Genomic DNA, 72,089 nt, shown 5'->3' on the forward strand with positions numbered 1-72,089 from the left:
ATTTTAATGTAATGGATATATTCAAGTCTATATTTAATTCGACATAGTGTTCAAGTCTACATTTAAGTCCGACATGTTAATATGATAAAAATGCATAACACAAACATGCCTTAAAATGATCAAAACACAAAGACTTAAGAAGTCTTACAACAAATCCATAACACAACACTTAAGCATACATAACACTTCTCTAACACTTAATAGAATAACAAATCAAGTACATTTTACATAGCACTTGACTCGTGTCCGACACAACAAATCAAGTACATTTTACACAAATCATTAAGTCTTACAAAGAAATCATTGAAGTCTTACACATAACACTTAACTTAACCTCGGTCTTACAACAAATCCATAACACAACACTTACAAAACCCCATAAAAACATAGCATTAATGTAGTCAAGACTCACTTTTGTGAAGAAGCTTGAGAGGATGTTGTACCCTTCCCGGACCTCTTTCTTGGAGGTGGCATTGGTGGCATTGCATGGTATGTTCGTGGTCGGCCTCAATGGAGCAACACTTTCTTGAGTTTGAATAGGTTCAGACCGGCTAGGTTGTGGACCTTGTGAACTTCCAAATAAAAGTTCGGATGGATGATCTTGATTAGAAACATTTCCCCCTCCTCCCCCCCAGCACCTCCTCCCTCCTGCCTCTTCCACCCCCATCCTCACTTGCGGTCCCCTCTTGGCTCCCATCCGTAGCATTTCTCCCCTACCCCTACTCCTCGCTTCTACCACCTCTACTTCCTCTCCCACTTGCGGGCGGTTGACTCCCATCTTCACTTGCGATCCACTTGGCTCTCATCCTCACCACTTGTACCCCTACCCCTACCTCTAACACCTCTCGCCTCTACCTCTTTGGCGGCAAATCACCTTCAACAACTTGACTCCCATATTCACTTGTAGGCGGTTGGCTCTCATCCTCACCACTTGTACCCCTACCCCTACCACCTCTGCCTCTACCTCTTGCTGGCAAATCACCTTCAAAGAACTTGACTCCCATCTTGTGCATTGATTGGTCCGAGAAGAAAGGGGTTTGGGAGTGGCCTTGTTCTTGGTCTCCCGTGCCTTCCTCTTCCTCTATGAAATTCTCTCGCAAAGAATGCAATGGCAAAGGGCTTCGTGATTGACATTATCTCCCACCGACCTCCTTGACAACCTCTCGGCATTATGCCCATAAACTTGGCACCTTGAACACCTTACTTCCCGTTAGATTCATCGCACCTCTTCTTCTATTCACCCTTGGCACGCCAGTCAGTCTTTGTCCGATTGGTGGATAGATATACTCTTCTTGAGTAGCTGTTACAAACACACTACTATCGATAACATACTACAACTATAATACCAAACATGAAATGGAGTGCAACTATACTTACAATAGGCCATTCATCTTCATGCAAGTAAGGTACAATGTGACCAAAGACAAGCTCTTTTGTAAGTTCTTTGCAGAGAAATAAGGGCTACAATACCTAAAACAACACAAATGGAGGTATAATGATTCACGTAGAAGATGTAAATGATTCACATAAATGACTCACGAAAGAAGAAGATAGAAATGACCCTTCACGTAAAAGACAGACATAAATGATTCACAAAAAAGACATAAATGATTCCACAGTATAGCAGAAATTATTCACAAAAATGATTCATAGAAAGACAGGACATAAATGATTTTTAAAATGGGGGGTTTAGTCAAAACGCTATCCAACTTTGGGGGGTTTAGTCAAAACGCTACCAAACTTTGGGGGGTTTAGTCAAAACGCTACCAAACTTTGGGGGGTTAAGTCAAAATTCCCTTTAACAAAAAGACAGAAAGACAGGACAGAAAGGATTCACAGAAAGACAGAAATGATTCACAGAAAGAGAAATTCAATGATCTTACTCAATCCATTGTTGCCTCCTTGGTTTAATGACAGCTACAGCATGAAGGCAAGGAATGCCAGTGACTTGCCATTCATGACAATCACATGTGTGTCTCTTTAAGTCCACATTCCACCATTTTCCAAGAAAGACATTAGTCACTAAAAATGTGCCTTCAATTCTTTGAACCACTCACATTCAAATTTCCAATTTTGTCGCTAAGGTCAATAATAATATCCTTAACCCTTGGCACTAAATCATTATCATTCCATAGCTCACATTTCTCTTTCTGTCATATAATAACTTCATTTGCAAGATCATCACTTGTGAAATCATTTTGACAATGGGTTTGTCCCTAGCCATCAATATATGACTATTCCATGCTTCAAAAAGTTGTTAGACAAATGATCGGACTTTACACACTTCATCAAAGTATGATCTTGCCCACAACCTTGGGTCTTCACCCATCGATAGTCTTTTGCTCCACTGTCAAGCTTTTCCACTCATCCATCGGGTTTGTAAACTCGACTCACGAATATGTTTTGGCAAAGACTCCGGGCTTCAAGCTCAACTCCTCTCACTTAGTTTTCATGTTCTTGACCATGTGTGCGAAACAATACCTCCTCGGGTTACAACCCGGGAAAACAGCTTGTAATCTACCGAACCACGATCCCTTTCGCTTGTCGAGATAATAGTCAACTTTTTGAGGGGTGCCTATTTAAGTGTGGTGCCATCTTCTCTAGAAAATCAGTCCATGTCTCGTATTTTTCAGCAATACACAAATAAAAAGCAACAGGGAACAATCCATTGTTACCATCCAATGCAATAATAGATAGGCATTAACCTCCATGCTTCCCCTTCAAGAAACAACCATCGAAGTCCTATCATAGGCCTACAAAACCTTGCACAAAACCATCTAGACTAGCCTTGAATGCAATACACACAAATGTAAAAGTATGGAAATTTTCATGTCTAGAGTGCTTTGCAACACTTCCCTGGGTTAGCTTGCAAAAGTCAGCCTACACAACTCGTAATTTTGCATAAGAAGTATCATAACAACCATGGATCTTCTCCATTGCCATGTTCTTTTGCATGCCAAGCTTGCCAATACTTAATCCTAACTTGATACTTATCCATCATTTCCACCATAACATCATTAGGTGTGTATACCACATAATGAAGCCTCATTTCTTTCTCAAGTCCGGTTGCTATCCAAATTTGCATTTGCCATTGGATTCTTGTCTTCCCTATCGGACTCACATGTATGTGTGTTCACCAACTTCCTACACTTCATTGTATGTTTATTTGGTAACACCCTCACATAAATCATCCAGGGGACAGACCATCACCTTGCATTTCCATTCAATCTTATTACTATCATTTCTTGTGTATTCAAAGAACAAACTTATTACTAATAGCATAAAGTCCGACATAATCCCTACACTCATACCTATCCTTCCAAAGATCGCCTTGAACCTCCAACTTCAAAGATTGTGGAACCCCAACCACTCCTTCATCACTTGGTATGTTGTATGTTTTCTCCAAGACCTCATTTATCCTACCAACATCCCTTTCATCTACAACATTATCATTTCCTCTCAAGTTTTCTTCAACCAACTGTTCTTCTTCACTATCACTCTCTCTTGCATCGGTATGTATTCTTCATCCGATGAGAACTCACTATGGTAAGCCTCTTCTCATCAATCAATTTGATCCACATTTAATCTACCCCCTTCAGATGTGCTCCACCAGTTGGGTTTCATCTACATATGAAATTAAAACCAATGTAATTAGACACTCGTAATAGAAAAAGGTTACATATGAAATTAAAACCAATCTAATTAATATACCATTATCGATTGGTCACATTAGCAAAGATTTACAACCGAAAGATGGTCATCCACTCCAAAGTTTAGAAAATCCAAGTTGAAGTAGTCATCAACAACTTCATCTAATGAATAAGGGGTAATGAGATATGTAAGAAGAATAAATGAAAAATAAGCTCGGAAGTAAACCCAATAAATGAAGATGTACCGCAACTTGAGAAAGAAGAGGCTTGGGAAGTATAGTTTGCCTTACTTTTCTTTTTGACTCTGTTTAGAGTCGCTTTATGACTTAGAGCTTTCTGGGTCTTCCTTCAAGAGACCAACTAGTTTGGGTTTCCACCTCACCCAAATGGTCCCTCCAAGTGATTCACCACTTAAAGTCCAATGGCTGAGACCCACTACCATCAATATTGTACTCTAAAAAGTTTTCTACCCTTACATGAACCACTTGTTAAGTCCACAATCCTATTAACTTCTTCCACAAATGGCTACTCATCGAGATCAAATTCAATCCCCTTCTTATATTGTTTCCTCCTACAATTACAACATCATCATCACTTACTTCTTCCCTCATCGCCACTTACTTCTTCCTCATCAAAGACTACTACTCGACAATTCCTCAACCTCCTCGATAATTTTCACATACAAATTAGTATATCCACTTCTATCGGCTTTTGCATAAACCCACATATACTTCAAATCATCATCAAAAACTAGTTGCCTTAGATTTCCTCGTTCATTCCAATTAATCTCAATATAGGATTAGGATTACGGTCGACTTTTTTTTTTGTGATCCACTCAACTAATTCTCCATGTTTGCCTTCTCGCCATCAATTAACTCGATTTAGTTCATGCCCACCCATATACACATTACCCCTAACACCATCCCTAGTAGCTTCTCTCCATTCACCATTAATATGCAATTTAAGAACTCGATACCTTAAAGCAGCCATTTTCTCTGAAACTACAACATACAACAAAATGAGAATTCCCCTTACAAGTAATCAACCTAAACCCTAAAACAAAAGGGTAGAAACACATAACAGAGAGAGAGAGAGAGAGAGAGAGAGAAAGACTGTGAGTACAAAAAATGAAACAAAAATGTAATCTCCACATACAGAGATCGAGAGAATCAAGAGAGACTTACCAACAATCTCCACATACAGAGATCGAGAGAATCAAGAGAGAGAGAGAGAGAGAGAGAGAGTTAGATTAGGGCAATATTTGGGTGGTTTTCCCAAATGGGTATTACGTTTTAATGTGGCGGGAAACCCAACATAAGGGCAAAATGGGTATTATGTAAAATACGAGAGAGAGAGTACAAGAATTAAATAATGGCAACGTTTGGGGGGTTTTCGCAAAGCTAGGTTTAACGTGTTAATGTGGGTGACAATATTTCATAAGGGTAAAATGGTCAATAGCTAAAATACCAACGTCTGTTACACACAAAATTGACGGAGTGGGGGGCAAACTCAAATGATTTTAAAAATGGGGGGTTTAGTCAAACCGCTACTCATATGTGGGGGGTTAACTCAAAATTCCCCTTGTTTTTTTATCCTTTTTATCATTTTTTGAACAGATTCCCTGCCAAGCGGAAGAGTTGATGGTCATCCAATCCCAAAAAATTATCAAACCAAATGGAAATTTTAAGACTCGGCTTGAGGTCAGATTGATCTGGTTTACTTGGTTTGGGCGAATGGAGAAAATGATCATTTCCAAGATTGGTTTAGGATAGCCGGGTTGCATTTCTCTTGCTCTTCATTTTGTCTTATCAAAGCTTGTCAAGTCATCAAATGCAGCTAAAATCGTGTATCACATTCAGAATTCCATCAAGTTATCAAGTTGCTGATTGGGCACATCACATTTGCTTCCAAAAGAATACCATTCTATTTTACAATGTACTTCAGCTAATTTGCGTAGGATCCCGTCTCACATGAATTTTATCAACTAATTCCAAGTTATGACAAAAGAGACCTCGATCCCATAGATATATAGATTAATAGTTCAAGAAATTAGAACTGTTTATACTAACAGATTACCAAAAAAATTGGGACTAAGCAGATTCCTTGGCAAAATACTTGCTAAATGCAAGCCTTTTCATACTTGTGAGTTGTGTGACCTTATCACAAGTGTGAAACAATCCACACCAACAAGCTAGCTCAGTCCGTCAGTACCAAGTGAATTCTCTGCAATGTCGTGGTGCAGAAAATATCCAAGCACCTGACCAAAAGGTGCATTCTTCCTGAAATTCTATTTAAAAAATATCAAACACTCCTGAACTCCATGAGACAGGGCAGAATACGTTTTACAAAACTCATATACTCTACATGAGACCATGAGGAGACTAAAGTGGACAGAATATGACATTACTCTACATGAGTATTGTCACACATCAGGGCATCTCGAGATTTAAACTGGATAATGATTCTAAAGAAAATTACCATGCCAAAAGATACGAGTAATAAGATCCTCAAATACTACTACATAGATGTCAGAGTAACTTAGAAGCTGCATTCATCTCATACTAGTTCAGTTATGAGATACATTTCTTCACTCCCTCAATTCTTAAGTAATAAATAAAAAGCCTGCTCCATGCTCCAAACTACAAACAGTACTTGACAATCATTCTAACTTCTAACCACACTTCCAGTGTATTACATTACACAACAAGGACACAGATTGATAAAAAGCCGGAGAAAAAAAGAGACTTCTCAGAATCTCACGAATCAAAGCATCCAAGCGTCATCAGATCAGGAGTTTCTCAATCGCATCCTGCATTTGCATACAACAGATTTCAGAATCCATATGTAGGAAAGTAAGATGTAATGAACAAATTAGCATAAAAGTTTGACTTGACTGTACCTTGAGCTGCTGAATTTGAGATTTCAATTGACTTCCCTCATTGCTTGTGACAGAAGCAGCAATCACAGGTCTCGTAACTCCACATGCCCGGCCAAGGGCTTGTTTGGAAGGAACAAATACATAAGGGACATTCTGCATCAATTAAATCCAGATTACAAAAAACCTCTAGTGTATATACTCCAAGGATTACAAATAAATAGAATGATACCAAAAATGAATATCTTACAGTACTGAAAACATTACTTGAATAGCAAAAGCATAGGAAATAGGAGTCACAGGAAGATCAGCAAAATGTTGTTACAGCCCATCAGATAAGAAACATTTGTTATTTAGCATACCATTCTTGGGGCATATTAGAAAGATGGACGATAAACTAAGTATCTTGTACTGTGATTCTTTTTTTTGTGATCAAGCGGAACTACCATCTCTTTTTCAACTTATTCCTTCACTTTAGTAATATATACATTCATGAAGGCAGCGTGAATGTACCTGCCAACACAAATTGTTCATGTGTCATTGGTGTACAGTAAATTAACATGCTGTCTGCAAGCAACGTGAAAGTACTACACACCATCATGAATGGTTAACTTGTTTGTTCTGCAAGCAAGCCTTGCAGTAGCGGGCCATGAGAAATTAATTAGTGCAGTTACAAATTATCACTTCTTTACGTATTCACACAAAATCCCAACCTGAAGGACACTGAAAATCAAGCTACAGTATCAAGAGGACAAACATATCTCAAGTTACTAATTAAAGTATAACAACATCAAAATGAGAATGAGTAAAAAGTAATACCCTTTTTAAAGGACAGTAACTTCAATAATCTGCATCCCTAAACTTAATGAAATTCCCAAATAAAAAAATATGTGGTGTAATTAGTGATGTCATTTTTACATATTCCCTAAACCAAAATTAAGTCAATGGTAGCCCAAATACATACTTGACGTGATTTAATAACTATCTAGGGAAACCACTATATGTAATCATAAACAACCAACAGCAGTCCACAAAATACCTTATCTTCGGCGAGTAGTGGAAGATGGAGAAGGATTTCAAGTGGTTCGGTATCAGCCGCCATCACTATGAACTCAGAAATACCCCTATTAAGTGTCTTAGTAGCTGAAACCACAAAATTAAACAAACCCCACAATCAATATTGAAACAAAACCCGCAAACTTTTTTTTAAAAAAAAGGTCAAAACCAAAGTACCTTCATTAGCACCCTTCTTAAGCTGTTTATAGTTAGCAGCTTGTTGAACAAGATCCATAATAGTAATCGTTAACTGTGAATCTGCTAGTGGGTATGCTTTTGGGTTCACTGCTTCAGCCGTCTACAAAAAACAACGTTAAATTAATTAGCAGAGAATAAAAATATGAACTTTAATGATTAAAGAGAAGAGGAAAGAGAATTTTTTTTTACCATTGTTGGCAACTCTGGGGAAGGCAGTCGAATTAGGGTTTTTGAGTATAGGGCTTAACAGCAGAAAATTTGGAAGAGGGAAAGACGAAAGAGGGTTTATGGGTTTATTTATAGGGAGAGAATAAGGAGTATCGAACTTTGATGGGGGGGTTTTTATGTTTGATCGTGGCCGTTGGTTTTGTGGGTCCGGGTTTAGAAGAGTTTTTTAGGTCCATTGAATGTTTGACTTTAGTTTAATTATGGGTTTCGTTTTAGGGTTTTCTGTAGCGAAGCGTGATTTAGAGGGCAATTAAACATGTTCTGTTTAGTGGACCAGACCAAGGAGGCAGGAACGGAGACCATGTGTTCATGGGTCGGGAGCCACAATTGGGACAAGAGTACAATGCTTGGGCCTTGATTCGACTGATGAGTAAATTAAATTGGGTGGAAGTAAATTAGAAAGTAGTACTGTACTAGACAACGTAGAGTTCTCAATAGAACCTGAAGTTGAACAATCCAACTAAACGAGTTTTTTTTTGCTCACAGCTCTGACGCTCACAGTGCTCACAGAGACAACATGTGGCATACAAAAAAGTCAAAAAAAATAAAAGTTAATAGGTCTCTCTCCCCTGTTTTTACCCATCCCCTTTCTCTTTACTGAGTTTTTTTTTTTTGTCTGAATGAATTGAACTTACAGATATTTAACACAAAACAAATTTGATTGACTGAAAATTTTGCAAGTTGCCTGATATCAAATAGCCGCATTTTCAAATCTCAGTTTGCGTCTTGGTAAAGGACCTACAGATATACAATTATAGATGGAGACAAGTACCATCAAGTTTCGGATAGGCTACTTGTCTGTTGCAAATTGGAAGAAATGTGAGGTTGCAAGGTAAATTTTATTTGTAGGTTTTGTTACATTGAAAATTTCGATTTTTCACTATTGTTGTTTTTAATAATAAATCATATTCTAAAACTACCGCTTATTTGTTGAATGTAGAGTGAACCTACTGTTCTGAACATGGCTTTGGATATTGAAGATGGTGAAGAGATAATTATGGGAGAGGGTCTGGAGAACATGGCCAACAATGACGACGACAACACATCTGGAAAAATCCAAAGTTTGGTTCCTTTTGTTGGTATGCTATTTGATACATACAAAACAGCATATGACTTTTACAATCAATATGCAAAAGCAATTGGATTCAGTGTTAGGAAAAAAACCATGTATAGTGACGCCAAAGGTATTGTGAGACGAAGAGATTTGTGTTGTTCTTGGGAAGGGTATTATCATAAAAAAGACACTCCTTTGAAGCGAAGGGATGATAGAAGATGTGGATGTAAAGCTATGATGATGGTGAAATTCAAAGATGACAGTAAGAAGTATATTGTCACTGTTTTCATGGAGGAGCATAATCATCAACTAGAAGATCCACAAAATGCATTTACATTGAGGTCGCATAGACAGGTAGATCATTCTCAGCAGATTCTTGCTCAAAATATGAGATCTTCGGGATTGCGGGCGACAGATATATTTGCTTATTTATGCACTAAAGCTGGAGGGGCTGAAAATTTGAATTTTTTGGAGTCCGATTTGAATAACTTTCTCTCTCAAACTCGCACTAACTTCTTAAGAAAAGGGGATTCAGAATGTTTCTTAGATTATTTTAGAGACAAGGAGAAAGAAAATAGGTTCTTCTTTCACAAAATTCGGATAGACAGTGACAATTGAATTTGTGGTTTCTTCATTGCAAATGCAAAGTCAAGGTGCGATTATGGTAACTTTGGAGATGTTGTATGTTTTGATACAACTTTCAAAACAAATAACTATAACATGGTTTGTGCCCCAATTGTTGGAGTCAATAATCATGGGCAAACTATTCTATTTGGTTGTGGTTTATTAGATAGTGAGACGACACAGTCATTTGTTTGGTTCTTTGAAACTTTTCTTGAAGCTATGGGCGGCAAGCATCCTATTACGATTTTTACAGACCAAGCAATGGCAATTTCTAATGCAATCGAGCAAGTTTTACCGAATATGCATCACCGGCTGTGCCTTTGGCATTTATTCAAGAATGCAGCAACACACTTATCTAGCATATACAATAAGTTTGAAATATTTTTACCTGATTTTAGGGGATGCATATATGAGCAGGAAAATGATGTAGACTTTGAAGGTGCTTGGAATCATTTGCTTACTCACTATGGTCTTGAAGAGAATAAATGGCTGAACAATCTGTACCTAACAAAGGAAAAATGGGCACAAGTCTTTGTACGACAATACTTTGGTGTTGGCATGACAACGACACAGAGGAGTGAAAGCATTAACAAATTTTTAAAGAAATTTTTTACAGGAAATCTCATTCTGAGAGAGTTTGTGGGTCAATTTGATAAAGCATTGGCTAGTCGACGTATAAAAGAAAGGTTGGCTGATTCTAATAATCGGAAGAGTAGGCCCAATTTAGTTACAGATTGGGTGGTTGAGCGTGAAGCATCTACAAAATACACTAGAAAGATATTCAAAAAAAATCAGGCTGAATGTGTGAAATGCTTTGTTCTGAAATTAGAGCTACTTGATGATAATGGATTTACATGTCATTACACAAGAAGAAAAAGATCGGAAAACCAAATGCAAGGACTCGTAAGCTTAGTTGCATAGCTTCACAAAGATGTGGTGAGTTGTAGCTGCAAGAAATTTGAATTCCAAGGGATCTTGTGTTCACATGCCCTGAAGTTGTTTCTTGAATTGGAAGTGTCTAAGCTACCATCACATTACTATTTAAGTAGGTGGAGCATGAATGCAGCAGCCAATATCGTGTATGATTATCGGGGAGAAATAATTCATGCTGACTTGGATCCATTTGCTACGAGGAGGTATAGCGAATTATCTCATTGTGCTCAAACTTTGGTGGCAAAAGGTACAGGGACAGTTGAAAAACATGCTTTTGCTATGTCTGAAATGCTCCTTATAATTAAAAGTTTGGATTCAATTAAGGAACAAGGTAACACATTTTGTGCTAGCACCTCTAGTGCCCAAGAAAAACAGGTTGATGAGAGCAACATGGGTGCGCCTAGTGGAGATGTATTATCTGAGACCCCGATACCAAAGCAAAATAAGACTCGACAACACAAAGGGCATCACAAAGGTGTGCTAGAAAAGGACAAAGAAAAGGAAAAATACTACTTGGACCAAGTTGAATCACCAACTGGTAATTAACTTTAGTAATCAATTATTTTCAACTAGCAATTCCTATATATTTAAGATAGTTTTATTAATAACTTGGTCTGAAGTAGGTACCTCAAATGCTCTTCCAGATGAAGATCAAATTCTAGAGGCCACTAACGGAAGTGTGCAGTCCACTTTGGTTTGTACCGACTTCTCTGTACTATATTTTTGGCGATTCATTTCTTTTATCATGTTTATTCATTTGATTGCAACTTGTGAAACAGGATTCATGGGTGCCACAAGCATACAATGGTCCAAGTGGTTACTATCCTCTAAATACATGTATGTATCCGGATTTGTCAATGGCTCAAAGTTTTCCATTTCATCAACATGGACCCCCAAGCATGCCAATGATGTCATTTAATCACTCTCTGCTTTATTCACAGGTTTGCTACTTATATCCGATCTATACTAAAATATGATCGTTAAGCTAAGTATCGTAAAATTGAAATTCTAAAGTTAATTTGCAGGCTTCCGTAAGACCATCGGAGTACATAATTCAACATGACATTCCCAATATTCAGGCATATATAAATGAAGTTTAAGTTTTTGTTTTATTTTTTCTTCAAATTTTAATTCTTTAATACATGTTTCTCACTGGTTCTTATTTGGATATGGTGTAGGCAAGAGCTGAATCATCCCGCCCACCCGCCCGCAATCTAGACTTTGTGGATTTCTTTGTTTGAAATGGTATCTTGTTTTGGAAGGTTCGTGCTGAGATGAGAAGAAGGCAAGCAACCAGGAATAAGAGGTCTTCCTTTAGCCGCTTTGACTACGACCCTTTTAGCTACTCCCTTAATTTGGACAATGGCAACTCTGGTTTCTTTTGCTAGTTTACATACCAAGCACCAACATGGCAACATGACTGAATGCTAGATTTTAGTGCAGTGTACCCTCTTTCCATCTGGGCATTTTGATGGGTTTATTTTGTCAAGACTATGTTCCTAGCTAGCTTGTATATAAACTGTAACCCATCTCAATTTTGGCATTTCACTTGAAAATGTAAACATGGCTTTGTAAGTTGAGACTGGTTTTGAAGCTTTGTTATGTTAATTTTGTTGAATAGATAGAGAAGCACTCTCGCAAAGATTTCTCGGCTTCAAAAATTGTCTCTCTAATTCTCTAAATGTAAGACATTCAACATTTTTTGTCTTGTTGTGTTTATGAGATTTGGTATGTCTCATCTCAATTCCTTCAACGTGAAATGTGAATGTCTAACTGTTTTTTTTCGATGTATGGTAACTGAAAGTCTACATCTAATCCTCGTGGATTCACTAGCCGACACTGCTACCAAATTTCAACGTCTGCAAATGCATATTCCCTCTATGTTAATTGAACTTTTTTACTGCTTGCTTGATGAACTTCAATATCTAACTACACAGTTTTTTTAAGTAACTTACTTGTGCAGCTATAATTATTTAATGCACAAATATAATGCTTACTCAAAAGCTTGCAAATTAAGAATGCAGAACAAATATAAATAAAATTCTGTTCACTATCTGCCTGCTCCATTCACCACCTAAAATTGAATGTTGCACCTTCTGCCATAGCTGTTTTAGTGAACTTAAAAGGTTTTACATACGCAATAAAGTGATCGAGGGAGGGTGAGATGAGTTTGAGATGAAAATTTCTTCCAATTTGCAACAGACAAGTAGCCTGTCCGAAACTTGATGGTACTTTTCTTCATCTATAATTGTATATCTGTAGGTCCTTTACCAAGAATAAACGCGGCTATCTCATATCAGGCAACTTGCAAAATTTTCAATCAATCAAATTTGTTGTGTTAAATATATGTAAGTTCAATTCATTCAGACAAAAAAAAACTCAGTAAGGAAAAAGGGGATGGGTAAAAACAGGGGAGAGAGAGAGTCTACGTATTAACTTTTATTTTTTTGACTTTTTTGTGTGCCACATGTCTCCCCTGTGAGCACTGTGAGCGTCAGAGCTGTGAGCAAAAAAAAACTCCAACTAAACTAGTCCAAGTCATTGGGGCACACCCAATGATGTACCATGTACCCTGGGGCCTGGGTAACATCACGAGGCGGAACTTGCATTCGTTGATGGCTGGGGTGGGGACTATGGAGAGTTGGAAGTTCAACCATTACTCTTAATTTTCAGTCTTTTGAAATATCTAAAAAGGGTAGGTTTCCTTGGACTCTAGTCCTTATTCCGTTATATTCCGATTACATTTCACAATTCAAGTTTTTCGATTCTTGATCCGGAATTCTAAATTTCTTAGAATTTCAAAAATTCGACAGAATTTCAAAAATTCCATCGAAATCACGAACTATGCATGTATGTGCCTACAGTCTACACATTTCCACCTTAAACCAATATATAAATAGGGTCTAGGTTGTAATCTGTCACAGCCCGAATTTCTAAACAATAACCAAGTGTATATTTGAAATATAAATATCTCAAACATCACTATGTTCACTTGTTTAAAAACCCAGACTATGACGGGGTGGATACAACACATACAAAACCCTAACATCCATATCATAAAATAATCAACTTAAACTGCACAATCCCCATAATTTTTCCACCATCACTTTATTAAACTATCTTCCGTCCAAATAAAACATCAAACAAACTCTCTGAATAAAAGTCATCACTACCATGTTCTCATGTCATGTTAAAAAGTAAACTACGTTATTACATCCTTCCAATAAGAATCAGACCTAATAAAAGAACTAACGGACTACTCCAGGCAAGAATCCAAATCACACGCCATGGTTCCACTGCCTTCCACCTATGTTCCTAAAAACACACTCACGTTACCAAAACAAAGCAAACATGGGTCAGCAAAATGGAATTTGCTGGTATGAGTAGACTAACCACATATAAACATTTTTCAGTCTTTACTTATCAAACTATCACTTTAAATATATCCTAACTTAATCATTCTCAGCTTGGAAGATAGGTAGTTCCGTCATTTCAACCGGCATAGTTTCTTCCCAAGCAAGACTACCATTTTATTAACTCATTATAATAACTTGTTTGAATAACTAAGTCATTGAATTAAAACTTACCGATATCCACTGCTGTATAAGGGTAGGACCGCGTCCCTGCACAAAATGTTATTAAGTCCTACCCTTCTGCAAAAGAAAGTTATAACTTCTATATAACATATGTAGATATCCTATAGGTATTCAAAAGTAAGCCCAAACACACTCGCATAATCAAATCAATACAACTAACCCGCAAGGCGAATACCTTAGTTCCTCTCTAGGGCAGTCCAAACAATCTGGTCATTCATGGCACATTCAATGAATACCCATAGATAACGCTAACGGGCCATTTATGGCACATTCAATAAATGTCCACCTAACATATGACATCAACAGTCATAAAACTCAATTCCAAAACTTGAGGGGTAGAGAGTTCTAAAAGAGGTGGTAAATTTGTTTACGTATTATTGAACTTTATTGCATATATTATTTCAGAGAACGAATGAGTATATTGATTAATGTATTTTTGGTTTACGCGTTATTAATTTCATGGATGTATAAGTGTCATAACGTTGTGTATAAAACTGAAATATCACATAGTAGTTAATACGCGTACACAAGTATATATAGAAAGGTCTTAGGCTAAAGCCACGCATGCTAATAGCCCTAGACCTATCCTAATAGATCAAATCATAATCCGAGTTAAAAGTCAAACTGGGTCAACTGATCAAAATCAATCCTGATCAACAGTCAAAGTCAACCTGCCCATGGTCAACAGCAGTCAACCAGCCAGGTCAACAACAGTCAACCAGACCTAAACTCCTCTAACCCAAAAGCCCAAAGAATAAGGCCCAAAGTCTAAAACTTAAGTCCAAAATGAAATTCAAAAAGAAAACACTCGAGCCCACATAACAAATTTCGGCCCAAGCCCAACACCAAAAATGAATTTCGCTGTCATCTTCTTCCTCACTCCACCAGTGCCTCCACCACCACAGCCACCATAACCACCACTCGCCACCACTACTAAACCATACGGTTTGATTCCTTGAGAAAACCCCTATATACCTATACCAACCAATCTCAATTCCCTTATACTGTGAAAATCGGGATCGACGCCATTAATGGCTTCTCTGGAGCTTCAACAGCCCCCAACCCACTATCTCCATTCAACCACCAACAATCCACCTCAACCCAACAAAAAAAGTCATTCAAAACAATTCATACATATAACATAAAGACATAGGACGGGTTGGTTCTTATTTGAACACCATTAATGGCTGTTCAAAGCTTCACAACGCACTCCTACAACAATTCCATCACTACTAATCATCCCCCGGCAACCCACAAAACCCATAAAGATCATCTCTTTACTACAAAACACTTTCCAACCACCAACATAATCCTACAGACCATCAAGAGCCATAAAACCAACCCTAGTAATAGAAACCTATTCGAATCAATTAAACAAGGAATTGGGTATTTACTAATACACATACTCATCCTCCTCACCGCATAGCAATCACAAAAAAAAATTTTCATAGATACAGTACTTCAACACATTTTTTTTTATGAACACCGGCCACCATTGACAGAGTTATAATATGTTCAATAACACTATATATCATATAAGGAAAACATTATAACCGACGTGATTAGCAGTCAACAAAAATTTAAAAGAATGTCTTCGTACTACTCACCCGTATTGCGTTGCATTCTGACTATCAGCTAGCTAACAGAAAAACTCTTACTTTTTCTTCTTTTAGTATAACCTTTTTTTTTCTATGTATAAAAACTCTCGTGTTTTTCCTCCAAAAAACTCTACGTGAGAATCTCCTTTTCAGTTTTAAAAACCCCCCACCGAAAAACAAGGATGAAAGGTTTATCTTTTAACCTACGGGGTTTCCTATCCTTAACAAAAGTTTATCCTATTTTGTTTTACTTAATATTATTATTATTATAGGAAAAAAGAAAAAGACGGGATGTTATATAATCAGTATCATGAAAGGAAAGGAAGTAAAAAAATTATCGTGATATGGCTTGCTACATTGAGGAGGCAAGAAGTTGGGAACCTGAAATTTTCATAAACGTGTCCTCAAGAAAATAAGAAAAAAGAGAAAACTATGTACTTGAAACTTGAAAGCAAGGCCCAATATTTCGATATCGGGGGACCCCAAAAACCAATATATATTGGTGGATATATATCATTTTGTTGACCGGTCAAAATATTGTTTTGTGTGTTGATATATCAAAAAATATTGGAAATATCGCCTATATATACCGATATAGTAATAAAAATCGATCAAAGATTGGTCAAAATCAACGATCTATATAGGATATATCAAATATGTCGGTCGATATATATTGATATATTGGATAATCAAATATATATCAGATCCAAAATATATCAATATATCTATCCGATATATCGTAATATATCCATAGAGGGTACCTCAAATATATATATATATATATATATATATATATATATATACTAGAATTTAACCCGTGGCTACGCCACCCGAGTCATTATGAAATGAACACACGTAAATTTAGTATTTTACAATCTACACTAACTTTTACAACAGAGTTACCAATGTTTTATGACATTTAAATTGAACTTGTTCGTGTCATTATGATACCTTCGAGTCCTTAACTAATCCGTGGTGTAACTCGAGTCACTATGAGTAACTTTAGTGATATAAAGGTAAAATTCATAAGAGTTTTCAATTATTATTATTATTATTTTGACATTTAGACAAAATATGGAAAAATAGAGTTAGCATTTTGATTAAAACACGAGCACAATAGCACCACATCTGAAATATTTATTTTTCCATATACAATATAAACATTGTACCTTCGACACATACAACATCTTCTATGGTTCATAATATCTATTATAACAAAAATATAGTTATTGTCTCAATATATGACCCAAAAATTGGGTTATCATCGTTGACAGAATTGGCAAGATGTGTGCACTGGGTCTTCTTCCATAAAATCTGTCACTCAAGTGCCTATAACAAAAAGAACTATTTATTAGAAATCAATTATACAACACTCAAAACCTCCAAACTATATAAAAAGGAACCCTTTTCTTAATTATTTCAACAATTGGTTTATTGATGGTTTTTGGTATATATAGACCAAACTTCTTTCCAGCAGAAATCTAGTAACAAGGTGTAATGCAGATAAACTAAACCAGTATAAATTGTCCAAGTAGAAAGCTATGACAACACAAATATCGGAACCACAGAGTACCAAATAGAGAAAGACTTCAGTACTTTATAATTTCATAAAACCGGGAGGCAGAGCCAACCAATACACACAACCTTTCTTTCATCTCAAGCTAAGCACCAATGAACTCTTAAAGCTCTTACTCTTACTACTCTATCTACTCTCTACCACCACGATACACTTGGTAACAATCTACATCTATCTCAGGAGCCAATCATTTACTTCAAGTTAGTATATTTCACTAGCCTCAATGGGCAAGAAAGGAAGTGACACGATAATAAACATGACATGTTTATAAATAGTCGTAAAGACGGTAACACTTCATAAAGTAGAATACATAATACAAATCAATATCTCGAATTGACAATTGGTCCAGACCATAGTCATCGTTGAAGTTAATGTTTTTACACCTGAAGTATGGCACTACAATTACACATTAATAATTACACAATTACACAATAAGTGTGTTTTTAAAATTCTAATATCTGAGTCTCTTTCTCTCATGCCCCCATGATTCTAATAAAACAAAATGGAGAGTGAAAGGATCTTTAATTAGGATTGAAATATTCCTACTTGGTATACCATTCATTCGTAATAGTGTGACTTTTGATTTTTTTTATGCTCCCCTAGATTGAAGCTTCCTAACCATTTTAATACTACCCTCTTGGCATTGCAGTTTCACAATAATAAGTGCAAATAGAAAAAATAAATAAACAGATTAATCTTTCTAGATAAGAAATCTAAAAATGATCACAATGACCATACTCATATACACTAATTAAATGGTTCTAAATAGGGATATCATTATATAGTTATCATTACTGTTAATCAAAGCAAACAATAAATCAACTCAAATCGCAGAAAAATAGGCCAACCTTAGATAATCACCTTATTTATAGATAATAAATTTGATCACTTATGTGTTTTAGAAATAGAACAGTCGTGTATCACTCAAGTGGATCTTTTGGAAAAAATCAACTAATAATTGTATTAACTCATGCTATGAGATTTGCACTGGAAATACTTCCATTGGTTCCTTGTAGATTTGTATCTGGAGTGGTGGAGAAAACAATGTGTCACAAAAATTATAATCATTAAAAAGAACGAAGAACAGAGAGGGTACCAGTTATTTCCAGTACTTGAAGAAGGTTAGTGAATAAGAGTTGAAGTCAGAGTATTTGTTTGGGAGTATTTTTGTTTTGTTTTTGTGTGAAGAAAAGAGTTGTTTTTACGGTGCGAAGAGAAGGAAAAGGCAGGGGTGAAGAAAAGCTTTTCTTTGTTTCGGTGGTTTAGTTTTGTTTCAGTGGTTTCGTTTTTTGGGTGTCTTTGGTAAGAATTTTATTGTAAGTAGGATTCTTAGACTAATGTGGTGTAGTTTGTTTACCGTCAGATCATCTCAAAATTGCTTTCTCTCTAACCTCTTGATATAACAACATAAAAAGACCAAACTGCTTTATTAAATAGATGATTTTGTTGGCAAGTTTTAGGATTCTTTAGTTTAAAGTAAGTAGGACTCTTAAAAGAAACTGATTTATCACTGTAGGATCATCTCAAGACTCTTAAAAGAAATTGATTTATCACCGTAGGATCATCTCAAAATTGCTTTCTCCTGGACCACTTTATATAACAGCATAAAAAACCAAGTTGCTTTATTATATAGATATATTATCCTGATATCTAGTCGATATTTTTCGGCCCTGCCTTGAAAGCGTAAATAACACTATTGAACTTTGGATGACACATTCCAATGAATTTTCAACAATTGTAAATGTCTATTTTATCTTAGGAGATTAACAGGACATTACATCAAGTGTTTATGACTTAGCTCTAATTTAGATGAAGAAAGGGATGGTTTTGGTTGATAGAAATGGTTGCTCTTCATGAGTAATTAAGAAGATACATATGTATCCAGCATTATGTAAGTGAGACTGGAATCAAGCCAACGTAGTTTTGGAGTGAACTTTTATAGGTGTTGTGAACAAGCAGTTGGTAGGACAAGTGTAGTGGTATGGACATGTGTGCTGCTAGGATGTCCTCACTAGTTGCATGTGCGTGGTGACTCCAAGTACTAGACTGTTTGAGCTGACACAGGGACAGAGTAGGATTAATGGTGTAATAATGGTAAGAGTGTAATGATAGTGATGATCTGAGTATTACAACGGGTAAAAGCTTAATGCTAATGATAGCAATGATGAGAGTGGTAGGTGGATGATCTCGTCACGAGACGAATTCGAGTGACGAGTCACTACTGTTGATTTGATGTCGAGTGAATCATTGATACTTTGACAAATGTGTGAGTCATTAAGCATGACGAGTGTTCGTATGTTTGGAGTCGAGTTGGTGGAGTCATTGTATATGGACTGCGTGCGCATCACGTGTTTGCTTGATAGGATGTCCCTTAATTACAAGAATCAAATTTGGAGTTGGCACTATGATGCTATAGAATGGGTTAACTAATATTACCCCCACCCCCCCCCCTACTAGGGGGAGACCCTAATTTCCCATCTAATATTGTGTGGGTGTAGGTAGGGGGGGGGGGAGAGAAATCCTAATTGGCTCATCTAGTAGGGGAGTAATACTCGTTAACCCTAAATGAATTTTCATCTTCATGGTTCAACACTTTGACCCCGAGATAGACTTCTTGCTGGATCCACCATACACAGATTATATTACAACTCACTGGAATCGAGTCTTGGAAGTATGGTGTTGCTATTGATGTGTGGGAAATGGAGCTATGGCATGTCAAATTGTTTCTTCTTCAGCTAGTGAGATTGAAATTGAAATCGACTGACTTCACAAAATATGTGGCATAATGGGTTACGGGTAGTTCATTTGGATGTGTGTGTTAGAAAAATGGATTTGCACAAATCAATTGAGTTATGAATGAGTAATATGTCTCCCAAGTTATTCCACATTGAGATGAAATGAGTTTCTCTTGAAACAGTACGTAAAGTGAGAAAAACATTTTCGAAAGGGTGCACTGGTTCAAAATAGTGCATTATGTCGAAAAGGTGCGACCTTTCGAAATGTGCACTGGTTTGAAATAGTGTATCATGCCAAAAAGGTGTGACGTTTCGAAATAGGCACTGGTTTGAAACAGTGCTTTATGCCGAAATGGTGTGTCTTTTCAAAACATGTGACTTTTCTAAGAGTTGCTTACTTTTTCCCAAGAGTCACTGTGTTGTTTCGAAGAGGTACTACTCACCTATAAATAGTGGATGAATTTGGAGATAAACATACTAGATTACACAAAGTTATGATCTTTCTCTTATTCCTCTGTTCTTAGTCAAATACTATGTTGTGTTCGTTGATTCTATAGAATTGAAGTGCTAGCTTTCTGTAGAAGGAAATCCATTATATCTTGGGAGACAGTTTCCCATCAACCTTCAAGCACCGTGAGGGGGAAAATCTGTCTTAAGGACATAGTGAATATTCACTAGGCTCGGATTTAATTATTGGTAAATTAAGTTCATTCGTTGAACTAAAAGGTTTGTTTGTTTGTTGAAATTAAAGGTTTGTTCATGATATATTTGTTATATCAAATTGATTTCTTGTTTACTTAACAATAAGTATATTTTTGGAATAAGTTTCCTACAAACTTAAGACAGATCATCTTTTTTGGATGGAATTTTGGTTATTATACTTATTGTTAATGCACTAACAATCTTTATTGGTGTGAGACAATATGAAAGTGTCTACAGGTAAATACTAGTACAATTCAGTAACACGCAGAAAGTCAAGTATGTTTTCGGGACCTTGTTCATATATTTAATATGAACAGTACACATACACTACATGAAAACACCATTGATTACACCATGGATGACATGTGCAATAATAGAAAGTACATTTAATGATGATGTATAAGTGTCATTGATTATGACTTCGACAACAGTCACGTTCACTAGCATGCATTGTTTCAGTAACATGCATTAGTAAATGTTAAGGCAAATGTTTTTTATTTGGAAATATGAAAGCCACATGTTAGTAAATAAGGTACGGTTCAAGACTCGAAGTCTTCTTGTCTCTGTGTAAAACTGGAACCAATAACTAATAGAAACAAAGAAAGTATGTTGCCGCATTTTTTTTTTTTAAAAAGTGGTTATATTTTATTAGTGCATGTCGTATATGGTGGTTACATCTCCTACCCTCAGTTCACTAATATGTTTATATTGAAAAGGCGTGACCCTTCAAAAAGGTGTGCACGTTTGAAAGGACACAAAAATAAATAAGCGGTACCACACCTATTGGCAAGAGACAGTTAAAACTTTTACAAGACAATTGTTGGTGCCAGAGATGTGCGGTTGAAAGCATGGTCTTTCTCTCTTACTGAGAATGGTAAATTGGTTCCATCTCATGGTTTGGTAACCAGTAAAGGAAATCATAAACAACAAGGTACTTTTCATACCTTCCAAGTCTGAACCTTCTAAAAAGGACATCTCATACACTGTTTGTCTCTTACTGAAAAGGTACTTTCAACTAACGCCCACTCATTATACCAGAGGTGTTCCATTATTTCTCTCTCAAACAGAAGCAAGTTCACATATTAGTTTGTTAGTGTATATTCTTTACTGAATATAATTTGTCTCTGTTTTCTTTTTTGGTTTTAAAGAATAACAAAGTGTCTTTCTATTTCAGAATAGAAATGACTACACCACCAGGTTCTCCTATTCATATTGTTCCTATTTCATTTGCTAGACCTACTAGTTTGTTGAATGGTATGAATATTTTTGTCCCCATGACGACCTTATGTTCGTAGAGGTGGAACTCAACAACTACGGGTGTCTATGATAAACGTAAAATGATAGTTTTACTTACGAATAAGCGATTAAACTCAATGCAAGTAAAACTAAAGCTATTTACGATGCTAATTATCAAAGTTTTCTACTCTCTTATCAATGCAATACGTTTAGAGTAGAAAATTCGTTTCACTCCTAGTTCTTTAGTATTCAATGTTTCTTAAGGTTATTAGTCTATCCAAAGTCAATGAGAGTATGATGGAATTTATACTACGTGCAAATTATGCTAACAAGATATAATAATTCAACTACAAAATGCTAAATTGACACTATGATAAGGAATTAGGAGGGATTTATTCCATCTTAACTCGACTTAATTAACTAGCAAAATTCGTCGTAATCCGAATTGCAATGCTTTTGCATAGCAATTGGGTCACTACAAGAGATGGGTCTTTTTGCTACGAAATTTTTTGCTACGCTTTAAAAATGTAGCAAATTATAGCATTTGCTACACTTAGTAGCGTAACTAATCTAACTTTGTAGAATCAAATGTTTGGTGCTATTGGCAACGGGTTGAGGGGTGGCAAATGATATTTTGCATTTTCATAAAAGAAAATTATATTTTTTAATTTCATTGATACAACATCTGCTACACTTTTAAGCGTAGCAAGTGATTTATTGTTTCTACCTCGCTTTCAAGCGTTGTTAATACTCCAAATATTTGGAAGTTTTTTTTTAAGGGACTATCTCTACCCATGCTTTAGTTATGTGTTGCCGATGTTATCTGCCAAATTGGTAAAAAATAGCTGCCACTCTTTAAACTGTTGCGGATGCTATTTACAATCAACATCTATTTGTCGTGCCCCGCTTTGGTTATTTAGCGCTGAAAATTTCAGTATTGGCGCTCAAAATTTCACTCCCAAAATTTCAAAAAATTAAAGAAGCAAAGAAAAACAAAGAAAAAGAATACAGAAACCCACGTTTCACTCTTTCGCTCTAACTCCTCACTCTTCGTTCTCGACCACCGCATCGATATATCTCCACCACTGGACCTGCACTCACCTCCACCACTACATCCAAGTATCCACCATGGCACCACCAGGTACTGAAATCCATAAGTCTCTCATATTTTTTTTTTTCCAGAATTCCAACTTTTCACTCTTTTATATTTTTTGGGTTTTGGATTTTTCTTATTTTTCATATGATTGAGCTTTCAGGTTATTCAAACGACTAAAGCTTGAAGCTTTCGACTCAGGTAATTTTCAAAATCTTTCAAGGTGGTTCATTTATCCCATCGTTGCGTTTGTTTTTATTATTATTGAAATTTCTGATGAGATTGTTAAACCTTTTAGGTAGAATAATGAACAGCTGGGTTGTTTGATATGATGATAATTTTCAGGATGTGAGTTGATTGAATTTTTGGTTTAATGTGTTCAATGTTAGTGTTTTTATTGGTATTGTTTACTTAGAATGAACAGTTGGCTTCATTTGGGTATATCTGGTTTAGCACTGGTGATAATGAAGAAGTTGTGCAAAGGGAAGAAAAAAAAAATGAACATTTGGTTAGGTTTTGGTTTAATTTTTTTTAATTAGCTAGAGGAAGAAAAAATCAGGTTAAGTTGGGTATGTGTATTGTGTTTAAGTTTGGGTACCAGGTTTTGGCACTGGTATCCCCCTTTGAAAAAAATCGATAGAGTATTATTATTATTTTCTGTCTTTAGTGATTTTTGGTAGGCAAACAAAATTCTAAATTGCTGTGAGAATGTGCTCCTATTACCTTTTTGTCTTGAAAATTCCAGACATTTAAGCTTGTCCTCAATATCAATAAACTGTATTTTTTCCCCCTAATTTTCTCTCATTGATTGGTAAAATGTGTCTTGCATTTAATAGGATCACTGCATTGAAACCATTAGAGTTTGGAGCAAGTTTTGTAGAATAGTAAATAAACCCTTTTCTTGTTCCAACTGTGAAAGGAAAGTATAGCTCTAAAATGATTCAAAATGTTCTAAAAAATGGTAAGTACCAATATGTTCGATTGTATACCATTTGAACTGGAAAATATCTATGACTTGTATGGTGGTTTCCGACCTCTTTTCTTTTTGTTGATTTGGTATGGCTTTTAAGGACACTTCTTTTTTGCATTCTTGTATTCATCATAACTTAGCAAGGCTGATTTTGTGCATTGGATCACGCTAAAAACAACCTCACCTATTGTATATCATGTTTGATACTGTTTTTATTTTCATTTCAATCTCTTTGTTTTATGCCATGAATTAATTTTGGAACCTTGTGTTAATTTGTTTGTATTTCAACTTGGAATATGATGTTACCACTCATTTTACTGTTTTGAAGAAAATAATGTGTTAGATTTAATTGTTGTCCATGTGATGCAAACTTACATAGAAATGCCTTATTTTTTGGTTGTTTTTTTTTTCCTTGGATGCCATAGTGTCTAGTTGTCAAGTCATGTTTTAGATATGGAGGTAAGATCCACATTACAATCTTTGCCTATCATACGTGTGTGGATATTGACTTAGAAAACTATAACATTAACTGACTTGGTATTCCTATAGCATATACTACAATGGCTCCTAATTTTTTTTTATTAAGTATGCATGTCGACTTAGCTTATCACACTTACTAATTTGGTGTTCTTATAGCATTTGTTGATGTGGCCATTTAATTTATAATATATACATGTGTGCTGTGATAGTTTATTTGAACATATGTTTTTTTTTAAGTCATGGGACCAGGTGGATGATCCTTGAGAGCTACAAGTGGGCAACCTCAATTGGTGCCAAACTCAGCTGCACAATCAACCAATGTGTCTAGTGTTGGCAAGATAATTGTTGTTTGTATTACAAACTATAAAATGAGATCATCATGCTTAGGAGGAGAGCAAGGCAACTGAGAGACAGGCGCATGAGTCGGAGCAATGTGTTGAGGAGCTCACCTCTCGCTTACATGATGCTAACTTTAGGGTTGAAGAGCTGGAAATCTTCTTCTGAAGCAAAACTAGAATTTCTCATGTCGCAGTTCGCCGATGTTCGTGTGGTATGAATATTCCTTTTGTATATTTTATGGCTTTAGGTTTCTCATTTGAAGTGTTAGTTATTCCATTGTAGTATTTCTCGTGAGTAAAAGTGGTGTCGTACGAGGGTTAATATACAATTAATGTGTCATACACCTTCAATTTTCCTATGCCTTTGTGTGGGGTCAAAACAGAACACTAGTTTGCATGGATGTTTAGTTAAAACAAGACACACCATTGTATTGTATTTTATAGGACATGTTTTATTTAGTTGGGTGAACTGAAATAGTAGACCGCTTGAGTATGATATTTATTTATTTTATGATATTTCATTTTTATTTATTTCTATGAGCATGGTATATCTAGGAAAATTACAAAATGAGGCTGCCTAAGAAGCTTAAGGTGTCTCGTGTCAGAAATTATTGTCTTGTACGTATAGTCCTTGTAGGTTGAACTTGAAGCTTAAGTTCTCTTTAATTTGTTGGTAGCACATCATATGTCAAAAATAACAATGAATGGACATATAAATGTTACTTGCAAGTGACATATGTAGCAGGACCAACTTCTTTGATGACGATCATATATATTTTGCTCAAATTATTCTAGGTGTTTATATATTTTGCATTCAGCTATCATACATACTGATGTTTTATTTTAATTAAAAAAATCGTGTATGTAATTTGTCAATGACTAGTTTACTTGGTTACCTTGTATATGGGTGCATTTATGGCTATTTTATATCAAGTTATATTCGAGTCTCACCACCTTCTTTCATATTGCAGAATTTAAGTGGGCTAATGTGTTAAGTTGTTAACGATGTGATCAAGCTAGGATTTTGGTTCCCTTCAATGAATGAATGCAACAAGTTGGTCGAAATTTTTGGGAGCGAGTCCAATAGCTAGGCTTTAACATTTTGGATAATTTAACTTTGGATAATTAAGTGTATAACTTCTTTTTGCTGAACTTATAAAAATATTTTGTTGGATTAGAGTTTGTTTGATGGTTTAGTGTTTTGTTTCATATAAATGTTTAGAAATTCAAAAACAGGAAAAGCATGGAGCAAAAGAAAAAGTGGGTTAGATCAATTTTAAAACAAGGTAAAAGTGTACAAATTTCTGCTACACTATAAAGCATGGCTAATGAAAAATGAATAATTAGCAATTTTCTCTTTTTGCCATGTTTTCTAGCATTGTTAATGTTTGCTCCAAATATCTTTACAAACCACCTTCTGCAACGCCCAATGTATTGCCAAAGCTAGATTAAATATGAAACTAAACTAATTTTCTACTATGCCTTCAAGCGTTGCTAATGTGATACTTTTTGCAACGCTTTGAAAAATGTGGCTATTGTTCTCTTTCTACTACGCTTATACTGTTGCTAATGCTTTTTTATAAATAATTATATATTTTAGAAATGAGAACTCAAAAAATATTATTTGCTACGCTTTTTTGCCTTTGGCAACGCTTTCTTGTGTTGTAAAAAAGTTTGAGTATTGGCAACGCTTGAAGCGAGGCCCATTATCTTTTGTTTCGCCACAAGCTACAACGTCTTGGCAACACCAAAAAAAGCGTAGCAAAAGCTCTTTTGCTACGGTTAGGCTATTTTTTGCTACGCTTAGAAGCGTTGCTAAAAGCCTTGTCTCTTGTAGTGGGTGTTTCTAATCCCTAATTGTTTATGGTAATCTCTATCAACTAACAACTAGCATGTGAAGCAATCAAACTCATTCTCATTGTGAACTAATTACTTTCTAGATTGGAATGAAAAATTATGACTATTCTACGCTAACAACAATCAAGCTTTCATCAAGGCTTCCTCAAACCCCTCTAATGGAGGTTTAGCCTAGAGTCATTAAACTATCATTCCCAATTGAATTTAAACAAGACATGATATAAAGATTCTAAATTTTCTTATTTGAATTCAAATGGAAATCTAATCATGCAAGAATTAATTGAAACTAGTAATGACAAATAACTAAATCTATGAATTGAAACTAAATAATTAATAGAAAATGAAACTAGATTATGAAAAACTAACTAACTTTATTGATCTAATGAAGAAATAACAATTTATTCAATAACTAAATTAAAACAAGATAGTAAAAACTAATTAATTAATGGAGTTTAAATCTAGATCTAAAACTATATGCTAATGGCTACCTACAAATTAGAATGCTTAAGAGTTAAGTCTTGTGTGTTGAAATGGAGGAGACCAGATCCACATTTTCGTGCATGGGCTGAGGAGCCATGATTTGGGCAAGACAATCGAGCCCAAAACCCAATTTCTTCAGTCCACAGAGGCCTTCTCAGCTAAATTTGACTTTAACAGATTTTTTTGTCCACTTTTGTTCCTCTGATTGGGTCAAGGTTTGGACCATTAGAAATCTCTTTCTGAGCCGGTCGTTTTGACATAAGGTAGGCCTAATTCCGAGGTCTGAGTCCAAAAATACGGTTTTCGGAAGTTCTGCTGACTTTTGTGCGCTATTTCTGCCCGCGTTGATTTTGACTTTTCAGCTTTGATCGGGCTTTTTAAAGGCTTTTTATACTTGAATCTTGGCCTTTAATCACAGAACTCCTTAGAAACCAACTCTTACTCCTTTATCTCGCAAAAGTGACACATTTATGCACATAATTGACTCCAATGCATGAAATACATAAAAACACGTAATCAACATTAACTCTTATTTATTACTTGCATAATTGGTCTAAAAGTATTATTGTTAAGGGATTAAAACTACAGTTTTGGGCTCTTATCAAACCACCCCCAAACAGCATTTTGCTTGTCCTCAAGCAAATATGAGAAATTAGCATAAGTAACCAAAAATAGAGTTCTAACTACTCTCGTTTCGCTGAGTGCGATTGTATTGACCATATGCAACAAGGCCTTAAACCACTAGGAAGTCCCTATTGGACGAGTTATAGCCTCGTGAGAGTTTTCCAGTGAAGGTACTCACAAACTTCATCTATACTACAACAACTAAGAAATAAAACTATTGTTTCCTTATTTATGCCTCAATTATCTATACATCTCACTTAACAATGAATACAGAATAATCGAGTCGAAACCTAAGCTAATATATGCATAATAATCAATCATTTACGAATAAACATATATACAATGAGTAATACTATGAAATGCATTAGCAGGTCCGTTTATGAAAACTCGGAATAACGTCCTTAAGTAGGTTCTCACATAAATGTCAAGACAAAAACACTCGATTTTTTTTTGCCAAGTTTCGCTTACTCCGATTAAGCAAAGGCACACTTTACCTTACAATCTCAATGACACACAAGGAAGCCGGGTTCGATCAAACACATCTGCCACTTACTATCACACTAACCTATTCCTAATTGAGCTAGAGGTCTTTATTAGGTGTTGCGGGGATTAGGAGATGGTTTAATGATAGGAATTTAATCGGAATAAATAAATAGACTAATAAAACCCTACTTTAATAATAATAAAACTCGCAAGCGCACAAGGTCTATTGTAATAAGGGCGCAAGAACGAGGTCGATCCCACATGGATTGTTGTTTAGGGACAATTGAATACTAAAATATTACCTAACCTAATTCGAACAATATTTGTTGATTTGAATTGATTACTACTAAAACTATTTTACTTAACTACGGTCTAAAACGGAGATATACTAAATAATTGGGTTTCTGTTACGTGGAGAGAATACTAGGACTATGACTCCATCTTAAACCATTGTTTGTATTTGTATGATTGGATTCTCTATTTCAGTTTTTATGTGAGCGGCATTGGCAATGAGTATTGACTGCCGTCTCGATGATATGAACGTGGTAACTCTTAATCGATAAGTGTCTCCTAACAGTTCAACACTAAGGTCAAGGTCACATAAATATTCGTCTTCTTACAGCACGAATAGTACACAATCTGGACTTAAATAGTAAAAACGTGTTTAACTAATAACAAAAGTGACCAAACAATATCGCATGCATCACATACCATATGAAAGACTAAACCTTTTGCTAATTAATCATGAACAGTGAAGATTTTATATAAAAATAAAGTATACTGAAAATCAGAGAACCAATAATCCCAAACACAAATAACCAATTCCATACTTCGTCTGTCCTAGTCTAGAGTTAGCTACACATGGTATTTCGAACAACCAGAATAGAAGAAAATAAAGTCATCAGTAAAACCGATATCCTGATGTGCTTGTCTGGTTTCGTCCTCGTCTGTTCTCGATCTCGATCTTAGAGCGACTCCAATTTTCGGTGTTCTCGTTCTTCCGGTCTCTCTGAATCCTCCCACTCCTTTTTCCTCATTATTTATCCCTTTTTTTTTCAATCATGAAAGTGGTAGAATAGAATTAGAAGTTTCCCTTTCGGTCTCGAGATTTTCGGGATTCACCAAATTGGAAAGAGACGTGCTGGGGGTTTGTTTTGGTTTTGATTTATTAATGGAAATACTGGAATTGGAAATGCTTATATGATCTGGTGGTTTAGTCTGTATGGAAAGAATGATTGATGGGTTATGATGGTGTGGGGTTTGATTGGTTTGGTTGATTGGTTCGATTTGGTCGCGGGAATATGAGAGAAACTTTGCTCCTGTTCGTGAGAAAGAAAGGGTGGATACTGATAAGGTGCTTTAAGATGGACGGTGAATGGTATGACCATTAGTTAGTTATGTGGGTTTTGCTATTAGTTGGGCTTTGGTGTTTGGCCTTTGGTCACTTGGGTGCACTAAGCTCATGGGTCATTTACCTTTTATTCCTTTGTTGCTTAGTTGGGCCCAAGATAACAAGGTTCAAACCAATAACCCAAACCATAGCCGATCCATATCAAACAAAGACAATGTATTCGCCAATACTTGCACCTGTTGAACTGAAAAATCTAAGGCAACCAAATCCTGAACTCCCGTACTGACCATTCCGATTCCTGCCAATATCGGCACTATTAATCAAGTCCGCTTCAATTCCTACAAAATCACCGAAAACACACTAATTAAGTCAAACGAATAAATTAAACAGACTAACCGATATAAAATTGGGTGTAAATAATGTAACATTTACGTGCTTATCAATTGCCCCCAAATTTACATTTTGCTAGCCCTCGAGCAAAACTAAATCTAAACTAATGATAAACATAAAAATGATAGTTTACCTACGAAATGAACGATAAAACTCAAAACGTAAGTAAACTAAAACTTATTACGTGCCTAGGTTTATCAAGTTTTCTACTCTAAATTCTATCGAAATAGAGTGGAGTAACAAATTCGTTCCACTCCTAGTTCTTTAACATGGAATGTTTTCTAGTCTAATTAATTGGTCTTAAGTCTAATGAGAGATTTACGAGGGGAATTCTATACTACGAGGTGAATTCAATTAACAAGTTACGAATAACGAAATGATAGAATGCTAAGGGGGTTGAATCTAGATAAAGAATTAAAGGGAATTGAATCCACCTTTAACTTCGACTTAATCCTACTAACAAAGACTCGTCAGATCCAAATTGAATGCTTAGCATATCAAAATAGTAATTCTAATCCCTAATTATACATGGCATTTCTACCAATTCATAACTAGCATGTGAGTGATTAAACCCATTTTAATGGTGAATTAATCGTTTCTAGAGTGGAATAATTATCACGACGATTTCTAAGTTTAACAAGGATCAAGCGTCATCAAGGCTTCTTCAACCCCTCTAATGGAGGTTTAGCCTTGATTCATACTACTATCATTTCCCATTGATTTAAAACTAGACATCATATAAAAATTCTATCTTTATGCAACTTATCTACAATAATTGAAATCTTATATAATAACTAGGAAATGAATAACAAGTAATAAAGGAATTTAGATCTAAACAATGGTAAATGACAAAAGCGAAATTGACAACTACTAAAAGAAGGGCTTTTTGTGTCACTTATTTTTTTTGTCTTGTGTCACTTACTAGAAAAAAGTGACACACAGAGTTTTGATGTGTCACTTTTTTATAGAACGAGGGCTGATGTGTTACTTCTAGGAAAAGTGACACAAGTAATTTTATTTTTTGTGTCCCATTATTTGAAAGTGACACTAGTGGTTTGCCTTGATGTGTCACATCTGGGTGTAAAAATATCGAAAACAAACGAAAACAAAAATTAACAAATTATCGAAATAAATAAGCGACAATGAAAGTAATGAAAGTAATTTAATACTGAATATGAATAATTACTTCGTATGCCATGAAACTCAAAGTCTTGATTTTGGGTGCGCGGCTATATTTTTAACTTCCCTCCCAAAAACAACTAAACCTAAAAACAACTAAACCTAAAAGGAAAAGGAATAGAAAGGGAATAGAAATAGAAACTGAAGGTCGTTTAAATCCCTTCATACTCATCACTTAGGTTAAAAAAGAAAAATACCAGAAGAAAAGAAACGAGAAAAAGAAAACTCGTCTCAGAATCACAAGATTCTTCCTCCCAACTTCTCACCGGGCGCTTTGCACCACGCGCTACGCTCCTCACCCATCTCTCGTCTGGTGTCATTCTCCTGGTTAAACTTTCCAGCTCTCTCTCTCTCTCTCAAAGCAAGAAAAAAAAAGGTAATATTTTTTTTTTTTTTTCGTTTTTATTTAATTGTCTATGTTTTGGATGCTATTGAAAATTAATCTGATCAAAGTTTTGTTTTTGAGTCTATTATAGCACTCTGTATTTGTTGTTGTTGAATCTTTGAGTCTATACAGGAAACAAAACGTAAATTTTGATAAAAAACGAAATTGTAAACTTTGATTAATAAATTTGAGATTGAATGAAAGGGAATTGGTCAAGAAACTGATTTAAGCACCATTATAAGTTTATAACCATAGCTTGCATTCAATCTGAACACTAGATAATATTGTTGTCACGTTCTGCTATACAGTGTAATTTAGAGTATCTAGATTTTATAATTAAATTTTAATTTCCGACACGTCGGGGACACGCCAGAATAGTAATTTCCGATACGCGGGGGATAGCCCCTCCTCACATGTAATTGGCGGCTCGTTGTTCGACGCCAGGTCGTTTCCTATGGACCGCCCATCGGCGTCTGGCTCGATATATAGGTTTGATATGTTTACCAATGACTGGGTGTGTTTATCACCTATGTTATTGGCTCAGGGGAGTTTTGCGTGTGCGGCGGTCAATGGGGGGATTATTGTGGTCAGCGGGGTCTAGACATGCTATGTTTGGGGCAAATTGGAAGTAGGATGAGTTCAGTGGAGAGATATGATGTGGAGAAAAATGAGTGGGTGGAGATGGATGGGTTACCGAGGTTTCGAAATGGTGTGTTGGGTTTTAGTTGGGAATGGTGAGGAGATGGAGTTTTGGGTTATGGGTTGGTATGGTGAGTCGAGGACAGGTTTTGGGGTTTTTCCAAAGGATGAGTATTATAGAGATGGTGTGGTTTTGGAGTTGAAGAGTGGTGGGAAGTGGAGAGATTGAGAATATGTGGGGAAGAAGGAGAGGGAGGAGATTGGGTAATGTAGTTGTTCTTGATGGGGAAGACGGTGAGGAGCCCGGGATTTTTATGCTTGATGGTGCCGATATTTTCAGGTAACTCCTTGAAAATTGTGCTTGTTAAATGTCACAGTGATCTAATAACTGTGTCGTTTGAAATCCCCTCTGCTGTCATTTGTTTAGTTATTTGGTTTTCCTATGAATGCTAGTTACATTATGGATTGATTTATTTGATGGAAGTAATTATACTTTGCTAAATGTCAAAGTTTATTGGATAATTGTTTTGTTTTTAGAGATTAATTAGATGTCGTGATTGCTTTGAGATTTCTATCTTTGGTTATGTTTATGATGCATATATGTCTATACCAAAGTTGTCAAACTCGATGAACTTTTTGAAAAATTATTTTGTTTATCAATCTCATATGTTTTACAGTCCAATTTATGCTAGTTAAGTCAAGGACTAATCCATTTGACTTTAAGCACAGAACAGAAAATTCTAAGTTGTTTATATAGCAAATTGCTCCATTGTATCTTTTTGGTCTGCGAGAAAAAGTTGCACACCTTTTGTCACCTTTGTTGAACAGCTTAGTCATCTTATGGGCCATCTATTCTTACATTTGACTTATGGATGTCTCTATACGGTTTTAGCTATAAAACTCAAACACATATCATTCGTTTCTTTTCAGTTTACAATTATATTGTATTATTTTAGGAAGGAATCTTATAGTTCTCACTTCATAGTTGGTTGACATAGTTTATAGTTATATAGTTATAATGACATACTCTATCTTATAAACTTGGTAAAACAGAATTTCATAGATATTGGTTAAAACCGGCTTCTTGCATTCCCCAATGTTCAAAGGAGTTCAAGCTTTGAAACCCGAGAGTTTCATAAGTCCTAATACACCATGAGGTCCTTGAAGCCGAAGGGACTCAATGCATGATACTTAGGTTTATACTTAGTATATCGTGATCCACCCTCAATTCATCGATCTTTAAAGATTTGGTGATCCTTGAGTCGAGTTCATATAATAGTTATAAGACGCCATTATCTATTTGCCTTTGCTTAATGGTGATTTTGTTTGTATCTTGTATCGATCTTTAAAGATGTCGATCTTTATTGAGTCCGCTTTATTATAACAATTTTATGATGCCAAATCATCTATATATCGTTGCTTAGTGGTGACTTTGTTTGGACTGTGTGCTTTTGAATTAATGTGTGGTAGCTAATGTCTTGATAAGATAAAGTTTAAGGAAATAGTAATCAATTTATCCATCTGGTTTAGTTTTATAATGTCACATGATAGGTTTTTTCCCTGGATGGACGGGCTTGCACCTCTGCCTCTGTGAGGCATACGCCTCGCTTCGTTTTATAGTAAACCGTCGCTAAATAGAACTTTTAGATAATGGCTTTGATGAGCATATGCATGTTAGGTATTAAATTTTTTTAAAATTATGGACCTTTTCCTTTTGTTATTGGGTTTATATATATATATATATATATATATATATATATTATTCAAACGTGTCCAAGACGAATCCGTTTCCTATATTTTTGAAAAATGCCGTGTCAAGCAGATATCGTAATGCTCGCGGTCGGTATCCGTGCTTCTTAGCTTCTATTTGGTTATTGAGAGTAGCCTAAATTGGTTAGTTAGATTTCCACTGTAATTTGATTTTGCATAATACAATTATCATATCATCTTAGACTTACTTAATGTTTTTCCTACTAATGTGTCATGTGTTGATATCATCTTGCCATGATACTTTATTTTTGAATGTGTGGTCTTTGTACTTGATTTTTTTTGACTCTGTTTTCTTTAAGAGATCGGTTTGTTGCATTTTGCTACGATATGGATAAGTCTTGGATGTCCAAGGACCGTTAACAAGCGAATATATTCAAGGAGTTGAAAGGTTAATTAGTGTTGGAAAGGAAGAAGGAAGTTTCATATGTTGTCCATGTAGAGATTGTTCAAATATCAACGAAGTTAACTAAAGACCCGAGGTCGAAAATCATCTTTTCGAACGTGGTATTAGCCAAGGTTACACTATTTGGCGGTTTCATGGCTTAAAGCTCTCTATTTTCCGAGACCCGACTAGTTTTACAGAACAAGACACTTTTGGACATTATGATGAGGTTGAGACTTCTGAAGATGTTGGACATTATGATGAGACTAAGACTCCTGAAGATGTTGGATATTATGATGAGATTGAGACTCCTGAAGATGTTGAACGCATGAGAGAAATGGCGAAGGCTGCAGAGGACCATTATACGACTGATCCCGAGAAATTTAAAGAATTGTTTGAAGATGCCGAAACGCCTTTGTACGAGGGTTGCTCAAAATTCACAAAGCTATCAATAGTTATCATTTTATTTAATCCGAAAAGCAAATAGTGGGTGGTCCGACACAAGTTTTTGAAGTTATTGAAGCTTGGGCGGGACGGATGCTTCCTCAACCAAATCTCTTGCGAAATCCTTGAATGGAGTCAAGAAGACATTATCTGTTTATGGGATGAAGTACGAGAAAATACATGCATGTCCAAATGATTGTATACTCTATAGGGGTGATAAATACAAAGATGAAACTATGTGCCCTATTTGTGGAGTCTCAAGATATACAGAGAACAAGAGAGCGACCAACAAATCGGTGGAGTACCGAAAAAAAGTTTTGTGGTATTTTCCACCAATTCCAAGATTCAAGAAGATGTTTCAATCTGCCCAAACATCAAAGTCAATGACATGGCATGCCGATGAAAGGGTGGTTGATGGTAAGATCGCCACCCAAATAGACTCTCCAACATGGAAGTTGGCTGACGAAAAATATCCAGAATTTGCAGCAGAATCCAGAAATCTTCGCCTAGCACTTTCAGCCGATGGAGTCAATCCACACCGCACTCTTAGTACTAAGTATAGTTTATGGCCTGTTATGCTTTGGTCACATACAACCTCCCACCGTGGCTATGCATAAAAAGAAAGTATATGATGCTTACGATGTTGATATCAGTCCAAATCAACCTCGAAACAATATCGACGTCTACTTGGCACCCTTGGTTGACGACTTACATGTTTTGTGGGAGATAGGGGTGGATGCTTATGATGTGTACCATCATGAATCATTTATACTTAAAGCTATTTTGTTATGGACAATCAATAATCTTCCTGGCATTATAGCAATCTTTTCGGGGTGCCTTTGTGAAAGGTTATTTTGCTTGTCCTATTTATGCGGCGAGGGCACGCCCCTCAACCAGGCTTAAGCACTCTGGGAAGAACGTATACACAGCCAATAGAAGATTTCTTCCGCTATCATCCATCCATCGAAGACAAAAAAGCCTTCAATGGTAAAACAGAGCTGCGGGAGGCACATGAACCCTTAACTGGTTTGAAAGTACTAGAAGAAGTTGAAGGGATCAAAGTCATATGGGGAACAAAGGGAACCATTATGGGTGCTACCAATTGTTTTAAGAAGAAATCAGTTTTTTAGCTTCCATATCGAGAGATATCTAGAACTCCGACATAATGTGGATTTTATGCACACGAGAGAAAAATGTATGTGACAGCATTGTTGGGACCCTACTTAACATTCCACGTAAAAATAAAGACACCATTAAGTCTCGTCATGACCTCCAAGAAATGGGTCTAAGGACAGAATTGGCTCCAACAATTGGGGAAAAGCGATCGTTCTTGCCTCCGGCTTGTCACACACTATCTAGAGATGAGAAAAAAGACTATGCAAAACTTTGCATGAGTTAAAAGTCCCAAGTGGATACTCTTGAATTTTAGGCCTCTTGTCTCGATGCAAGATCTAAAACTGCAAAATATGAAGTCGCACGATTTGTCATGTTTTGATGCAAAGAACTTCTTCCGGTTGCAATAAGAACAATTTTGCCAAAGAATGTGAGATGTGCAATTATTAGGCTATGTTCTTTTTTAAGACTATTTGCTTTCGAAAGTAATAGATAAGGAAAAATTGCCTCAAATTCAGGAAGACATTGTGCTCCTCGGTATGTTTTTTTTGGAAAAGTATTTTCCACCATCATTTTTCGACGTTATGATTCATCTAACGATGCACCTTGTCGAGAAAGTTGATCTTTGTGGTCCCTGTATTCTACCGATGGATGTATGCATTTGAGAGGTACAATGAATTATATATTACCCTTCAATATTTCTTAATGCTTTTCTTTATAAACATTACTATTGTTCAATCTCTTAGGTACATGACCGTGTTAAAGGGGCTTTATCTTAATCGCAATCGACGAAAGCTTGTATTCTTTGAGAATTACATTGCAGAGGAAGCAATTGAATTTTGTAGCGAATTCTTACCTGACTTAGATGCAATTGGGATTCCTCTCCGTAAAGATAACACTACCATAGATTTGATATCATCTGGAAATCTTCTCCGAGGAAGTACCCATAGTCAAGTAGATAGAAAAACATTGGACCAGGCACATCTCTATGTGTTGCAAAACACAAGAGATGTTCAGCCTTACATCGAGTAAGGTTTCTTTAGTTGTTCACTTTAAAAGTCTATTTTAGTTCCTTGGTTTCGGATTCCGATAGCTAACTAGTTTATTTTGTGGCCTAACATGATAGAGAACATATGAACTATCTGAAGGAACAACAACCTCGTAAATAAAAAAAACCCACATGGTTGCATGCTGAACACAATCGCTCATTTAGTGATTGGCTTAGAGACAAGGTATATTATAAATTGGTCTTTTTTTTTTTTTTGTTATTTTTGTATGTTAATTTAACTTAGATTAGGACTAAAATGTTTACACAACAATGCAAGGTTTTTGCTTTCGAGAGGGGAATCGACAACAAGGTGTCAAACACCTTGAAGTGGGTATCGAAGGGGCCTTTGGCACATGTTTACAAATATTCTACCTATGTCACTAATGGTTATCGTTTTGCCACGAAAATGGCAAGGCGCTTTACGAGTAAATCAAAATAGTGGCGTGAGTTTGACAAAGAACAACACCACGGGTTTCAAAGCGCCAAAGGATCAAAACCCAATTTTTGAAACATGTCTTTCTACGGTTGTTATTGCTGAAATATGGTTGCTTGATTATACAAATTTCAAGATTCTAATGTTCAAGTGTGACTGGGTTGATAGCAAGAATGCAATTAGGAAGGATGACATGGGTTTCACTTTAGTGGATCTTGGTAGAGTTGGCTATAAATCTGATTCCTTCATCCTAGCTTCTCAGGCCGAGCAAGTTTTCTATGTACCTGATCAACTTGACCCAACGTGGTCAGTTGTTGTAGAATCTCCTCAAAGATGCTTTCACGAATACGACAACGATAACGATGATGAGCTCGTTGATGCTCATGTAGGAGATGACAATTTTGTTGAATTGCCAAATGTTGACTCATTGGATGTTAATGACGAATCTCAGTCAGTTTACGTCCGTGAAGATTGCGAGGGCACTTGGGTTGAGCATAAAGAAACTTCTTGATTTATTAGTTTTCATTGTTTTTTGTGGTGGAATCGATATTTGGTTTGTTAATAAGAGATTGTGACCAACTTTTGTCATTTATGTATTGTCCTTACGATTATTTTGGTTCTGTTCAAATTATGATATGAAGTTTTTGCCATAGACATGCTTATTGCTACTGATCATGTCATCTTCTAATGATTTTCCTATTCTATAGTTTTTTTTGTAAGGTTTAGTTAGATATGGATCCAAAAACAAGTGCCAAATCATCTCAGAAAAAAAGGAAGCATCCAATCGAGGAAGGTGACAATATTACAAGTGTTAGGGGTCAAGCTAAAAAGCTTTCACTCACTAAGCATTTTAAAGGTAAGCTTGTGGTGGAGTTTAATGCGAAAAGGAAAGATCAAAGGTGCATTTATTCGGCGAGTTCAGTAATTGGGTTGGCACACTAGTTAAAAATATGGTTCCACTAGTTGAAAATACCCAAACCGGACGAAAAGTTGACAAGCAAATAAAAGATGATGTATGGGATTCAAGTCTTTGGTAAGCGGTTGTTTTGCCTATTATACTGATTTTGAATTATTATTGTTGTCTTTATAGAAGTGTAGACTCATCTCTGCCTTGGTTATTTGTAGGAAAAATTTGAGGCGATCCTAAGTTTAAGAAAAAAAGGATTTGCAAAAGAATGTGGTAAGATATGGCGGAAATTTAAGAATTATTGCACAAAATATTTTTTGTCATACCTTACATAGATGACCCGATCTAATGAATCCACCAAAAATCTATCCAATGTTAAGAAGCAAGATTGGGAGAAATTTGTAAAAATAAGGTTATCGGAAGAGTTCCAGGTATATATCTGTCATTTCCTTTGAATTTTCATTTCTAATAAATTTATAATTTTGTTAAGGTGTGATAAACTAATATACTATTTACATTTGGGCTGTTAGGAACTAAGCAAGATTCAATTGGAAAGAAGAAACTTGAACAAGTATAACCATCGACTAAGCAAATTAGGTTATGATGGCCTTGTCGATAAGATGGTAAGTAGATATTATATTTAAGTTTGTTAGATAAAACCAACGTAGGTAATCTAATATTACTTGGTTGGTTTGGTTATTTGTAATTGATAATAGATAGAAGCTGGGATACCTATTGATGAAGATGATAGATCTCTTTTGTGGCGTTTAGCTCGACAAGACAAAAGTGGTGAATATGTTGATGATGCCACAAAGGAGGTAGTTCAAAAGATTGTAAGTATCAAGCTCATCATTGTATGTGTGTTTGCGAAGCATATTTGATATTGTGTAGGATACCTAGCTTGATATATTGATGTATTTTTGTAATCTTGATCTAGATGATGTGGTTCCCTATCTAGCTTGATCTAGCTTCGATTTATGATTTTTTTTTTACTGAACTAGCAAGCATAACGATGAACGCTCCGACCTGAGATTGAATGTAGTCTAGTAGTAGGCACTTTTAGGCACCTTTCCATCAGGGTTCGGTTCCAAACCCCTTTTGAGAGATAGCTTTCAAAGCTTCTACGGGCATGGCTTTTCACAACCTTTGCTTGCTACCTTTGACTTCGCCGCTTATCCTTCCAAGGCTTCCTTTCTTGAAAGCTTCCTCTCCTTTTAAGTGGAGTGATCTTTCGCTTCCTCGACGCATACCCGAAAATAAAGATCAGGGTATCCCCTATTGAGTAAGCCAAAGCAAGCAACTGTCCCTAATCAATACAATAAGGTCGATCCTGTGGGAAATAGCCCAAAGCCACTATCTGCCTGACTGCCTCGCTCGCTCCGGCCCTCGGCTACCATAAATTGTCGATGAGCTCTGATCTGGCCTTGTATTTTGCTCCATGAATGGATATAACTTAGAGCTGTAATAGTACTCTGTTTCTGTTAGTACTCTGATAGTACCGCTGTAATAGTACTCTGTAACTTAGAGCTGTAATAGTACTCTGTTTCTGGTAGGGTCATTTTTTTTTTGACGAAGTAAAAAGCCGCAGTTCCATTATTCTCACAAATAGTAGTTGAGTATCTGAGTATCATAGTTTCAGAGTACTATCATCTTTAGACCTCCATCCCTAGTCCTTAATTCCATGAAATGATGGCAAGACAGCAAGAAGAGGGTCTCCGTGTGCCCTTCGTGGACGATATCTGTAAATCCAGTTAAATTAGGGGATTAAGGGGCTCCGTACTCATTAACCCATCCCTTTAATATATTCTTTCAGATCTTACTTCTTATAGGCTGGGACGCTGGGTTTTACATAATATCCCTATTGAAGGGGATTGTGTGGAATGTGCTGTCCTATCTTGTTTATGGAGATTGGTCATGGGGATTTGGGCTAAAGAGCTCCTGGGCATAGAGACTCCGTTACTTGTTTAGCCTTTTGGTTTCGGGAAGCTCCTCGCCTCGGAGGGTTTGATGGACTTATTCAAGTGTGGGACATCACTTCGTAGTCTCAAGTGTACACTTGAAGGTCCAAGAGGGGTATTGAGTGGGTTAGGTGGCATCCAAGAGGATATGTGGTCTTAGCTGGTTCGGAAGGATTCCACAAATGGATGTGGAATGGTGATAAGAATGTCTTTTTGAATATGTTTTCTGGTCATAGTAAAGACTGTCACTTGTGGTGATTTTACCCCGATGGTAAAATGGTTTGTCTTGGTTCGAGGATGCATCATTGAGGATCCGGAATCGAAAATGGAGAGTGTGTGCATGTTGTTAGAGATCATCCATATCATACGGAGGGACTGACATGTTGAATTGATAATAGATTGTCATCCGTGATAAGTTCAGATCTTATAATAATTAGCACCATTTTCCATATCGCAGTTTTTAGTTGTAAACGAAATTGAAATATTTATAGTGGCGGTTGGCTTGTTTTACTTCGCTTTGAAACTTGTACTAAAGTTTTGTTTATAAGCTTAAAATTGAGAGGAATTACTGTACACAGAGACCTTTGACGCACAAAGACACGTTGATTATTAGATAAAATTTACGCCAGTTACATTATAATACCTGCTATAGGTAATCATATGGTACTAATCGAGTTATGAAGATATGGTTCCCGAAAAGATCCGAATTCTGTCTACTCTAGCATTGGTTGCCCTTTGCCAAGATAGATCACGCCAAGCAGCAGTGTTGACTGCTATCACATCCGGTGGGCACCGTGGCATTCTACCAAGTTTCATGCAGAAGACTATCGATTCCATCACCGGTGATTACTTAAAATGTTACATTGTTTTTCTTTGAGGCTCTCCTGTCGCTAGTCATTGTTTTGGTTTCATCCTCTTACGTTTGCTTTCGGTATTGCGTGAAAGCGGGGATTAATACCTACTCTTCTTCCTCTTCTTAAAGACCTGGAACCCTGATAAGAACCCAAAACTGTAGTTTTAACCCCTTAACCATCATACTTTTAGACCAATTATGTGAGTAATAATTAAGAGTTAGTACTGATTACGTGTTTTTATGCATTTCAGGTTTCAAAGTCCATTATGTGCAGAAATGTGCCACTTTAGCGAGATAAAGGAGCAAAGGTCGGTTGCTAAGGAGTTCTGTGATTAAAGGCTAAGATTCAAGAAGACAAAGCCTTTCTAAAGCCTGGTCAAAAGCTGAAAAGTCGACGCGGGCAGAAATAGCACACAAAGTTAGTAGAATTTCCAAAGGCCGTATCTTTGGACTCAGACCTCGGAATTGGGCCTACCTTATGTCAAAACGACCGGCTCGGAAAGAGCTTTCCAATGATCTAAGCCTTGACCCAATAAGAGGAGTAGAAGTGGACGAAAATTCTGTTGAAGTCAACTGCAGCTGAAGAGGCCTTTTTGGACTGAAAGAATTGGGTTTTGGGCTTGATTCTCTGGCCCAAAACATGGCTCCAAGCCCATGCACGATTTTTGGATCTGAAAGTATAAAAACAAGAGCTTGACTCTTTGTTAATGGTAGCTAGTTAGACCTAAAACAATAGATAATTATAGATCTAGTTTTTATTTAATTAAATTAAGTTTAGTTTATATTCAATTCTTGTTTTAGATTAAACTCTTAGAATCATTGTTCTTAATTAGTTTGATAAATAAAATAGTTATTTGTCAATTTCGATTCTTGTCATTTACAATTGTTAGATCCAATTTCATTTATTACTTGTTATTCAATTCTTAGTTATTAATTAGAATTTAAGTATTGTTTAATTTAGATTAATAAAATTCAATTCTTTATATTATGTTTAGTTTTAATTTAATCGGAAATGATTGCGTAATGATTCTCGGCTAAATCTCCATTAGAGGGGGCTGAGAAACCTTGATGAAGGCTTGATTCCGATTATCGTAAAGTCGTCGTAATTTCCTTTCCACTCTAGAAACGATTAGTTCACCATGAGAATGGGTGTAATTGTTCACATGCTAGTTATGAATTGGTAGAAATGCCATGTGTAATTAGGGATTAGGAGTAACCAGATTGTTCTGCGAAGCAGTTCAATTCGGATAACGACGATTCGTCGTTAGTAGGATTAAGTCGACGAGTTAAGGTGGAATCAATCCCCCTCTAACTTATTATCATAGAATCAACGTAGCATTCCCATAGTGTTTAAATAATCGACTAGTTGCATCTTGTGGGTAGTTGCATCGTAGTCTAGTTGCCATTTCGTAAATCTCTCATTAGACTTTAGAGTTAAGTTTACTTATACGTAGAGAACACAACATGCGGAAGGACTAGGAGTGGAACGAATTTCCTACTCCACTATATCTTATAAGATTGAGAGTAGAAACTTTGATAAATATAGGCACGCAAGATAGTTTTAGTTTACTTACGTTTTGAGTTCACCGTTCATTTTGTAGGTAAACTATCAATTTTATGTTTTATCAAATGGCGCCGCTGCCATCTTAGTTTAACTTTCGCATTGTTTTCGTAGTGTAAGTACTTTTCTTAAAGTCCCATTTCACCCACCCACCCTTGTTTGATTCATCTTTGTGGTTTTTCGATTCGACGTTGAAAAGTTCGAAAAAAACGCTTTGGCGCTTCAAACGGAACGCACCTGCTACCAAAAGAAAGACTGTAACAGCGGCAGCGACCAGCCCCCATGTGGAGCGCGACCCACCCTAAATCACTGTAACTTGAAAGTTACGCGGGACGACCGCCTAAAAGCTAAGCGCACCAGCGCCTAAGCTAGATTTTTCCGGATTTCTACAGTTTTGATTCGAACTTTGATTTTTCAAGTTTTTCAGTGTTCTAACTTGTTATATACACTGAACACGCGAAACAAGACGCTATTCATAAAAGCGAAGCAAAGACGCTTGTCAGGTATTCCTTTCTTCCACACCTCGCGATCTCCCGTTAGAGGTTTATACTAGTATATCGAATTGTTTGGAGTGTTGGCGTGTTTAGCTAAGTTTGGTCTTAGCCTTGTATGAGATTAAGGTCCGGCGAACAAAACACCGAACGTAATTACACAACAACGTCAACAAACAAGTCTATCTAGTATACCACCCACTACACCTCTAGCTACTATTTCACACACACACAACGATATAATGCCCTCAAGAAGGCGAAGAAACTCCTCTCTTTGACTTCTACAAAGCCTGGCGATAGCCCCAAATCTTGCATCGTTCTAGCGGACCCGATGGGGATTTCGAATCCCCCAATATTTTTAATTTGTTACCCGTTTTCATGGATTAGACCATGAAAAACCTTATCGGCTATTACGTAGGATTGAACAAGTCCTAACAACATTCCACCATCCCTACGGTTGGTGCGAACAAATTAAACTAAGGGTATTCCCTTTCACCTTAGCCCGATAAAAGTCTTGGTTAACGCCCAAAGCCTAATTCTGTGGACTCGTGGGCTAAACTTGTTCAGCTATTTATGGAACATTTTTACCCACCCCTAAAGACGGATGAGATGCTTTCCAAGATTCATTTCTTTCGACAAAATCCCCATGAATCATTTTCAGAGGCTTGGAATCGTTTCACCGATCTCTTTATAAAGTGTCCACATCATAACTTAGCGAAAGACACGTTAGTTCGTGCCTTTTTCAAAGGACTTCTACACCACCATAAAGAAGTCCTAGACATAATGAATGGGGGTAGTTTCTTAAGCAAAGGAGCCTCCGAGGCTTATAAATTTTTAAAGGATCAAACTAAAAATTAAATAACAACTGGGGGTAGTGACGATATCCACCGCTCCGCTAGTTCATCAAATACAGTTAAGGCCGCCGGTATGTTTGAAATTAAACACGATCCCGAGCTTAAAACTCTAATCGAATCACTCACTAAAAAGGTAGAGGCCATTTTTATTCAACAAAAGCCTATCCCCGTCATGAATGTAAATTCAAATCCATGTAGTTTCTGTTGGAGCCCTGAGCATCCCGACTTCCACTGTCCTATAGCCTATGAACAGGCTTGTTCCATTAATAGTTAACCTAACGCCCCTTGGAGACAAAATCCCAACTTCGGTTGGAGAAATAACCAACACGTCACACCTCCAGGGTACAATAATCAATATGTTAGGCCAACGCACAGTTTTAACCAAGCTCCACCACGACAAGGATAGGGTCAGGGTAATTTTAATAATTATAACAACCAAGTGCAACCTCGACAAGGACAAGCACAAGGTCAAGGTAGTTATAATAATTATAATGCTAATAGAGGTATCGTTCCGGTAAATAATAATTATCAAAATCCACCCATAAATAATTCACGTGAAATAGTTCCAGTCACACCACCCGTGACTACTACACCCACACAACCGGATCGTCTTGACACCTTCATACAAGTGAGCCAAAAACTTTTCCAAACCATGGGTCAATCTAACCAATAGCTTCTACAATCCGTTAATAATTTAACCCAACAAATGGCTCAAGATAAAGCTCAACCCAAAGGTGTGTTTCCGTGTCACGCAATACCTAATCCTAAAACAACAAACCGACCTTTGAGGTAACCGATAATACTAGTAATGAATATGAAAATGTAGGTGAGCTAAATGCCATCACCACTCTCCGCTCGGCGAGAATGGTTGATAACAAAGTAACTATGCCTATAGTTACCCCACCAATAGTCTTCCTACACCGCTATTTTACTAGATACCAAAATAGAAACCGAAGAGCCTACCACTATAGAGGTACCAGTTACAACACAACCTAAGAAACAGAAAGCCACGGTTAAACATCCAGGTAATACCATTGCTAAATATAGACAGAAACCACCGTTTCCACAAAAATTAGCCATGTTAACTAGGGATACAAATTATGAGGAGATTAGGGACGTTTTCAAGAATCTAACTATAAATCTTCCCTTCCTCGAAGCTATTAAAAAGCTACCACACCATGCTAAGTTTCTTAAAGAGTTGTGTACTACTAGGCGTAAGGCCAATATACCAAAAGACGCCTTTTTAATAGAACAATTCCCAACTTTATCTGAACATAATGGAATTGTTAAGTACAAGGACCACAGTCGTCCTCCCTCTTTGTAAATGCACATTAGGAGATTCCTATACGACAACCGCGTTATTAGACCTGGGGGCTAGTGTTAACTTACTCCCGTTTTATTTGTATAAACAAATAGGTCTAGACGAGATGAGACCCACTAAAATGACGTTGCAATTAGCTGATTGGTCTATTAAGTATCCTAAGGGTGTGGTCGAAAATGTGCTGGTAAAAGTTTAGGATTTCTACTATCCGGCTGATTTTGTAATCCTCGATACAGAAGTTGCTAACGACTCTGTCCGATCATCTTAGGGGCCCTTCCTTTCAACGACAACCGCCAATGCGCTCATTAATTGCCGTGATGGTTCAATGTCCATGTCTTTTGGCCATCTTGCTGTTGAAGTAAATGTTTTTAAAACAAAGACACATTTACCCGATTCGTCTATGGATGGAGAGGTTAGCATGATCGAGAGCTTTGCTCGAGATTATTTCAACAACACGTTCCCTGATAATCATATGCCCAAATTTCTTTCCTTTGGAAGTTCAGACTCCAATATTTTCATCCCTACACTAGTCGATACACATATTACGGATGAGGATGACATAGATGACTTTCTCAAAGATATAGAGGACTATCATAGTAACGTGGATATGACCAATCTAGATGAGGAATTCGATGAGTTTCTTAGAGCAGGTGATGATTCACCCTATCAAGAACTACTTTGCACAACATCCACCTCGACTCCCCTCCTTCCACCCTTTCAAAGGAATCTCGAGTTTGCACTTGATCCTTTTGTTTCTCCTGTGCTTCATAATTTTTTAAATCCACCTAGTAAACAAATACTTCAGAAGGACAAACCATTTGACACCTTCATTTTCAGACTTGAGACAGTCCCTACCTACACCATGAATGAGTTTTGTGCTAAACCCACATCCTCATTGTTTACATGCTTTCCTTCTACAACTTATCCATATCCACCATATTCTCCACAACCATTCACTTTTCCACACTTATTCACTAGAACACCCTCTCATTCAAAAATGAAAAAGAAGGTGCATGCTAGGTTACGTTATAGGGTTATCCGACTTCGCTTTCATTTCACTAGGTTGCGTCATAGGAAATCTTGGTGCTTGATTGTGTTTGGATATGTTTTCTGTGATATTTATTTATGGAATGATCCACAACTATTTCGGTTGTTGATATATGATAAACTGCATGTTCATACATATGTTTAGATAAAGTCTCGAGTATCTGACTATAAATGACTCAATTTTTTTTTGCGATTGGTGCATTCCTTTCATTTCTAGATATTGGTGAATGCACCATTAAGGTAACCGGGCCCTCCCTATGGAGTGTGTGGCTGTAAGTACCGGATCCTAAGTCCACATTTAACATAATTCACGTTTTCCACTCTTGCATGTTTTCTCGGATTTTTGATTCATGTTTCTCTATGGGGTGAATTATGTCTTTATTGCTTATTGTTTTTCCTTAAAAAAGAGAAAAAAAAAATATATTAAATAATAAACATAGTAATCTAGGAAGTCTTGGATTCTGACTTTAAAAGACCCACTGTTAAAAAACAAATTTTCTAAACTTTGTTGTAAAAAATTTGTTTGGGGGTGGGGTGTTCGTGTTTCCATCCTAGAATGTTTTATATCCCATTAGAGTTGCTTAGGCCGTTTAATTGTATTTCGATCCGTGTTGACATAATCTATGAATTTAGAGTTCAGTCGTTCGCATAACGTACGTTATGCACGCACTTCGAGGCATTTTCCACTATCTTATATGTCATCCACTGTCAGAATAGAGTGTTTTATGGATCATTGGATTGGAAATTCTCTCCTGATCATTTCCATATCTCATTCGCAAAAAAATCGACCCGACCGTAGAATCTAATTTTAGTTTTGAAGTTTAGCGAAAAATCAAAAATTCAAAATTTCGAATTGGCCTTGGGCCCCAACCCATACCGCGCCGGCGCCAGCACCAGCGCCTTACCTTTCCCCAACAATCGGCGTTCATCCTTCCAAATCGCCATTAACGACCACCAAAGCTCCAAACCTAAAAAAAAAAAAAAAGAAACCAAATTAACCCACGCCAACCATCAAAAATCCAATCAAAATCTCCTCTAAAACCAAACCACCACCAAATCCACCAACTTACATCACCAAAACCTACGAAAATTTACAAATTCAAGCCGTCAAGCCACCATTTGCGCCACCACCACCATTGTTTGCTTCAGTCGGTCGATTCAAATTCCAACACCACATCCCATTTAAACCCCACTACATTCCAAACACTAAAATGGCTCAATAATGTCCGAATTTTGCGAGACAAGCTTTTATTGGCGACCACTTGGCGCCGTTTTCACGGTGACGAAATGATCGATGAGATCGGAATAGCTTGTGGTACTTTCGACCGAAGCCTTTTACCACGAAGACTTAGTCCGACGGTTTTACAACCACGAAGGAGGTGGAGGGGACTAGAATTTTTGTTATGGTGGCGAAGAGGAGGAAGGAAGTAACTACTGGGTTGTTGGCTAAGATTCTAGGCATTCCGCCTAGAATTTATCTGGATATCACGTTGCAGGAGTCCCAATATAATGGGGGTAGAGCCATTGATGAACGTGACAGTTACCGAAGGGAACTATAATGTGAGATCGCATTGTGTTCGCCAGGCATCCCTCAGAACCAACTAGCTGGCTGCAGCTCAGTGGATTGGTCGGAACGTCCTGGGGAAGGAGAAGGTCAGCGACATCGGCCTGAACTGCCTCCACATTTTATGGATACTCCGGGGAGGCGAAGTCACGAGTTACAGTATCTTGGAGTTTTTGCTTAGCATGATTAGGGGAGTAGGGAAGTCCGTTGCACCTCTCCCTGTGTTGATAACCAAGATCATGCTGAAGTTGAGAGCAGCTCCGACGTCTGATAGGTCTTACATAACCCTACACCGAAATCCTCGCATCTATAAGGAGTGTGTCCAACGAGTTTGGAGGTTGCCTGAGGATAGGATAGAGGACGAGGAGGATAGTGGAAATGAGAATGCCGAGGAGGATGGGGGAAATGAGAATGCCTCGGAGGATGAGGAGGACTTGACTTGTTTTGATGCGGATGCCTTGGAGAGAGGTCTTTGGTCGGATCGCGAACGCATGGCTGTGATTCATCGTGGCATCGTTAAACAACACTATCTGCGAAGACCTCTCGGGACGGCAGGCAACTATCCATCATAACTTCGAGATCCGTACCCAGAGAGAGGATGAGAGGCGGGAACAGATGAGGGCCGAGCTAGAAGCTCAGCGCCAGTTCTGGGCCGACATGCTTGCACGATTCCCACCTCACGGGGATTCTCCTTTTGAGGACACACCATCGAGGCACGAGCGTCATCACCGAAAGACGAATGGTGCTGGCCCATCGGGAGCTCAGGAGCCATCTCCTGAGCGTGTGCCCTCCGCTACCAGTACCGGAGTGGTTAGGGATAGTATCGTTTGATGTTTCTATTTTTATTTGTAGTTTCATTATTGTTATTTATTTTAATGTAAGTTTTATTTCCGTAATTTGAATTTTGTAGTGAAATGTACTTCGAATGAAAATTTTAATATAATGCGCGTTATTTTCATTGTGTGGTGGTTGTTTAATATTGATCCCACCTTCCCAAATTGTTTTGGGTGGTGTTATCTATTCCAAAGATGATTTTTATATGACCCTCGTCTTAGAATTTATTGTGGAGTCAAGGTGAAAATATGGCCGTTAAGGCATATCTATGAATAAGTATCATGGTAGGATGAAATCTCGATTAAATAGGTAGATTCTATCATAAATTCAACCTAAAAGATACTAGGTTTGTTTTAGAATCAAGAAAATCAGTTGTTTCCGTTTTCGGGTTTGGAAATTTTGGTATTTCCGGAAACTGCCGTAAAACTTTTTGGCAACTTCCCGATCCGTTTTAGCAACTTAAAACCTATATAAACTTCATACATTCTACACTCACAACTCACACTACACCTAACCTCCATCACTCAACTTTCACTCCCACGATTCCCACGTTTTGTCTCATTTTCCGATTTTCAGCACCTCGGAGCATGCTGCGCCGAGGAAGGCTTTTCAGAGCGACTCACATTTTTTCAGAATTTTTGTTGAGCGCTTTTCTGCCCAAGGAGAGCGACTAAGCCAAACACTGGAATCCCAAAATCTTCGAGGCGACTCGGCATAAAAGAGCGTACTTACTTTCGCCACTAAGAGCGCTCGCCACCGACTTCCGTGGACCAGAAAAATTCCAGTTTTCTGCGGGTTGTTTCCGGATCATTCGCAGCTATTCCAGGCGTAATTTTGAGATGACATCTCCTACATTGATACCGAACAGTCTTTTCGAAGATTTGTTCCAAAGCACTACTTATGGTGCTTGGTTTCATGAGGCAATCACATCGTTGGTAGGAACCGCTCATGGTAAGACGATGCCTCAGATTCTCCAACACTAGCATCTTATTTTTACGATAACTACATTTTCTTTGAGAGACCGGATGGAGAACAAGTGTTCTCCATCAACATTGATAATGAACCAATGGAAATTACCGTGTTCTTGCTAGCATTTGTTCTTGGACTTGCTATGCCCATTTGAAATACAAGACCCATGGTGCTATTGGGTAGATAATATGTATGTCTACACTTACGAAGTTTTTGCATGAGTCGTATGGCGGGCATTTTTCCGTATCGAGGACCAAAGGGAATATAACGTCGCCTTTGGTAGCTTTGTCCATGAACATAGGAACCGCTGTTATGTTTTAGATCATGCTAAACATTTTAGGGGAATGGCATTTTTCTTCTGTGAATGATGCCACTTGCAGCGTCTTCCTTGCTTTAGCCACGGGATGTATGTGTCATGACCTTTCCCGAACCTTGATGTCTAGTTTAGCTCAATCCCATAACATGAGGCATAAGTACCTTCTTATGCCTGTTCTAATTTCCGTATTATGCTATGTTTCTTTCCTATTTTTTTGTACCGTTTCACGGATTGGATTACGGCCATTACACCGCATCACGACCCACCAATAGTATTATTCGATCTTTCCGTGCAATGACTTGGCAAGGGTGGAGGATACAACCTCATCAGGTTGCACCCTACACCCACCCGGACCAAGTGGCTTTTAATAGGTTAGCAATAATAGATGATAAATGGCGGGAAGCCCGGCAAATTATCATGGCATGGCAGGGCGTGAAGGAACCTCACTTCTTTATAGAAGAAGAGGATGAGGAAGATGATGAGTAAAAGCGGGAGATAAGGTAAGTTTTAATTCTAGTTAGTGTGCCGCTTATGTCCCAAGCAATTTCATTCTTGTTAACCCCATAATGGGTAGAACTTCATTATAGAGTTCGTCGGTTTTTATTTCCTATATTAGTGCGTTCTAACCTTGTTTTGTAGATGTTCCCGAATTTCCGTGCTTCAATGGTATTTTTCCTACCCTCTTTATTTAAATGCTTTGAGGACAAAGCATGCTTCTTGTTTGGGGGCATAGAAACACGTAAATTAAGGCATCTGTAAGAATATAGATAGGTATAATATGCACTTGTTTTTAGTTAAAATTTCAAAAAAATTCAAAAATATAAATAAATAAGTTCATGCTATACACTTAGGAATAGTGGTATCATTTTCCCTTCTCTATGCTCCTAATAATCTAGAAGTCTCAATGTAGCTTTTGCATTCAGAATAATTTTTAGAAACTTAGGTTAATATGTAGGTAATAATCATGCATCTATCTATAAATATATTACATGAGTATCTATGATTGTTAGCAAGATAAGTTTAAAATCTAGGCTAGAGTACTTATTCTACAAATCCTGTGAGAATATAGCCTAAAACTTTATATGAAGCGAAACATTTGAGAAATGACACAAGGGGGAAAGTAAAATCTGGATAGAGAAATCACACGTCCACTTGCTTGATCACTATGCCATATCCTAAGCGAGAATTTAGGCCCTCTTTGGATCGATATAGCCGAAACTCAAACCTATGAATTATTTTTTAAGCTAGTCGCCCCTCCTCGAGCCTTTCTTTAGCCTTTCATAAACCACAAATCCTTTACCCCTCAAACAAAACAAAACAAAAAAAAAAAAAAAAAAATACCCCATTTAGATAAGTCTGAGAATAGAATGAGGAAGAAAGAAGAAGAGAAAAACCTGTGTAAACAAAAGTTAGTTAATTGCTTCAGAAAATAAAGAAAGAAGTTTACATCCAAAGAAAAGTAAAAAAATAGAAATAAATAAAAACTCCAAAAATAGAATAAAAGGGAGTCAAAAGCCAAAGAAAAGAAAGAGAAAAATATGGCTAAGGATGGAAACAAAGTGTAGAAGCAAAAGTAAATAACAAGGTTTTCTCTAGTTGCATAATAGGAAGACTCTATTATCTCAGACTTGTCCTTTTTGAATATCCATTTCCTTCTTAAACCATCTCCTAATCCCCGCAACACCTAATAAAGACCTCTAGCTTAATTAGGAATAGGCTAGTGTGATAGTAAGTGGCAGATGTGTTTGATCGACTCCGACTTCCTTGTTGTCATTGAGATTGTAAGGTAAAGTGTGCCATCGCACAATCGGAGATATGAAAACTTGAGTAGAAAAATCAGAGTATTGTATCTTGACTATTATTGTGAGAACCTACTTAAGGACGCTATTATGAGTTTCAGAAACGAACCTGCTAGACATTTCATAGTATTACTCATTGTATATATGTTTATTGTAGATGATTGATTATTATGCATATATTAGCTTAGAGTTCGACTTGATTACTCTATATGCATTGCTAGTGAGAGGTATAGTTAATTTAGAGCATGAATAAGGAAACAATAGTTTTATTTCTTAGTCGTTGTAGTATAGATGAACTTTGTGAGTACCTTCACTGGAAAACTCTCACGAGGCTATAACTCGTCCACTAGGGAATTCCTAGTGGTTTTAGGCCTTGTTGCATATGGTCAATGCAATCGCACTCAGCGAAATGAGAGTAGATAGAACTCCATTTTTGGTCACTTATTCTTATTTCTCATCTTTGCTTGAGGATAAGCAAAATGCTGTTTGGGGGTGGTTTGATAAGAGCCCAAAACTGTAGTTTTAACCTCTTAACCATCATACTTTTAGACCAATTATGTGAGTAATAATTAAGAGTTAGTACTGATTACGTGTTTTTATGCATTTCAGGCTTCAAAGTCCATTATGTGCAGAAATGTGCCACTTTAGCGAGATAAAGGAGCAAAGGTCGGTTGCTAAGGAGTTCTGTGATTAAAGGCTAAGATTCAAGAAGACAAAGCCTTTCTAAAGCCTGGTCAAAAGCTGAAAAGTCGACGGCAAAGACACAAAGTCGGCAATTTCTAAAGGCCGTATCTTTGGACTCAGACCTCGGAATTAGGCCTACCTTATGTCAAAACGACCGGCTCGGAAAGAGATTTCCAATGGTCTAAGCCTTGACCCAATTAGAGGAGCAGAAGTGGACGAAAAGTCTGTTGAAGTAAACTGTAGCTGAAGAGGCCTTTTTGGACTGAAAGAATTGGGTTTTGGGCTTGATTCTCTGGCCCAAAACATGGCTCCAAGCCCATGCACGATTTTTGGATCTGAAAGTATAAAAACAAGAGCTTGACTCTTTGTTAATGGTAGCTAGTTAGACCTAAAATAATAGATAATTATAGATCTAGTTTTTATTTAATTAAATTAAATTTAGTTTATATTCAATTCTTGTTTTATATTAAACTCTTAGAATCATTGTTCTTAATTAGTTTGATAAATAAAATAGCTATTTGTCAATTTCGATTCTTGTCATTTACAATTGTTAGATCCAATTTCATTTATTACTTGTTATTCAATTCTTAGTTATTAATTAGAATTTAAGTATTGTTTAATTTAGATTAGTAAAATTCAATTCTTTATATTATGTTTAGTTTTAATTTAATCGAAATGATTAAGTAATGATTCTCGGCTAAACCTCCATTAGAGGGGCTAAGAAGCCTTGATGAAGGCTTGATTCGATTATTGTAGAGTCGTCGTAATTTCCTTTCCACTCTTGAAACGATTAGTTCACCATGAGAATGGGTGTAATTGTTCACATGCTAGTTATGAATTGGTAGAAATGTCATGTGTAATTAGGGATTAGGAGTAACCAGATTGTTCTGCGAAGCAGTTCAATTCGGATAACGACAATTCGTCGTTAGTAGGATTAAGTCGACGAGTTAAGGTGGAATCAATTCCCCTCTAACTCATTATCATAGAATCAACGTAGCATTCCCATAGTATTTAAATAATCGACTAGTTGCATCTTGTGGGTAGTTGCATCGTAGTCTAGTTGCCATTTCGTAAATCTCTCATTAGACTTTAGAGTTAAGTTTACTTATACGTAGAGAACACAGCATGCGGAAGGACTAGGAGTGGAACGAATTTCCTACTCCACTATATCTTATATGATTGAGAGTAGAAACTTTGATAAATATAGGCACGTAAGATAGTTTTAGTTTACTTACGTTTTGAGTTCATCGTTCATTTCGTAGGTAAACTATCAATTTTATGTTTTATCAAACCCCAACATTTACATTTGGTTGGTACTGTAGTTCATGTTCTTGAGGCATTTATGGATTATAGCAACCCAGCAGCTGCCTTTGTTCAGACCGCTGGGGGTTAGGCGACACACTATTGCTCGCCTCAAGACGTAAGTTTGTTATATTGAAAGTGGCTCCGATAAACGGGTGAAGACTCTCATAGTTTTGGTAAGGAAAACAAGTTGTCGATGTTGAAATTGGCGAAATGGATAACAAAGTTCCTATTTATTCTCGATGGATTGGTTGCATACCACCGGTTACTTTAATGAAAGCTTTGTTACGTGCTATATCACTTGGAACTTATGCCCCAGGAGCTCGGCTCGCTTATCTGATTCAAATGGAAAGTTTATTGCCTCATTGCCTTTGTATCATCTTGAGGAAGAGCAAAAGATTTTGGTGGTGGGGTATTCTCACTTGTAGCAACCGCATCGATGATCTCATTCATAAAGATCCTTCTTGTTTTCCCTGTCTTAGATCTTTGCCGATTTGCCATCCGCTTTCCCGGAGGTCAGAATGGGTGGTGTTATTTGCTCTGCTGAAGGCGTTGCATGCATACCACGCGGTGCTTGGATGCATTGTGCTTGAATAACAAAGGCACGCAAGCCGTTAAGGATTGCAATGCTTTGAGGTCCTTTGTAAGAATATTTACTTCCGGGGCGTATGTATGGGCTCTTTCGGGGGCCCTCGGGATCATTGTCTACAGGATTGGATGAACTAATCGTCATGCTTCTTCATTCGTGGTCCCGGAGTGGATATGTTAATGGAGATATTGTTTACCATTTCAAAGATTGGTCATGGGGTTGAAGCTCCTTCCTTGGCCACCGAATCAATAGGTTGTTCAGCCCCCTTTCCAATGGAAACCGATCGCGAAGAAAGTATTACGGTTTCAACCGATGATGGGAATTTTCAAAGATGGAAACTTGAACAAATAACCGAGGCATCTCCCCGATGGTTCTTTAGCAAATATTTAGTCTTTCCTTCCTGAATGCATAAATAATGCAGCCCGCCTTCTTGAAACGATTCTTGAATCTTGACACATGTCGTATATTTATTGATAAGAAAGGGATTGAAGTCGTTCTTGCGGTTGTTCACCTTGCCACTAATGCCGCTTACATTTTCAGTTAGGCGAGTATATCTGTTGCTTTTCGGGAACTTTTAAGCCTCAACATTCTCTACTCTAGCTCGAACACTATGCACATTTTTGAGGAACGTCGAAGGCAACAAATGAAACTTTTTTAATTTTGGTGAGTGGGATTCATCTAGTGAGCTTGATTCTGGAAAGCAAATGGAGGTCATTAGAATTCTTTCCCTGTCTTGAAGGTCTCCTGTCTCTGTCCAACTTTGTGTTGAAAGGTTCTAGCGATATGGTATCTGAATTGGGGTCCACGGATGGTGATGTGTTGAAGGATTTTGGCATTGCTTACAAGGAAATAATATGGCAAATATCTTTAGCCGATGATTCCAAGGTGGAAGAGAAGATGGAAGATAGAGAAGTTGTAACAAAGAATGCTACTTTATCCGTCATTTCTGGAAATGGTGATGATGCAAACGTTGTACCAATGGTAAGATACATGAATCCAGTCTCCACATGTAACAATTCCCAATCGAATGGAGTGCGGAGGAGGAAATCTTATCGGTATTTCGGTCGGTTCGTTCCGGTGAAGCTGCAAACCGTCATGGTAGACATGGGTTGACACGGACACGGGGTGGAAGGATTGGTCGACAAATAGAGGCTTTCGGCATTGATGCGAGAAAGTTCAAATAATGTTCTTGATTATGCTTCCGTCCAAGACACCAAAAATAAAAGTCCCGATGTTATTATCATGGAAAGTTTAAGTAAGGTTGCTTTTGCAATGCGCTCTTTCTCTGTGACTCTTGTTAAAGGGATTTAGTAGTCCAAACCGTTGCGGGATTGACTCGGTTCATTAAGTTCTGCATCTAAGAGCCTTGCTACAGCCATGTCTAAAATCTTTCATGATGCTCTAAGCTTCTCTGGACATTCTTCATCCGCTTCCCTAGAAATATCACCGTCGATGAAATGTAGATATCTTGGGAAGGTTGTGGATGACATGGTGGCCATTTTTTGATAGCGGGCGACGTACATGTAACCGCGATTACGGTGAATAATTTCTACGTGCATGGAACCTTCAAAGAGCTATTGACAACATTTGAGGCTACAAGCCAACTACTTTGGACCCTACCCTATTACGTTTACTTCATCCGGGTTTGATCGATAATAAGGCTGGCGAAGGAGAACAAGTTGTCTCCCGGTTTGGTGGTTGCATGATACCTTACAAAGCTATTGTCGCATGCTTGAGTACTTTGTTAATTCCACTTTACTCTTGTCTCCAAGCTCTTCATCTCGAGGCTCGGTTGCTTGTTCAACCTGCTGCGGTTGGATTGTCGATTGGGTTGTTTATCGTTCCTAGGGATCACGAAGTGTTTGTCCGGTATGTTTACGATCTCGGGTTTTGGATGTTGTCCTTCCCATATGGAACCATCACATGTTTCCCACTTGCAGCCCTGCTTTCATTACTCCATGGTCTCCCTTTGTTACTCATATATACTGCGGTGCGGTAGATGTAAAGCAAAGGGCGACATGGTGTGTTCTGTGGCGCATCACGGCAAACCATGGCTCCACCTCTAGATGAAGCAACTATTGCTACTATAGTTGAGATGGGTTTTACTCGAGCCAGAGCTGAGGAAGCCTTGAGGCGGGTGGAAACAAACAGTGGAGCCGCCAATCGAGTTATGAAGATATGGTACACAATCCAGTTGAACCATAACTTTCACCAGATCTCGAGTCACCACACGCTTGACACGTATCTCGCCAACTGAAGTTGAAGTGTTGGCAAGATCTGCAATTCCAATATATTGGTATCTACTCATCTTCTCTCAATGCGAAGAAAGATAAGAATAATCCGATCATAAATTAGCTTAATTATTTACATATCGATATTATCTCCTACACATTGACTAAGTTTTCTATGATGGTTTTAACGATATACTACTCTTGCGTAAAACAGAATGACAATCTTGAAAATCCGCCGTCTTCGTCTCTTCTTAGAACGACTTTGTGGTCGCTCATTCGTTGATTTTGAATTTTATATCTATTTTTGCAGGAGGAGCTGAAAAATAAGGTAGAGGAGGGGTTTTGGCAACGGAAGGAAAGAATGACATACTTACTATGGCATTGGGAACTCCGAGAGCCTAGTGGTCGAAGTTAGGGCGGTGGACAATATACGACTCCCACTATGTACTTCAATCTTCCTAATAAAAGATTAAAGAAATATCACGAGGATTTGAAAGTGAAGTTGAAAGAGAAAGAAGCTCAAAACGAAAGTTGAAAATTTTGGTGCTACATGTGCTTAAAGAACAAGGTGAGACTAATTCACCAAATGACAATGAGATCTGTTGAGCGAGTTGCTCAAGCAAGGACCAAAACTTCGTCAACTCGTTGCCGTTAAGAAAATGTGGAATCCAATAGTGCCAAAAGTGATAATAGGCATAAGGTGATTGGCAAGTCTAAGCGGGTAAGTTTTTAGCTTTAAATTTGTATTTTTTTGATTTTCTACATATTTCGAAAGTGTTCTCTTTAACTAAACTCATATTTAATGTATAGAGAAAAGATGGTGGTCAACAAAAAAGGTGTGACTTCAAGAAACTTAAGTCGAAAAATGTACAGTAAAGCTCATTCTATAGTTGCCTTAACCATGTTATATTCATTGTGGTATAATAAATGCAGGGGAATGATACGTAGCTTTTTCATTCCTTTATTCCAAGTGCTTCACATATACTAACTTGATGTACACTTCGTCATATAGTCAAAAATAGACAACGGAAAGAGCATTGTGGATTCAAAAACTTAAAGCTAAAGATGGGAAGGTAAAAAATATTTTCTTAATTAAAAAAGTTGATTAAATGTTTGTGTCAAATTTGTTACTAGATAATGTTGTTTTTGTTTTGCTTATTTGTTATAGGAGTAAATGCAGGGAATGATAATGAGTTTTTTTCATTATTTTATTCCAAGTGCTTCACATATACTAACTTGATGTACACTTTGTCGTATAGTCAAAAATAGACAACGGAAAGAGCATTGTAGATTCCGAAAAACTTAAAGCTAAAGATGGGAAGGTAAAAAAAATATTTTCTTAATTAAAAAGGTTGATTAAATGTTTGTGTCAAATTTGTTACTAGATAATGCTGTCTTTGTTTTGCTTATTTGTTATAGGACCAAGATTGTAGATTAGCATTGGAATCTAAAGACAACATTGTTGCCGAAGGTCGTGTTTTAGCAAGGAAGGGGCCAGAGGATACTGTTCACAACATGCCTTTGGGAGAGTCATATATGAAGGTCTCAATAAATAAAGCATTGTGTGGTGATGCCTTTCTCCCAGTTCGAAACGGCGATGAACATGATTTGTTAAAGATGCAATAAACTTCGTTTGTGGCATGGCCTAAGGAACTTGTGATACTTAAAAGTGACGAGGTAGTATAAGGATATGGATATTTGTATGGTAATTTATTTAATTTTGTTATATAAACATCAATTTTGTTCATCAACTTTTTGTTAGGTAGAGAAGCGTATTCCACTTCCGCGGGGCAATATTCAATATAAGATCAGAAAGTTTGTGGATTGTGTTGACAAAATAGTGAAAGAAAACACTTTTATAGAAGTTCCAATGGTTGGAACTCTTTTCCATGTTGAGATGGAGGAAGTACGAGTTTCAAAAGATGAGTTGATGGATGTGTGTGAGAAGAGAATGTTAAATGGTAGCTGCATTATCTCCTACATGAGGTATGAATAATTTGGTGAACTTATTTGTGTTAGTTATAATTTAACTTTTCATATCACGACGACTTAACAGAATGTATATATATGTTGTAGATATTTATATATCGACTTTTGGAATTGCTCGAGCAAAGTATGCATTTGGTAACCCGAAAAGTTTTACTATTTATACAAAAGATGATGAGAAGGCTCGATATATTCAGAAGTTGGTGAAGAACACGGTGATCGTGTGCTTTTAATTCCTTTCAACATAGGGGTAACTGTGTTTTATACATTTGTAGTACATATACATTATTTTCATATAATTAAAATTATTTTATTTTTATTTTTATTTATTTTTTTTCCGATTGGTTATATAATTAAAAGTACTTAATTGAATTTGTATCCACATAACTGGTCATGTAGGGGCATTGGGTCTTAATGGTTCTTGACATACCATCAATGGAAGTGTCTTGGTTAGATTCTTTAAAAAAGATTTTCGAGGGCCGCGGATCCAAATTTTTTAAATTATTAGTAAACACGTGAGTTTAGTCTTTATTTATTGTATTTTTCATTGTATATTTGATTCTATCTTGAAAATAATGAGAATGAAACAAATGCATTTTCATTTTCAGTCTTGATCAAGACATCAAATATGTCCAAAGGAAAGAGAAAGATGAATCCAAATCCAAATTGGAACTATGTGACATGAAGCTTAGTTTCTTTGGAATACAATACAAAGTATCTTTCAATTTGTGTATGTGTTAATGCAAGTATTAATTATGTATAGTGCCCACAACAACAAGGGGGGATTGTATGCGGATATTATGTATTGCGCTTTATGCGAGATTTAGTAGAGGATCCTGGTCCACCGATAAAAAAGAAGGTGACTGCAAAGTAGCATTATTTTTCATATAGTCTTACCTAGCTTATAAATTGGTGCATTTGTAAATATGGTAGGCAATGCATTGCCTGCATCATTTATTTTCATAATATTTATAATATATTTTTCGTCGAACAGGTATTGGAGTTATCTAGCAAGAAGAGTTACACCAATGAAATAGATGAACTTCGTCTTGAATTCATCGACTTTATCCAACAATTTATCGAGTAGTTAATTTGGGTAAGTGGGTTTCCATATTTTCCCTTTGTTTATGTATATATACTTTTCTTATCGTTTTTTTTTTCTTACTTGTATAATATACCCTTCTTGATTCACTTGCTTTTTAATTTTATATACTAGTCATAGTGGAATGACGACTTCATGATATGATCACAGTGTCATGGATCGATTAACGATGAATAGATGGCAGCTAGGTTTTTGGTGTTGGAAGTGCGCACAACAAGCTAAGATATTGCTAGGATAGTATTGGCGTTATGTAGTTTTTTTTTTTTTTTTGTTTTTTTTAATTATGATTCTTTTGGTATTGGAATGACTTCTTTTGTTGGGAGTCAAACTAGATGAAAAATACTTGGTTTGATCGATGAAATCAATAGAAGTTAATTGTTTTGAATGTTGTTTCTTTCTTCTCGAGTGGATGTTGTTTCCATTATCATAAAAGCGGGGTTAAAGTGATTTTGGTTGTGATGTTTTGATAAATGTATGTGGATGTTGTTTATGTCATAAAAGCGGGTTAATGGGATTTTGGTTATGACGATAGGATGCAGGTTGAGAAATGAATACGATCAAATACTAAAATGAGAAAATGTTTTAAAAAAATTATTTTCATTTGTCTCACTTTTGAAAAAGGTGACATAATATCTATTCAAAGTGACACAACTGACCACTCTTATGTGTCGCTTTCTTTTTCATACGAGTTATATGGAGTTGATTCCCAAAAGTGACACAAGAAGTAAGGGGCTTTTGTGTCACTTTTTGACGCATTGCTGTGTCTCGCTCTGGTCCAAAAGTGACACAACTAGTATACTTAATGTGTCACTTTTGACGTACTTGTGTCTCACTCTGGTCCAAAAGTGACACAAGTAGTATACTTAATGTGTCACTTTTGACGTACTTATGTCTCACTCTGGTCCAAAAGTGACACAACTAGTATATTTAATGTGTCACTTTTGATGTACTTATGTCTCACTCTGGTCCAAAAGTGACACAACTAGTATACTTAATGTGTCACTTTTGACGTGACTTATGTCTCACTCACGGTCCAAAAGTGACACAAACTAGTATACTTAATGTGTCACTTTTGGCGTGCTTATGTCTCACTCTCGGTCCAAAAGTGACACAACTAGTATATTTAATGTGTCACTTTTTGACGTGCTTATCTCATCTCTCGGGTCCAAAAGTGACACAACTAGTATACTTAATGTGTCACTTTTGACGTACTTATGTCTCACTCTGGTCCAAAAGTGACACAACTAGTATACTTAATGTGTCACTTTTAACGAAATTATGTCCCACTCTAGTTCTAAACGGATACAACTAGTGTCACTTTTGACAAGCACTGTGACACTCTTTCTTAAAAGTGACACAAGAGGTTATTCTTAAGTGTCACTTTTATTAACAAAAAGTGACACATTTAGTAAGGCTTTTGTGTCACTTTTGGTAGAACTTTATGTGTCGGGGGCTTATAGGTCACTCCAGAATTAGTTTCAAAAGTGACACAAGTGACTTCTTGTGTCACTTAAAAAGTGACACAAAAAGCCCTTCTTTTAGTAGTTAACTATTTTATTTATCAAACTAATGAAGAACAATGATTCTAAGAGTTTAATCTAAAACAAGAATTGAATTTAAACTAAACTTAATTTTTATTTAATGAAAACTAGATCTAGAATTATCTATAGTTTTAGGTCTAACTAGCTACCATTAACAAAGAGCTAAGCTTTGGTTTTTATATGTTCAGATCCAAAAATCGTGCATGGGCTTGGATCCATGTTTTGGGCCAGAGAATCAGGCCCAAAACCCAATACTTTCAGTCCAAAAAGGCCTTTTCAGCTGCAGTTGGCTTCGACAGACTTTTCGTCCACTTTTGCTCCTCTGATTGGGCCAAGGCTTTGACCATTGGAAAGCTCTTTCAGAGCCGGTCGTTTTGACATAAGGTAGACCCAATTCCGAGGTCTGAGTCCAAAGATACGGCTTTTGGAAGTTCTGCTGACTTTGTGTGCTGTTTCTGCCTGCGTTGACTTTGACTTTTCAGCTTTGACCGGGCTTTAGAAAGACTTTGTCTTCTTGAATCTTGGTCTTTAATCACAGAACTCCTTAGCAACCAACCATTGCTCCTTTATCTCATCAAAGTGGCACATTTCTGCACATAATTGACTTTGAAGCCTGAAACTCATAAAAACACGTGATCAGTATTAACTCTTAATTATTACTCACATAATTGGTCTAAAAGTATGATGGTATTCTGAGGGGTTAAAACTACAGTTTTGAGCTCTTATCAAACCACCCCCAAACAGCATTTTGTTTGTCCTCAAGCAAATATGAGAAATTAGAATAAGTGACCAAAAATGGAGTTCTAACTACTCTCGTTTCGCTGAGTGTGATTGCATTGACCATATGCAACAAGGCCTTAAGCCACTAGGAATTCCCTAGTGGACGAGTTATAGCCTCATGAGAGTTTTCCAGTGAAGGTACTCACAAACTTCATCTATACTACAATGACTAAGAAATAAAACTATTGTTTCCTCATTCATGTATCAACTATCTATTTTTCTCACTAGCAAATGAATAAGAATAACCAAGTCAAAAACCTAAACTAATATATGCATAATAATCAATCATCTATGACACAAATATATATACTATGAGTAATACTATAAAATGCCTAGCAGGTTCGTTTATGAAAACTCGGAATAGCGTCCTTAAGTAGGTCCTCACATAAATGTCAAGACAAAAACCACTCTGATTTTTCCGCTCAAGTTTATTTACTCCAGGTGTGCGATTGGGCACACTTTTACCTTACAATCTCAATGACAAACAAGGAAGCTGGAGTCGATCAAACACATCTGCCACTTATTATCACACTAACCTATTCCTAATTGAGCTAGAGGTCTTTATTAGGTGTTGCGAGGATTAGGAGATGGTTTAAGAAGGAAGGAAATGGATATTCAAAAGGACAAGTCTGAGATAATAGAGTCTTCATATTATGTAACTTAGAGAAAACCTTGTTATTTTCTTTTGCTTCTCTACTTTGTTTCCATCCTTAGCCATATTTTCCTTTTTCTTTTCTTTGGCTTTTGACTCCCTTTTATTCTATTTTTGGAGTTTTTATTTATTTCTATTTTTCTTTTTCTTTTCCTTGGATGGAAACTTTTTTTTTTTTTTTTTTTTTTTTTTTTTTTTTTTTTTTTTTTTTTTTTTCTTTTTTTGAAGCAACTAACTAATTTTTGTTTACACAGGTTTTTCTCTTCTTCTTTCTTCACTCATTCTATTCTCAAACTTATTCTAGATTGGGTAAGTTGAATTTTTTATTTTGTTTTGTTTTTGTAACAAGGTAAATGAATTGTGGTTTATGGAAGGCTAAAGAAAGGCTCAGAGGGGCGACTAGCGGAAAATAATTCATAGGTTTGAATTTTTGGCTATATCGATCCAAAGAGGGCCTAAATTCTTGCTTAGGATATGACATAGTGATCAAGCAAGTGGACGTGTGATTTCTCTATCCGGATTTTACTTCTCCCTTGTGTCATTTTTCAAATGTTTCGCTCATATAAGACTTTAGGCTATATTCTCACAGGATTTGTAGATTAAGTACTCTAGCCTAGATTTCAGAAACTTACTGCTAACAATCATAGATACTCATATAATATATTTATAGATAGATGCAAAGATTATTACCTACATATTAACCTAAGTTTCTAACAATTATTCTGATGCAAAAGCTACATGAGACTTCTAGATTGTTAAGAGCATAGAGAAAGAAAATAATACCAATATTCCTAAGTGTATGCATAAACTTATTTATTTATATTTTTGAAATTTGTAACTTGAAAACAAATGCATATTATACATATCTATATCTTAACAGATGCCTTAATTACACGTGTTTCTATGCCCCCCCCCCCAAACAAGAAGCATGCTTTGTCCTCAAAGCATTTAAATAAAGAGGGTAGAAAAATACCATGGAAACGTGTGAAATTCTGGAACATCTGCAAAACAAGGTTAGAACATACTAATATAGGAAATAATAAAAAAAACTGATGCAACTCTATAAGAGTTTCACCCGTTATGGGGTTAACAGAATTAAATTGCTTAGGACATAAGCAGACAATAACTAAACTAAAAACTTACCTTATCTCCCGCTTACACATCCTCCTCCTCATCAAAGAGATGAGGTTCCTTCGCATCCTGCCAGGCCATTATTACTTGCCAAGCTTGCCGCCATTTATCATCTACTAATGCTAACCTGTTAAGTGTTATTATGTCTGATGGGATGTGCGGGCTACCCAAATGAGGTCGCACCTGCCATCCCGCCAAGTCATAATTCGCAATGAGCGAACCACCCAATTGGTGGGTCTCATGACTTCAACCCTTTTCCAATCTATGAATTTGGCACAGAATACAGGTAAACAACTACGCATGATGCGACTTACCAAAACAAGCATAAGAAGATACTTACGCCTCATGCTTTGGGCTCTCTTAAGACTAGCGACTAAAACTCGGGGAATGTCATATCGGCGACGTCCCTCAGCTAAAGCGAGGAAAATGTCACCAGCCAGATCTTGTTTTGCGTAAGTGAACTGCCATTCCCCAAAATATTCATCGGGATGAATAACATGGTGGTGCCTACATTTAGGGGACGGGGCTACCAAGGGCAATGCTATATCGCCCCGGTCCATTACTCGAATACCCTCCCCATAATACTCACGGAAATATGTATAATCATAAAGGTATGCATTATCGGTCATATATCCCCATGTGTGAACAGGATCGGTATTGGTAATCCCGAAAACTAAAGCGACCATATTTTTATTGAATTCTAGTGTCGTGTCATCGACTCACGACGGAGAATTCTTGTTCTCCATCCCGATTACAATAGAATCTAACGCGGGTCGTGAGAAATAAGCGAAAAGTCGCGTCTTTGAATATGAATTGTCATCACTTACCGGTAGATGGCGCCATCCTAATCGGGATCCCGTTTGAACCAATGTCCATAGGTCGGTTCCCAACACGTCTTCGAAAGACTGTTCGGTATGACTATAGGAGATGTCATCTCAACTACTCTTTTGAACACCTCCAAAAATCTTGGAACAACTCTCAGAAAATTGGAAATTTTCGTTGTTTACTGAGGAGGCGGTAGCGCAGTGCTCGGGTGTTTTGAGTTACAAGTGTTTTAAGCGCGAAGTCGCTCAACTTGGGTCTTTGGTGCCGGTCGGTGTTTTAGGAGTTACAGTGTTTGAAGCGAAGTCGCTCCAACTTGAAGCTGGTCACGCCTTTGAAAAAATTCGGACGTTGTCTAGGGCGCAGTGCGCTCTCTTGGCGAGTGCTTTCGTAATTCTTTGAAACATAAGTTTACAAGGAAAAAGAAGGAACAGCTTGGAGTGAGAGGTGAGAGATGATGGTGGGGTGTAGTGTGGGTTGTGAGTGTAGAATGAAGGGAGTTTAAATAGGTTCTGAGCTTCCAAAACGAATCAGCAAGTTGCCAAATTATTTAAGGCAATTTTCGGAAATAGAAAATTTCCAAACCCGAAAACGAAAACAAACCATATTTTAGATTTTATAACAACCCTGGTATCTTTTATACTGGATTTAGAATAGTAACTTCTAAACTCTCTTAGGTTTCATGCTACCACCACACATAATCATAGATATGCCGATATCGGCCAAATTCTCAACCTTTACTCCAAGACAACATTACAGAAGATGATCATATAACGAATTATGCTCGGTATAAATATTACCACCCCCAAACAATTCGGGAAGGTGGGATTAATGATAAAAACACGCACAACTCGAAAATAACCAATTATATTAAAACTAAAACTTAAATCCAAACAACATAAAACAAACACATTAATATTTAAATTTAACAACTGAATTAAAATCCAACTAATAAAACAATAAAAACAATGAAATAACAGCGAACACAAACTGATGGTGAACACCTAGCCATGTGATGAAGATGGACCCTGAGATGGAGATTGGTCCTGGGATGAAGAATGGCTTAAGCCATCTGTCTTTCGGCGACGACGCTCATGCCTCTCAGACTTGTCTGAACTAGAATCCTCCAAGGTTGGCATGCGACGTAGCATCTCTATTTGAAGCAAGCGCTGTGCTTCCATCTCAGCCTTTAGTACTATATAGTGGTCCTTTTGGCGCTGGTGCATAGTCTCCATGTTAGACAAGATATCTTCCTGGAGCATTTCAACTCTTGTCTGAAGGTTCGTTTGTTTATTTTGAACTACAATCTGTCTATCTCGGATATCTTCACAAATACCATAAACGCAACGCAAGCCAGTTTGCAACACTTGCATGCATTCTAAATTAGAACTACAACTATCTAATGCATCGTCATCCAAACATGTCATATCCTCCCTTTCATCCTCCGACTCAACCACATTTCCTTCAGACAACGGCCATGTCTCTTGGATGCAATCCGTATAGATACTTGCATTAGAATGCAATTTGATCTTAATAGGAGCAGATTTTGCGACAGCTCTAAATGAGAGCATGATCTTAGTGATCAATACGGGAAGAGGCGCCATGCTCTTTCCCACTCCTCTAATCACATTAAAAATTAAATCGAGGATGTAGAAATTATACTTATTCGTTTGCAAAATCCAGAGAATGTGCAGACATTGCAGACCGATGTCGCTGACTTTGTCTTTCCCGAGAACGTTCCTACCAATCCACTGAGCTACAGCCAATTGATTGGTTCTCAGGGTTGCCTGGCGAACGCAATGAGAACTCGTATTGTATTCACCCTCCATGACAGTATCTTTCATCAAAGCAGGAACTCCAATATACTGGGATTCCTGAATGGTCGTTTCTAGGTTGCTTTCAGGTAATTCCCTAACAACTTCGATAATAAGCGTCTCGTTACTTCCCTCCTCGTTCCTGCTACCTTAATGAAAATTCTATCCCCCTCCAATTCTCGCTTCTTATAAAACTGTTCTACCAAATCATAGTGATAGAACTCCTCAGTCGAGTACCACAGTCCATTCCAATTTCTCCTAATCATCTCCGCGTCGTAAAATGGCGCGAAGCGGTCAGCCGCAAACGCGTGCTCTGGCATAATTCTTCGTCTTAGCGCCATTGAAGTTTTTGAAACAACCAATGGTTTTGTAGATGGTGGAGGAAGCGAGTTTGATGAAAAACAACTAAAAACAATGGTGGTGGGGATGGTTGGTACGATGGCAGGTTGAAGCTTGAATTGGTGGCTGTTTTCGGAGTTTTAAAAATTGGTGGGGTTGGTGGTGGTAATGGTTTGGAGAAGATTTCAGTTTGATTTAATTGCTTGGCATGGGTGTAGTTAGGCTTTCTTTTCTTTTTTTTTTTTTTTTTTTTTTTTTTTTTTAAATTTTTTTTAAAATTTTTAATTTTGGTGTTTAAGGTTTGTTTTAAACTTTGGTAACCGGCGGGATTGGAAAAGGAAACAACTGTGCGATTTTGGGAAGGAAGGAGACGCACAGACGTGCGTGCGGTTAGGGCCCAAGCCCAATTCGAAATCCAAACTTTTTCAATTTTTCGCGCAATTTCAAATTCAATTTGCCGCTTCGTTACTGGCCCGATTTTGGCGAATGAGTTATGGAAATGATCAGTAGAGAATTTCCAATCTAATGATCCATAAAACACTCAATTCCAACCATGGGTGACGTATAAGAAGGTGGAAAATGCCTCGAAGTGTGTGAGTGACGTAAGTTATGCGAACGAAGGAAATCTAAGTTTTAGATAACATCAACCCCAATGAACTACAACTAATGGGCCTAAGCAACACAAATGGAAAGTTCGAGCAATCCGGATGGAAAGACCGACTGCCCACCCCCAAACAAATTTTTAAACACAAAATTTGTTTTAAACGTGGGTCGTTTAAAGTCAGATTCCCAAGACTTGTTGGATTGCTATTTCTATGATTTTAGAATTTTTATTTTATTTTATTAGTTTATTATAAGAAACACAAAAACAATAAATACATAATTCACCCCATAGAGGAACATGACTCAAAAACTGAGAAAAACATGCAAAAGTGGAAAACGTGAATTATGTGAACCGTGGACTTAGGATCCGGTACTTACAGCCACACACTCCATAGGGAGGGCCCGGTTACCTGAATGGTGCACTTACCACTATATGGAAGTGAAAGTAAGTACACCAAATGACAAAGGTCAGTCCTCATAGACGGGGTCTTGTAAAAGGACTTCCTCTACATCAGGGGACAGAAGTTCGTGAAAATGTTTTAACCGTTGACCATTAACTTGAAAGGTACTGTTGTTCGTGGGATTTACCAAGGTGATTGCCCCGTAAGGGGTGACTTCAGTAACCAGAAAAGGACCAGACCAATGGGTTTTTAGTTTCCCTGGGAAAATATGTAGACGGGAATTATAAAGCAAGACCTTTTGACCGACCACAAACTCTTTGCGCAAGATTTGCTTATCATGAACACGTTTCATGTTAGCTTTATAATCCTTCGCGAGATCGTAAGAATCGCTACAGATTTCTTCAAGCTCATTCAATTGCAACTTGCGTTTGACACCCGTCTCATCAACATTGAAGTTAAGGCTTTTTATAGCCCACAGAGCACGGTGCTCTAATTCAATGGGCAAATGACATGGTTTCCCAAATACAAGTCTAAAGGGAGACATACCTATAGGAGTTTTGAAAGCCGTCCTATACGCCCATAAGGCATCCGATAGACGCTTCGACCAGTCTTTCCTATCAAGATTTATAGTTGTTTCTAAAATCTTTTTGATTTCCCTATTAGAAACTTCGACTTGTCCGCTAGTTTGTGGATGATAAGGAGTTGCTACTTTGTGTGTAACTCCATACTTTTTCACTAGGGATGCAACCACTCTGTTGCAAAAATGTGTTCCACCATCACTAATGATGGCTTTAGGAATGCCAAAACGACAGAAAATATACTCCTTAATAAAAAATACCACTGTCTTATGGTCATTGCTACGGCAAGCCATGGCCTCTATCCATTTAGACACGTAGTCCACGACAACTAGAATATAAATGAAACCGTGGGAAACAGGGAAGGGACCCATGAAATCAATGCCCCAAACGTCAAAAATTTCTACTATCAAGATTGGATTTAATGGCATTATTACACTTCGTGATTCGCCCAAGTTGTTGGCAACGAATACACGTCTTGCAATGCACTTGGGCATCCTTAAAAAGGGTAGGCCAATAAAATCCACATTGAAGAATTTTAGCGGCTGTTTTCATTCTACTAAAATGGCCACCACACTCTTTGTCATGGCAGAACGATAGAACTTCATTATATTCCCACTGCGGAATGCAACGACGAATAATCTGATCCGCACAATACTTAAAAAGGTAGGGCTCATCCCAGTAGTATAACTTAACTCTGGCCAAGAACTTCTTACGTTCATTTCTTAACCAATTATAAGGCATAACATCAGCCGCTAAATAATTTACAATGTCGATACCATGGTGTTGAAAAAATAGCATCTGATGCTCATCGGGAAAAAAGAGTCCCAGATGGACTCGGAATCACTATTATCGCCGTTTGTAAGTCTAGATAAGTGGTCGACAACTACTTTTTTCGACCCTCTTTTTGTCCTTTATTTCTAATGTGAACTCTTGCGGAGAAGAATCCATCGGATTAATCTCGCTTAGCATCTTTCTTTGCAAGAAGGTACCTAAAGGTCAGTATGGTCCGTGTAAATTAAAGTTTTAGAACCAACCAAATAAGGGACGAAAACTTATCTAAAGCATAAATGACAGCTAATAATTCTTTTTCAGTAGTTGTATAATTACGTTGAGCATCGTTTAAGGTTTTACTAGCATAATAAATAACGATGGACTTATTATCTAGTTTACGTCCCAAGACGAAGATCAACCGCATAATCACTAGCATCACACATGAGTTCGAAGGTTTAGACCAATCGAGACTGTATAATTGGTGCGAGAGGTTAAAGGCGGCTTTTAAAGTTTCAAAAGCCTGCTTACAGTTAAAATTAAAATCAAAGATTGCATCCTTTAAAAGCAGATTAGTTAAAGGCCTAGCTATTTTCGAGAAATCTTTAATAAAACGCCTATAAAAACCTGCATGGCCTAGAAAGGATCTAATATCACGGACAGTCCGTGGTTTAGATAGAGGTGCTATCTTATCTAGTTTGGCCTTATCTACTTCGATGCCATCACTAGATACAATGTGACCTAGTACTATGCCCTTTTTCACCATGAAATGACACTTTTCCCAGTTTAAAACGAGGTTCTTTTCTTCACACTGTGTCAAAACCTTAGACAGGTTAGACAAGCAGTCTGTGAAGGAGTTTCCATAGATAGAAAAATCATCCATGAAAACTTCCATAAAGCGCTCTACCATGTCACTAAATATATGAAGCATACATCACCCTTGGAAGGTACCGGGAGCATTACAAAGGCCAAAAGGCATTCGTTTATAGGTATACGTTCCAAAGGGACATGTGAAGGTAGTCTTTTCTTGGTCATCAATATCAATAATAATCTGAAAATAGCCTGAGTAGCCATCCGGAAAACAATAAAAAGCATGACCCGAATTTAGGCGCTCGAGCATCCGATTTATAAAAGGTAAAGGAAAGTGATCCTTTCATGTCATAGCATTTAAACGTCATGTCAATACAAATTCTCCATTTCATAGGACCTTGTGTGACAACATAGTCACCTTTTCCGTTACGCACCATGGTAACTCCCGATTTCTTAGGAACTACATGAATGAGGCTTACCCATTCGCTATCAGAGATTGGGTATATGATACCCGCATCGAGTAATCGTAAGACTTCTTCCCTAACCACCTCTTTCATGGCGGGGTTCAAACGACGCCGAGGTTCGCGTTCGAAAATCTTCGCGTTATCCTCCAAATGGATGCGATGAGTGCAAACATTAGGGTCAATTCCCTTAATGTCGGCTAGGGACCAACCAATCGCAGACCGATGTTCCCTAATCACCCGGATTAAACATGTCTCGTCACCCTTAGTTAACTGAGAAGATATAATTACCGGATGACTACCATCCGGATCAAGTTGAATATATTTAACTCTGGGGGAAGAGGTTTAAGCACTGGGGTGGAAGGAATGTCAATAGATGTTTCATCAGGGTCCCCATTTTGCATAATGAATACTTGCTTAGGTAGTAAGTCTTCATACTCAGTATATGGGGCAACCGAAGGGTCTACAATTGGTGTGGACTCCAAGATGGTGTTAACTTCCTCTAAGTAGGAGTCATTTACAAAATCTGAAGTTCCAAAAGAAAGGAATTTATACATCTGGTTTTCGGGAAACGTGTTGTTAAAATAATCTTGAGCTAAGCTCTCAATAATGCTAACCTCCCCATCTATAGACGATTCTGGTAACTGTTTCATCATTTTAAAAACATTTACCTCAATAGAAAGATGGCCAAAAGATAAGGACATCTTACCATCGCGGCAATTTATAAGCGCATTGGCAGTTGCCAAGAAGGGGTGCCCTAAGATGATCGGTACAGAGTCGTTAGCGACTTTTGTATCGAGGATAACAAAATCTGCAGGATAGTAGAAATCTTGAACCTTAACAAGCACGTTTTCCACTACACCCTTAGGATACTTTATAGACCTGTCTGCTAACTGCAACGTTATTCTTGTAGGCTGCATTTTCTATAGACCTATTTGTTTATACAAATAATAAGGGAGTAAGTTAACACTCGCCCCTAGGTCTAATAAAGCGGTTGTCGTGTGGGAATCTCCTAAGGTGCATTTTACAGTAGGACGACTAGGGTCCTTGTACTTAACAATTCCATTATTTTCGGATAAAGTTGGGAACTGTTCAGTTAGAAAGGCGTCTTTAGGTATGTTGGTCTTACGCCTAGTAGTGCATAACTCCTTAAGAAACTTAGCGTGGTTAGGTAGCAGTTTAATAGCTTCTAGAAAAGGAAGGTTTATCGTTAGATTTTTGAAAACGTTCCTAATCTCCTCAAAGTTTGTATCCCTGGTTAGCATGGCTAATTTCTGAGGGAACGGTGGTTTCGCTCTATATTTAGCGTATGGCTCGACTTGATGTGTAACATTGGCTTTTTGTTTCTTAGTTTGTTGTTTAACTGGTACCTCTACAGTGGTAGGCTCTTCAGTTTCTATTACGGTATCTAGTTCGATATCCGGTGGGAGTATCTTGATGGGGTAACTATAGGCATAGTTACTTTGTTATCAACCACTCTTCCAGAACGGAGAGTGGTGAT

General features: G+C 37.1%; 1 protein-coding gene and 4 long non-coding RNA genes across 5 annotated transcripts; 3 read left to right on the top strand and 2 right to left on the bottom strand.

Annotated features, from left to right (window-relative positions):
• Nucleotides 1-6,140: 6,140 nt before the first annotated feature.
• On the bottom strand, nt 6,141-8,135 carry LOC147486534 (uncharacterized). Its single transcript, XM_086574378.1, has 5 exons — nt 7,969-8,135; nt 7,759-7,879; nt 7,565-7,668; nt 6,550-6,681; nt 6,141-6,459 (listed from the first exon to the last, which is right to left on the bottom strand). Exons 1-5 carry the CDS (start codon nt 7,969-7,971, stop codon nt 6,433-6,435), a joined length of 387 nt encoding a protein of 128 aa, XP_086430504.1. The 5' UTR covers nt 7,972-8,135; the 3' UTR covers nt 6,141-6,432.
• LOC147486535 (uncharacterized) lies at nt 6,899-7,477 on the bottom strand. The gene is made up of 3 exons (XR_015202825.1): nt 7,345-7,477; nt 7,121-7,248; nt 6,899-7,038 (listed from the first exon to the last, which is right to left on the bottom strand). It is a non-coding gene; the product is annotated as an uncharacterized LOC147486535 (long non-coding RNA).
• A 3,000-nt stretch (nt 8,136-11,135) lies between the features above and the next one.
• Nucleotides 11,136-12,185, top strand: LOC147486536 (uncharacterized). Its single transcript, XR_015201625.1, has 5 exons — nt 11,136-11,156; nt 11,242-11,312; nt 11,398-11,559; nt 11,644-11,697; nt 11,797-12,185. It is a non-coding gene; the product is annotated as an uncharacterized LOC147486536 (long non-coding RNA).
• Nucleotides 12,186-23,068: 10,883 nt separating this feature from the next.
• On the top strand, nt 23,069-26,119 carry LOC147486537 (uncharacterized). The gene is made up of 4 exons (XR_015201701.1): nt 23,069-23,202; nt 23,318-23,355; nt 24,842-25,154; nt 25,914-26,119. It is a non-coding gene; the product is annotated as an uncharacterized LOC147486537 (long non-coding RNA).
• Nucleotides 26,120-38,801: 12,682 nt separating this feature from the next.
• Nucleotides 38,802-39,219, top strand: LOC147486538 (uncharacterized). Its single transcript, XR_015201364.1, has 3 exons — nt 38,802-38,858; nt 38,958-39,050; nt 39,144-39,219. It is a non-coding gene; the product is annotated as an uncharacterized LOC147486538 (long non-coding RNA).
• The last annotated feature ends 32,870 nt before the right edge of the window (nt 39,220-72,089 follow it).

This window comes from Coptis chinensis, chromosome 7 (genome assembly GCF_015680905.1).
Source record: "Coptis chinensis isolate HL-2020 chromosome 7, ASM1568090v1, whole genome shotgun sequence".
Taxonomy (NCBI): Eukaryota; Viridiplantae; Streptophyta; class Magnoliopsida; order Ranunculales; family Ranunculaceae; genus Coptis; species Coptis chinensis.

Bases quoted from the DNA above. Each gene is read 5' to 3' on its own strand.
- LOC147486534 (XM_086574378.1), bottom strand. The intron at 7,669-7,758 runs GTACTTTGGTTT...TTGTGGTTTCAG, and splicing joins TAAGAAGGGTGCTAATGAAG to CTACTAAGACACTTAATAGG. The intron at 6,682-7,564 runs GTATTTTGTGGA...TAATTGATGCAG, and splicing joins CACTACTCGCCGAAGATAAG to AATGTCCCTTATGTATTTGT.